Here is a 66,344-nt window from a genome sequence, read left to right as displayed (position 1 = left end):
CAGCATAACCCTGCCATTCTTTTTTGGTGACTTCCATGGCTTCCGTATAACCGCAACGCCGTCAGTCACTTTAGTATAACAAATTTATGAACTTGTGAAAATCATTTTAGTTGTTTTTTGTTTTTTTTTGGTGTTTTTGTTAACCACCTAGACTAGACTATTAATTACTGCCGCACTCATATTACATTTTTTTGTTTTTGTTTAATGTTCGCATTCATAATTTGTTAGTTTTTATTTTTGCGCTGTTAAGTTGTTTAAATTTTTATTTTATTTTTTTGGTTTTTTGTTCACATCATTTTTTATGAAATTTTTCTCATTATACACACACACATATAATACAATTCACTAATAAATATTGTAAAACAATTATAAAATAAAGTTAAGGCTAGAAACTAAAAAAAAAAATTTTAAATGAGATGTAGTGGGGGGTAGTACAATGGATGGGTATATGAAGACACTGGAAGATAAAAGGTGATTAGAACGCGCCACACATACACACACTTAGCGGCAATGAGGTTCTAGAAAAAGTGTTTGTAAAGGGAGATCGGATTGGAGGTACTTTTTCTAATAGGTTTTTTTTGACAGATCACGCGTGACTACTGTCAAACTAAATACATAATTTGTTTCCGTATTCATTGCCATTTCATCATGGAAAGACTTACGCCTCAACAACATTTACAAATCGTACAATTGGATGACGAAAATCGACCTTCTGTGAAAAGTGTTCATCGCGCGCTCAGGCCAATGTAACAGTGAATGGTGCACGCTATTGCACCATGACAAACGACTTCTTAATGCTACCTGAGTGGTCGTCACTCGTCGGTGATATTTCGAGACCAAACTTCAAAACAGAGAAAAATAAAGCAAGGAGTACCGCAGGGTGGTGTCCTTTCACCCTTGCTTTTTAATTTCTACATTTCGAAACTCCCCCAGCCACCAGAGGGAGTCTCACTGGTCTCATACGCCGACGACTGCACGATAATGGCGTCGGGCAATGACATTGATGGCCTATGCTCCAAAGTAAACGACTACCTCGCCCGCCTTTCTCGCTTCTTCACTGCGAGAAACTTAAAACTTTCTCCCACTAAATTCACGGCGACCCTTTCTCCACCTGGACAAAGGAGGTCAAGCTGCAACTTCAGGTGCACGTCGATGATACCCCAATACCGACGGTAAATAACCCCAGAATATTGGCAGTCACCTTTGACAGCTTGCTCTCCTTCTCAGCGACACAACCGCTATTGCAACGAGAGTACAGAATCGCCACAAGGTCCTCAAGTCGCTCGCCGGCAGCACTTGGGGCAAAGACAAAGAAATGCTGCTGTCGACTTTCAAAGCAATTGGCCGACCGGTTCTTAACTATGCTGCGCCTGTCTGGTCGCCTGGAACCAGTGATACGAGGTGGACGAAGCTCCAGACCTGCCAAAATACTGCTATCAGGACCGCGACTGCATGACGAGGCTCACATGCTCCCTGTAAAGGAGCACAACAAAATGTTCGGCAAGCAGTTTCTGCTAGGGTGTTACCGTAGGCCTCACCCATACAGACACCTGCTTGTGCCTGAGCCACCTCCCAGGCACATCAGGAGACACTTCCTCAACTACGTGGACGAGATCCAGGACAAAACAGACAGACCACTCCAGGATCAGACAGTGTACAGACAAGCCATAAACGACATTCATCGTGAGACCCTTACCACCTTCTTAAGCTCCCGACCTCCGAATGCCGTTATCGGAGTCCAACCACCACCTATTGCAGACGAAGAGCTCCAGCTTCCCCGAGAGTCCCGCGTAACCATGCCACAATTACGTTCTGGATACTTAGCAGGTTAAACTCCTACGTATCCAGAATCGACCCCGACATACCAAACATATGTCCGGCATGTGAAGGCACCCCGCACGACATTAACCACCTTTTCACATGCCCCATAAAACCCACTCATCTAACACCTCTCTCCCTCTGGACCCAACCCGTCGAAACAGCTAGTTTCCTGGGCCTACCGTTAGATGAGCTAGACGAAGACGACCGGTAACTACACTACACTGGCAGGGCGAAGTTACTACTACAACAACAACAACTTCTTAATGCCAGATATTGAAGCTTCGCAACATTTGGTTCAAACAATAGATATGTCTTCCTTTAACGCCTATTGGGGCATAGGGAAACATAGGTAGAGTGTTTAACTATCACCAAACTAGGATAGACGGGCTAGCAAACTACTTATTCGAATCTTAATTGCTAACGAATTATCAAATTCACAGCCTCAGATAAATAATCGGAGACCCTCGTTGACAACTTTTGGCTATCGAATAAGGTTCCAACAAGATGCCGTTTTTTGCCATACAGCCCGTTAAACAATGGATTTACTGCGTCGTCGTTTCGGTGAGCAATTTATCTCCCGTCTCTGATCAGACACCTTTGGACATTAATTTGTGGGGGTATGTAAAGTCTAAATGCTTTGATTGAGGCATTGGAAGCCAACATTACTAAACTTATTCACGATATACCGACTGAAGTACTTCAGCGAGTCATTCAAGATTGGTGTTTACGGCCGAATTACGGCGCAGTTGCAGTCACCATTTGAATGAGATTCTTCTTAAGGGGACCCGGTGGTCTATACATTTCAAAAAACCGATTTTTTTTTTTTTTTTTTATATTTCGAAAGTATATTAAGAATACCTATACTGTGATATTTTCATGCCGGTAACTAAGCGATACCGGCAAGGCTTGGCGAACTACTACAAAAACGACAAGCAGGATAGGTATGAGGAATGCTGGTGGAGCGACCGTCATTGGCCAGTTTTAAATCCGTGTTGTTTCGGAAACGTAGAGCTGACTATCTCTCCTGTCTCCTTCTTCTTCCAAATCAACACTCTACCTCATTAGCGTGTTTAGGTGACTTCCAGAAAGTCATACGAGACTCAAGGTGAACCCACATCCTGCACATCCTGTCAAATACCAATGCGTCACTTTCTTTCATCAGCGGTGGAGCGCAGGTGCCTCTTGAGAAGTCGATAGCATCCAAAGTCATTAGCCACGGCGGTATATTCATGGAACATGGATGCAAGGACATTTTGGTGCAGCGCGGTCTGAATATTTCCCCAATGTCTTCAATTTGCAATTCGATTTAAAATCGAATAGGAGTCGTATGACCTGATATGTTTCTTTCCGCCAATAGTGGAGACACTTGAAACCTCGTTCACCCGACAGTGGATTCTATGCAACCGGAACGACCCGGATTTATATCCAGCCAAGCACTGTCATTTCAGCAGAATTCCTCGTATATGTAGGGGGGATGTTTACGACGGTACAACAACAACTCTTGAAGCCTTATTGCTCAGTTATACACCATCTCGGCTTCCTCCAATTAGACAGTAACACCACAGCACTTAAGCTAGAACTCCATACCAAGCGTTCCATGTAATTTGTCGGTTGAAAGGCACAGTGCCTGAAACGTTTGATATGGAGTTCCACCTTAGACGACAACCTTGACTTAAATAATAACAAAATATATGTGAGGACGGTTTTAGTAGCGATGGACCTATCGAAAGTTTGTCTGTATACTGTCCGGTCCAGTCGTTGTGATTGTGTCTTGTCATGGATCTCGACAATGTAGTTGAAGAGATGCCTCCTAACGTGCCTGGGAAGCGGCTCTGGTTGAAGCAGTTGTCGGCATGGGTGAAACCTGCGATAGCACCACTGCCTATCACCAGAGAGGCGCATCGTAATTTACAACCGACCGACCAATTGCTTTAAATGTCGCCAGCAACATTTCTTTGTCTTTACCTCAAGTACTGCCGGCTATCAATTTGAGAACCTCGTTGCGATTTTGGACTTAAGTGGCAATTGTGGTTATGTGCGCAGAGGAGAGCAAACTGTCGAAGGTTATTCCTAAAATGTTGGGGTTGTTTACAGTCGGTTTTGGTGTATTGTCCACTTTGACCTTGAGCTGTAATTTGACCGCCTTTGCCCAGGTGGTAAAGAGTTCGCCGTGGACTAAGTGGGGGTAAGTTGTAGATTCTTCCCGAGAAAGACTAGTGAGGCATTCATTTACTTTGGCGCACAGGCCATCAATGTCATCGCCCGACGTCATTATCGTACAGTCGTCAACGTAGGAGACTAGGGAGACTCTCTCTGGTGGCTGCGGGAGCTTTGAGATGCAGAAGTAAAAAGCAAGGGTGAAGGACACACCCTGGAGAGAACCTTGCTTTATCTTCCTCTGTTTCGAGTTTTGGTGTCGAAAAATTACTGACGAGTGCCGACCACTTAGATAGTTAGCGAACCACCTCTTCAGGCCTGGCGGACGTGTCGACTGTATAACTGTTGTTTAAGCCCGCGGTTTATCTGGTTGTTTATGGCGTTGAATGCTGTGCTGGTACCATTCACTCTTCGGAATCCAAGCTGATGTAGGGTTGGGGCCAGATGTTTCGTGTAAAGTGGGAGTAGGAGGGCTACAAGAACCTTCACTACTGGGGAAAGGAGAGTTATCGGCCGATAAGATCGGGCGCCAGTGGAACACAGCAAATGAAGCCAAATCTTTCTTCCCCTGATCGTTCCAACACAGGGGAGGTCTTTCTCTTCCTCTTCTACCGCCAGCTGAATACTTTCAGAGCCGGAGCGTTTGTATTCATTCGGACGACGTGACCCAGCCAGCGTAGCCGCTGGATCTTTATTCGCTGCGCTATGTCTATACCGTCGTTAAGCTCATACAGTTCTTCGTTCTATCGCTTGCGATACTCGCCATTGCTATTATGCAAAGCTCCGAAAACCTTCCGTAGAATCTTTCTCTGAATCACTCCAAGGGGCGCCTCATCGGACATTGCCATTGTTCAAGGTTCTGCGCCATACGTTAGGACGGGCATGATGAGAGTGTTAGTTTTGTTCGTCGAGAGAGGACTTTACTACTCATTTGCCTACTTAGTCCAAAGTAACACTTGTTGGTAGAAGAGACTTTCCGTTGGTTTGCAGGCCTGACATTGTCATCGGTGTTCATGTTGGTTCCTAGATAAACGAAGTCTCTTACAACCTCGAGATCATAACTGTCAACAATGGCTTGGGTGCCGATACGCGAGTGTGCCGACTGTTTGTTTGATGATAGTAGGTATTCCAGTAGGTACTCTTGGCACCAACAGACTCATTCGCTTTGCTTCTTTATCCAGTTTGGAAAAGGCAGAAACAACAGCGCGGTTGTGAAGGTCGATACAAATTTCGAAATTTTGGAACCTTCATTTCAACTCAGTATTCACAATTACAATTTGACATAGTATAAATATAAATTAGTAGTATAAATTTTGTAAAATCTGAAACATAATTTGAAAAAGCATTTCCCTAATTCAAAAAACAAAAAAAAAGTGCGTACGACGTAGTACACAGAATTGAAACTGTCAGGGCAGACAAATAAAGAGGGACCCGAGAGAGAATGAGAAATAGAGAGAAAAAATATATATCTAAATCAATTCACAACATTTGCAGAGTATACAAATAGACAAAATTAAAAAAAAAACGGATTAGGGTCGAGCGGTGTAGGTAAACGCTGGACACAAACCGTGGCAACAACGCGCACTACTCCGAGCGTTTATCACCGGCACAAACGCAGTGATTCCAGGACCGCAGCAACGACACAAATTACCGCAAGGCAATACAAATAAATCCGACGCCGGAATGGATAGCTCTTTACAGTACGCACAAGCACTACCAAGGAAACGGAAATAAGCGCCAAAAAGCAGGCACCAAAAAAAAAAACGCCAAAAAAAACAGGGACCAAAAAACGCCCCAATCAGTAGGCACCAAGGAAATATAACGCCAAAAAGTAGGCACCAAAAATATAAACTCAGGAAAATTAGCCTAAAGTGTATCTAAGATTTATATAAGGTATAGCTCTCTCTCACCTTTTCCTCCACGTTATATCTTTTTTCTCTTTTTCTCGGAACGAAAATGCCCAAAACATTGCATGGCCTTGAAATTTCTCTCTCCATTCTCGGTCGCCCATCGACGCCTAAAAAGTTCACTTCAAAAAGGTAAAAATTAAGATATTAAAAAATCAAAAAAGTTATATGATAAATTCATTTTTTTTTTTCATTGAACTATTTGAAACTATTAACACACAATTGCTATCGGCGACTATTTACTCTTTCCGTAGATTTTCGCTCTTTTTTATTTTTAATGGAACCCTTGAAACATTTATGAAACGCCTCCAAATATAAATACGAATCAGCATCACAAAAGCATATAAATCATTTTAAATTATTGTAAATTACGTATGTGGTAGATCACGCACATTGTTTTTGCCGCTTACTTGGTTTACTCACTGAGCAGCAAAATTTTTCGCAATCTCTTAAAAAAGCTGGAGCTAACTTATAAAATTCGTATCCTAGATTTACGTAATACTTTTCAGTCTTATTTATGTGCATATTTTATTTAAATAATTCTGTAGGGAATTGTGATGGAAATTCAACTTTGAAAGTACTACGCTGAGCGGCTTCTTCTTCAGCGGCAATAGCAGCGTTAATGAAATCCCTGCGATGGAAGAGAAAAGAGATAAAAGCAATGAACACTTTGCGCTTTAGTAAACAGCTTTAACACATACTCTTCTTCAGCTAGCGTTATATTAACACGCCCAGTTGAAATTTGTGTGGGACGTATGGAACCAAAAAAGTCTGTTATAGGCACCTTACTGGGATCACGTCTATAGAGATCTTTGCGTACGCCAACTGTTGAAATACAAACGCGTTTGGGACAAACTTGAAGCTGGAGAAAATAAAAAAATTATACAATACGGGTATTTGCAGTCTATAAATATTGTCGCAGTGCTTGTACTTACAAATTCGTCCATTGTCTTTTTGCTGTGGGGTTGCACTTTTTCCAAAAACTCCAGCGCGTAGTAGGTATAGCGATCAATCATATATACGCCAATAGACTGATCAACGTGGTGCTAGGAAAAAAAGAAAACACAAAATAATTTTCAAACTTCATAGAAGCGGAAAAGAATGGGGTAAATTATATATTGTTGTTCTTGTTACTGCAACAGCAAAAAATATTGCCCATAGATTTTTAGGAATTGTTGCTGAAGTGACAGCTCCTCAGTCAATAAATAAGCGGGCCGTTCTGGCAACCTATACGCGACAAACAAATCTAAATCACTACAGCAGCATTCCCCATACATATCTGGGGACTGTTTATGCTGCTACAACCACAACAAATTTAAAATTAACTACAGCCCCACTTGCTTTCAAAATCCATTGCTTAACTACTCTCTTAGGTTTATGAATTTTCCGCTTAATTCCTACTGGAACTCTTACCGATAAGGAATCCTCACCCACCAAACTGCTTGCCACCGCCAGCACATTAGGTGAAGTGAATTTCTCATACAGCGAAGCCGCCTGGCAGGTATCTACCATGAAAAATAGCTCATTGTAACTAAAAAAAAAGATAAAAAATTAGTTAGTACCGTAAAGTTAATAATTAATTATAGTTCTCACCCCATTATAACGGGTATCACTGCTTTAACAAAATAGCATATTTCCACTCACCGCTTCTTTTCCCACATTTGCTCCACAGCATCGGCTAATTCTTGACTGGTAATCTCTTCCGAATCTTGAAATTTGAGAAAACCATCACCACCGTGTCCAGTCAAATAAATCAAAACATTACTGCCAGCATCGGTAAGCAATTTTTTCGAACGAGCTGTACCATTTTGCGTACGACCCGTCAGTAGACGTACAAAATTCTCTACAGTCACTTCATAGCCACGATAATCCACTTCCACATCATCACCATAAACATTTATATGTTGTTTCGCATTATTGTACACCTGACCAGGGCGTGGGTTGCGTGCATTGCAAGCCATATCATCAGCCAACATAAGTATAATCTGGGAGTCCGGTATGCCCAGCCGCTTTACAGAACGATAGATACTCAACACATTGGCCACATGGCGGTAGTTGAACCAGAAACGTGACGCATCTACTAGCACAGCCCAGTTGTTGGTGTGAGTCGAACGCTGTACAGATTCCACATACTTTTCGGGAAGTTGGTTGTTAGGCTGCCGGTTAAAATTTGTAATGAATTTGTGCCGACCAGTTGCATTGTACACTTACCTCTTGACTGGCGATTTGCGTGAGCACACAGCAAAATGTACAGACAACAAGGGCAGTCTGGTAAAACTTATGCATTTTAATGATTCAAGATTTAGAAATATCAAACAAAATTAAGACAATTAGATAAACAGTCTTGAGTTGACTGTCAGCTGTTTCGCCTAGAATTGTTTACGATTGACAGCAGCGGCCCGATTAACCGTGAAGCAAAAAACAACCCTGGATAACTCGTACAGAGTGACATAGTGCATGTGTTTTTAATTATATCATATCAAACACAGGGCGCTATAAATGCTTTTTTTCTTACTATACGGATACATACTATATAGTTTTTGATGAAATTTTTAGGTTCTGTTTTTGCAAAATGTATAACAAAACAAGCAGCATTTAAAGGATCATAATTTAGTTTACGCTATTGCATTTGATTGTTTTTATAGTAAATGTCTAGTTAACTGCTAATCGCATCACTTTTTTATATCCCACTAAGTCAGGTCAAATTTCCTAAAATGAGATCACTCCATCACATTCCGTCACATTACATCACATCTCATCCTATCATATAATTTCTACACAGAATAAATTATATTATCATCACTTATCTTAGAATTACTTATAAACTATAAGCGTTTTTTTTTTACTATGCAGACACATATAGTTTTTTGTTCAACTTTAGGTATTTTTGCAAAATGTATAAAAAAATAAGCAGTATTTTAAGTAACATAATTCAGTTTACCCTACTGCATTTGATTGTTTTTATATCCCACTAAGTCAGATCAAATCTCCCAAAATCATATCATATCGCATCATACCACATCACGTCACATCACATCAAATAATTTCTCCAGAGAATGAATCTTAATATCAGTAATCTCAGAATTACTTATTGGTGTATGTGACATAATTTAGAGTTTACGCTACTGCATTTGATTGTTTTTATAGTAAATGTCTAGTTAACTTCTAAACAATCGCATTACTCTTTTATATGCCACTAATTCAGATCACATCTCCTAAAATCAGATCACTCACATCACATCACGTCACACCACACCACATCACATAACATCACATCACATCACATCACATCACATCACATCACATCACATCACATCACATCACATCACATCACATCACATCAGTGTCGTCCTATCATATAACTTCTGCAAAGAATGAATTTTATTATCAAAACTTATCTCAGAATTACTTATTGCTACCGTGACTGAGGCATAATTTTGAGTTGGTGACTTAATTTTGTATTACATATATTATAATTTATAAAATCTTATTTTTATTTTGCGGGTTTTAAAATTTGGCACTTTAATGCACTTTTTTTTGTATAAATACACGCCTATTCATTTACATATAAATACAAATATTGGCAAACCTCTCGCCCGTGCTGAAAATATTATTTAAAATTTCAGAAATTTTTAAATAAATTAAATTTTTTTAACAATTTTTGTATGAATTTTTTTCTGTCGTTCAAAAGAAGAAACAAAAAATCAAAACAGAAAATAAATTCGTTTGCATGCATGTTTTTTGGAACTTTACCAATTCACCAAATAGCCAATTATTGTTCAGTGGGTAAGGCTTTCTCAAGTGGGCATCAAAATTACCAAAGTGAATATTTTGCGATGAAATTCAGCCAGGACTGAGTTCTATCATCCAGAAGCACACTCAGAAAATTTTGTTGTAAAATTCTAAATAGTTTTTTTTTTATTAACTATCGAAGTTTTTTGCAGCGCTTGAATAATTATCACATTTCTCGTAAAGTAAGTATCCGATTACAACGATTTTTCAACTGCAGACTGATAAAGGATGATATTTTCCAAAAACGTTATTTTTGTTCCGAAACTTGATGTTTTGTTTTTGTAAAAATTTTTTTTTAATAAACAATTAAAAATTTAACTAATTTCTGCGCCTCTGGGATGAAAATTTTTTAAGGATATTAACGTAATAAACATCTGTGCATTTATGTATGAAAAAAATGCGTGCAATTCGAAAAGGATTAATTATAATTAATTTTTTTTGTGCCAGAATGCGCGCTTCGACTTACGCGGACGCGCATGAACACACAAACGGCGACTCGCGGGCGGCTTGCGAAAAACCGTTTTTCGGACACGTCTCAACGCGATATGCTTCCGTAAGATCAGTTTTGCCGACATTGTCATTAGTTGTGTCTAGTCTCCTTCCGACTGCTGTGGTGATGTGTTTCGGTGATAATAAAAACTGTGATATGATGTAAATCGCGTACGTTAATGTGTACAAAACTAAGTATAGACTAATATAATGCCACATGCAAATCGTTGTTGTAACTCTTTCGGAAAACAAAACCATAGTCGTTTTTACACAAATCTAGTCCGAATAAGTGACCAAAATGTGAAATTTAGCGAAATAGCTGGACAATTTGTGTGCCGTTCTTGCAGGACGTCTTTATACCAAGGAAAAGTTCACGTCTCCCCTATTGTATGTTCCACATACTTAACAAAATACCGTATTAAGTGTACTTATAATTATAAATGCATCATTTACAGGTTGGCCTAACTTTCAAAAATGATCCTCCGAATCCCGTTGAAAATTTCCCTAACGAAATTATTACTACTGAAGATAATGAACAAGAAGATCCTAATTTCACTTGTGCGGCTGTTGATAACGAAATAAAAATTGATAATATCAATAATTTACTAGAAAAATTTGGCGCGAGCCCGGTAAAAATTCGCCGAGTCTCTTGTCCAACAAACAAAGAAAAAGTAAAATTAGCTGCGAGCGTTGATGAGTTGAAAAAAGGGACTGACTGTAGTGCGCGTCTTTCTAGAAATTCTGAAATCGGAGGATTTGACAAAAACCTTGAAGAATTGCTGGTATTGCTTAATAGTAAAAACAATCGTACAGATAAAATACATGTGCTCACTTTCATCCCAGACTCATGGACGATTAAAAAAATTCGTGAATATTTTCATGTGTCTCGACGAATGGCCGCTGCAGCTAAAAAACTTCGGAAATCGAAAGGCATTGGATCGCAACCAGAGAGAAAAAAAGGTCGCCCAATCGATCCAAATATAATTGAAGCTGTTTTTTTATCGGTCTGATGAAGTAAGTCGCATGACTGCAGGTGTTAAACAATATAAAACAGTAACAAATATAGGAGCTGGCCATCGTGAACAGAGAAGATTATTATCAGATAAAATCGAAAAGCGCAAACTTTGAAAAATACGAGGCAGTTCCATTCTTTTATTCCAAAAGTTAAAAATTCCATCGAGTGCAAAATATTTTCAGCCCACGATCAATCTAAAATTATACCCATTATGTAAAAATAAACTACATGAAAAGTGTATAAAGCGTGAATGATTTTCATTTTTTCTCGAAATAACAAATGAATTTGCGATATCTGTATAACTTTCTATATCTTTTCACTTTTTGTGTCCGTCCGTGAATTGTTGTTGTTTTTCAGCGAGAAATTTTAAGGGCATTTGCTGACTGAACTTACAATGTAGGTATAGATCTGATATGTAAACATAAACGTTAGTAATAAAGAAGTATATATGAAACCTTGCATGACAGCTTATACATTCCTTTGAATACATTTGATTTAATTATCATTACGCATTTCCGCGAGATTCAAAGCGCAATTTCTGTTATACCTAAAGTATTTATATGGCCAATCTTTAAAAACAAGTAAACACCAGTAATGGAAAAGTCGGCAAAACTGATCTTACGGAAGCATATCGCGTTGAGACGTGTCCGAAAAACGGTTTTTCGCAAGCCGCCCGCGAGTCGCCGTTTGTGTGTTCGTGCGTGCCCGCGTAAGTCGAAACGCGCATTCTGGCACAAAAAAATTAATTATAATTAATCCTTTTCGAATTGCACGCATTTTTTTTCATACATAAATGCACAGATGTTTATTACGTTAATATCCTTAAAAAATTTTCATCCCAGAGGCGCAGAAATTAGTTAAATTTTTAATTGTTTATTAAAAAAAATTTTTTACAAAAACAAAACATCAAGTTTCGGAACAAAAATAACGTTTTTGGAAAATATCATCCTTTATCAGTCTGCAGTTGAAAAATCGTTGTAATCGGATACTTACTTTACGAGAAATGTGATAATTATTCAAGCGCTGCAAAAAACTTCGATAGTTAATAAAAAAAAAACTATTTAGAATTTTACAACAAAATTTTCTGAGTGTGCTTCTGGATGATAGAACTCAGTCCTGGCTGAATTTCATCGCAAAATATTCACTTTGGTAATTTTGATGCCCACTTGAGAAAGCCTTACCCCAGTATTACATTTTTCGAGCAGTACAAAAAAAAAAGATGCAGGCATATAATTTATTACTTAAAAATCATTTGGAAAGTGCAAACGTTCCACTCATATCTGAATATTAGCTTAAGCTTAAAGCAAAAAAAAAAATGTATTTATACCAAGACGTTTGCCACCAAATTTTGGAGGGTCATAGAGAACATTCGGCGGTGCGAACGTATGCACTCTGTTTTAGTGATGATTCCGTCTCCTTTTCGAGATGGCAACGCATTCGAGAAGCAGTTAAATTGATGTTTCTGGGACGAGTCGGGAAAGCGGCATTAATGGCTCAATCATAACTCGATTCCGTGCAGAATAATTTTCTGCAATGGTCCGTGAGGAAACAAAGACTGAAAAATTTGCCTTTAATGAGGTTTTTTCTAAAACTACGTACAAAATTCGCTCGTAAGAAATTTTACCAAATTCTTGAAAATTCTCTGCTCATATACTTCGACTCTTCATGCCCGAAAAGTGTGCATTGTTTCTGGAGATTTAGTGCTTAACACTTACATATACTCCCAGACTAGTTTCAAAGTAGTCCCAAAAGTACCTAGGCAAGAAACGCGGCACTGCTGTCGAAGTGTATGCCAATGTGCGCGCTTGTGACTCACCATTTTAACGATTATAGTCATATTCAGGAAAACAGGAATATAAATTTTGAGCAAATTTTTTAAACACAAACATATATTTTATACTTTATACTTATATGTATTTACTACTAGTCATGCTATGCCATTAACACGTTCCAATTATTACATCTAAAATGCCATCTTAATTAGTAAAAATTTAGTTTAGTTAGTATTTTTGATTATTAAATGTAAGAAGAAGGAAAAAATGATTTAAAATTCTTAAAGTTTACTGCTGCTTCATTTCCAGTGCACCTTGCGCTGCAGCAGCTTTCAGATTAGGCAAAAACATTTCCCAAACATTTTGTTGATAAAGCAGCGTCTCATTATTCAACCCACCGTCGCAGATCAAATGCCGAGCACAACACTCCGGAAAGGGCGCATGTTGATTGACAGCATCGCCCCACATGCAGCCATCTGGGGTGCCAATAGCGCTGCAGCTATAAATATATTTTTGAAAAGAAAAATGAAAGAAATTAGGTTACACATTTTTCAAAGTCCAATTGCACGCCGTAAACTTATAAACCAAATCGACATAAGCAGATGGTCCAGCAATAAAAATCACTTCAACACTCACCCACTGGTTTGTGCATCGCCATTTTCGTTTTCACAGCGTATTTCGGCACAGTCATCTGGTGATTTGACTGTCTCGCCAGGCGAGAGGATAACCGTTTCGGTGATCGTGCATTTACCAGGATGTGCTGAAAGTGTGAATAAAGAATTAGTTGTTGTTGCAATTCAAGAAAAGTAGCTCCTAAAGTCACCATCGCTGTGATAGTTTCCTCGTGCCTGCCATGCTGCTACTCGCCCACCACCGAGGCAGAGCAGCGCTGTAAGCCACAACAAAGCTTTAAAACTCCAGCACATCAGCAACTGCCAATGCGCCTCCAACAAAACTCTGGAGGCGACTAAACTTGGCCAAGATGAGCATTTATTTATGAACCAAATGATGTTGTTTTAATCGCTCAGCTGATGAGCGCGTCGAACTGGAGCCAAAACAAACTGAGAATGTTAATATATTACAGAGTTGCCAAGTAGTTGGGCGATAATACCGCGTGAATGCCCGTTTAAATAAAAAGTATAAGAAAGAGAATTGATTAACGACATTAGAAAAATGTAAAGGAATGGAAGTACAAAACAAGCTAATACCTATGAAACCGGAGTTTTTTATATTATAAAGGTGTTTCCAAAAGGAGGTGTTATTTTGATATTCAAAGAAAAAGGCTATTTTTAATATAAATGATCGGATGTCTATTTCATTATAAAGACTGAAGAAGGTATGCCGTTAATAGTGGAAAATAACATCAGACAAATGACCACCACGACCACGCTTACAGGGCAATATCCTTTTCATGAAATTTTCCATAACCGAATTGCAAAGTGGCTGCCGTACGTTCTCGGTAGCCTCACGAATTCCATCTTTAAGGTCTTGAATCGACCCTGGGCTGTTGGCGTAGACCTTCTCTTTCACGTGGCTCCCAAAAAAAAAGTCAGAGGTGTTACATCACAAGATCTCGGTGGCCAATTGTGACCACCTCTTCCAGAAATAACACGGTCCAGAAGCTTTTCCCGTAAAAGATGAATGGTTTCGTTGCTTGTGTGGCACGTAGCGCCGTCTTGCTGAAAATAAACGTTGTCCAGATCAACACCATCCAATTCCGGCCATAAAAAATCGTTAATCATCTCTCGATAGCGCCAAATAACACCTGTTATTGGAAAACCCTTTATATTAAAAAAAAAAAATAAAAAAGTGTTTAATACAAAATTTACCATAGTTATTAAAAATAGTAGAAAACTTATTCAAGAATGGTGAAATAAAAAATTAGCTAAGTGTCACGCCCAGCTTATGGAAATAAAGCTACATACGTATCAAACCGGAATTTTGCATATTACATATAAAAATGCATTGCGATTATTAGCAAATGGCAAGAAGTGTTTCATTTAAGGTATTTTTTTAATACAAAAACAAAACACTTTCATAATTCAAAAGCGGCAGTAAAGGTAGTATTCGAAAGAATGTCGCTTTCATTATTCGAAAATGTTAGAAAACTTTTCAAGTAGCATTTCTTCAAAGCAAAGGTATACTTAGTGCTGCTATAAGTTCTGTTACAAGTAAAGTCCGTTATAGATATGAAATTATAATACTGTTTTCAATGAAGTTAGTTTAAAAATAAAAATAATCCCTCCTAATATTATAAATGTGACTGTAAGTTTGTTTGTTACGCTTTCACGCCAAAACTACTTAACCGATTATTACGAAACTTTCTACACATGTGTTTGGAGGTGATAGAAGTAACATAGGATACCTATTGATGGATAGGGTCTCGAGATATAGGTCAAAACGTGGACCCGGGTAACCTTCGGATGTGTATGTACAATATGGGTATCAAATGGAAGCTGTTGGTGAATGCTTTAGTACAGAATATTTTTCATGCCGCTCCGTGACTGAGGTCTCGAGATATAGGTCAAAACGTGGACCCGGGTAACCTTCGGATGTGTATGTACAATATGGGTATCAAATGAAAGCTGTTGATAAGTGCTTTAGTACGGGGTAATTTTCATACCTATTGATGACTAGGGTCTCGAAATATATGCCAAAACGTGGACCAGCCGTGTCTTTGCACCGAATCAAATCAAACTTATGCACATTGTTAAGTAAGTATTGAAAATGGGTTTCGTAAAGTTTGGTTGTAATTCGGAACACTGGCAACGCGTACAGCTTTCTTTTGAACCAGCCTTAATGTCGTTTACTTTTTTAACGCTTGGGGCGGAACTGAACTGTCAAATTGACAGTGTGAGTTACAATGTGTCAATATTTCTTTTTTATTTGGATGCCATAAGGAGAAGACGTAAGTGCAAAGTGTAAAAATTCTTTGTGAATTTTTTTGGAGTGGATTTTGGAACAGTGAATAATTTCTTACGAAATTTGAGAATTTAAAATGAAATTCGAATGTTCAAATGAAATTATGTGTGCGTGGAAAAAAAAATGTTTTCGTTTTTTTTTTTTTGAAAAATATAAATGGATAATGGTTAAAAAAGCTCCAATGCTTAATAAAACATATAAATTGAAACGGAAAATTCATGGATGATCAGGAAAAAAAAGGTTGTTTCTTAGTTATTCATTTGCGTTGATTTGAAATTCAAAAACAATCTTCTTTTTCCTGATTTTCAATTTATATTTTATATTTACTCAAAAACAAAAAGAAAAACAAAAAATATTGTTTATGCCAAAGCGCTTGAATAAAGAATAAAGAAATAAATAATATGAAAACCATATCTTTTCTATTCTAAACCATATCTATTCTATTTTAATGTGCCCAGCGAAGCGGGGCGGGTGTGCTAGTTAAATAATAAAAATATTAATTTTCATTCCAAATAGTCATCCTTTGCTCTTAACCTTCAAACGACGGATAATCTTCTGCGGCTATGAACCCAAGAATATTATTTTTTAGCCACTATTGAGTGGTTTGTTTCTTTTTGGGCTAGAGCGGAATCTTGTTGGAAGATCCAACGCTCTCCATTAAAGAGAGTACTGCTCATCTGCTTCACCACGTCCTCTAAGACATCCTCCTCGCACACTTTTGCCCCGATCTTAATCCCTTTTCGTAGAAATGAAGAAATGTAACGCATTTACAAGACAATCCCGTCAAACCATTACGGAGGCTGAATGGTGGTCACGCTGAACTCTTGGAACAAAATTTTTTGCGTTGTTAGAAGTTTTAGCATAGAGTTTCTCGTTTTGCTTATTAAAAACTTCTTCAGCAGTGAAAATTTTCTCTTCAGTGAAAAGATTATTTTCATGGCCGTGTCACCGAAGAAACTGCTTGCATCTGTCGAATCTAATTTCCTTCAAGCGCGTTGTCAAAAGATGACCAGTTGAGCGATGGAAGGAATTGATGCGGAGATCATCTCTGATTGGTCTTGACATGGATCTGGTCGATACATTCATTTCCCTGGCCATGACTTTCTGTTTCTAAGGGGATTTCTGCGAATTCTTTCTCGAACGGCTTTTATGGCTGCATTGGCTCGAACCACATTAAGATGACAACTGCTTTTTCGGTCTGTCACTTCAGATGGTAAACCAGCATTCTCGAAATATTAAGTTTTATCAGCTATTCATAAATCTTACTTGCACTTTTACCACACTGCAATCACTGCAACGCGATTTTCCTTAGCTCGCCACTCTATTGTTAACAAGCAAAAATTTGGCATGAAACTGAGTATATTGTAATTTATGAGTAGACAATGCATACGAACAAAAACAAAAATAACTCACCTTTTTTCTGCGAATTTGTTCTCGCCGTACGCTCTCTTCTATGTGTATGCAAGCGTTGTGTGTCTTTTCAATTCAATTTCTACTTTCGCTCGTCACAGATTTGGCTTATTTATTTACGACTTTCGCTCGATTTGCTCAACACACCAACATTTAGAGGGGTCACAGGCACTCATATTTACACACTTACATATGTATATGCATGCATCTTTTACATATTGCAGGCGCTTTGCCTTTTTAAAATGCGGCAATTGATCGAGCCAGTTTAGTTGCCGCGATCACTTTGAAAATAACAGACACACGAAAGAGAGTAGATTTTAAAAATAATGCAACTGCATTTTGGTATATTTTGGCTCTTCACAGCGCTGCTCTGTCTTGGTGGCATTGGTATTGGCAATCATGGAATGCTGGCAGATGCTTGGGTGGCGCTCGGCAATTATCACAACGATGGTGAGATGAAATGTTTATTTAAAGATACATAGATTCCAAATTTTACGTAATTCCAAATTGTAAAAATATTACATTGTTGTCCATTTTATTTGACTTATCAGCGCATCCCGGCAAATGCGCCATCAGCGATACGCTGATCATCTCCCCTGGTGAGACTACGAAATCGCCCACTACATGCGCTAAAATTCACTGCGACAATGCAAATGGTGATGCCAGTATTTATGGGTAAGTTTGGGAACATCTTTTAAAAAGCTGTTGAATAAGTTAACGAAAGGCGCCACTTAACATTTTGAGTGTAAGGCGGTATTTAAAAATATTAGCCATATCTTAACCCATGAATAAAATCGCAGACCTTAGAGGTTTTCAAGCGGAACAGCAAATTGTGCATAAACCTCCCACCAAATTTTGATCACAGAGACCTGTTCTTAGATATTGAATCTCGTTCACTTTTCCTTTGAGGGAATGAGGGTGGCTGCTTGAATCCATCGTAGTTGTACACTGGCCAGTTTTTACGTTGAGGCGCACAAAGTTGTAAGAATTCTGGAGCGCCTACTTTTTAAACCAATCTGTAGCCCGCGCCGCGTCTCTTAACACAATCGGGGTATGGGGAGTGATACTTTTGGTTCTTTACTTTATTTGGCCTCAAATTTAAGATAATACAGCCCTTGGAAAGTACTTAAGAACGATACCCTGGTCTCTCTATTTGAGACTTTTTAATCAATAAAATCACTTAAATATTTTGCATATTAGATTTTATTCCATAAATTCAAAATGTTTTCACTCTGTATCAGTTTTTTATCTAAGAAAAACATAAATTGCCTGCTTGTACAAAAGTTAATACAACTCGAAAATTCTTCGGGAAAATACTTAATAATAGTAGTCAAGTAATAAAAAATTCAGGCTAAAAGAAAAAGTATATTTTAATATTTTGTTGAAAATCATTTTTACTTTATTTCTGCTGCACAGCGCTTTTGCATTGACGTTATTAAACCTCTAAAACGTTCGACAGAAAGGGATTCCCATGCTGCTTTTGCCCTTTCAAATAACTGATCCAAATTTGAGATATCCTGTGTACTCAGCGCATGTCTTACGTCATTCCAAAGATGGATTTAACGGCACTTGAAGATATCCAAACCAAAAAGTGATCAAATTGTCTTCGAAAAACTTGTGACAAGAAGTATGCTTCGGAACATCGGTCTTGTTGACATTTTTAAGTATCACCGTTAACTTCTCTTCCGCACGACGTAACATCCATCGATTGGCTCCTCACATGCGTACTAACAGTGAAGAAAGTAAATATTTACTCCGACAGCCAAGCGGCAACAAGGGCCCTCGGCTCAGTGACGGTGCATCCGAAACTGGTCAGGGAATGCCTGACCTCTCTTTGGACTCACTTTCGACGACTCGCGGTAAACTGTGAGACAGATGAGCTGGCCAGACAAGGCCCATATGAGGTGAGAGAATTGGGACCCCCTGACTACCTGCGGTCTGCTTCTGGAAATATGGGCTTCGCGCCAACTCAGCTAGCGTTGGGCAAGTACACAAACTTGTAAGGTCACGAAATCCTTCTGGGCACGTGTGGATCGGGGGCGCTCAGGCGAGCTTCTGAGTTTAACAAAATATCAGCTCTCGAATCTCGTGGGTTTTCTCACAGGACACTATGCGCGAGAAATGCATGCTGTGAGACTTGGAATTATCTCGAGTCCTTTTTGCGTTGGATGTATGGAGGATGAGGTGGAATGATCTCAGCATCTTCTCCTTAGCTGCCCTGCCCTGGCGGGGGCTATTACTTCTTTGCTACGCCTGCTTGTATAGCTGGCGTTAACATTAAAAATCTGATGAATTTCATCAGCAGTACAAAACAGTTGGCGCAAACGCAGCACGGTCATCGTTCATAATCCAAACACTCTAAAACCACCCTTTTAACTATCCCACTACCACCTCTCCCCGCCCTCTCCTTTCATCCTTTCATCATAATCGTATCACAAAGGACAAATACGTTCCATAAAAAGCAGCCCCACACCATTATTGAGTCGCCCGTGCTTTTAATTGATGAGGCGAACTTGGGGTCGAATGCTGCTCGGTTTAGACGCCGCACGTAACTCTATTATTTTCGTTTCCTCGCTGAATGAAATATAATGCCAATGACTTTAAGTCCGGCTATGTGCTCTCGAGCGAGCCCAATTCGGCGTTGTCGTTGGGATGCTGTTCCCATGGGTTTTGCCGTGCCAGTCGAGCGTGAAGCCCTCCTTCTGCCAATCCGAGCGCAACTGCTCTTCTAGTTATTAGCTTTTCCAGGTGAACAAAAATGTGTGGATTGATGTCAGTAGCACTGCTTTCTGTTGTTTTATACTGAAAAAAATATTTCAAAGCATTAAAAATCATCGTTTGTGAAACGTTTGTGTTGAAAAATCACTGTAGGATAATCCGTTCGTTTGCAACTCTATGATTGCTTTTCGAGGAGCTGGGGTGTAATTTCTCGGCATTATTGAATCGCTACAACTAAACTAAAGTGTTGTAGAAATACTCCAGGCACTTTATTTTTCATCTACTTACCAGTTGCACTATAAAAAAGAAAACAATTCACAAAATTTTGGCCGAAGACCGAATCGCTCTTAAGTATATTTCTTACAAAAATATGAGTGCTACTAAAACGCAAAATTTCCATGTGAACTCTTCAAGAGAAATAGAGAAATGAACGCATTTCAATGAGAGTAACCCGAGCAAATATACTCAAGCGCAAAATTGACGTTATGGCATCGTACTCGGTAAAACATGCGCATATAAGATTGCCAAAGCATCGTTTTTAAATATTTTTCAACAGCTGTATGTATTTGCTTACTAATGTACGTGGCACTGCTTCGTTCAATTTGCAAACGGGCGCAATGTACGAATACGTAGGCTAGCGCAGTATTTTGCCATGATTTTTGACTTATTCACTGCAAGTTGCATATAACTCGCAAAGATATGAGAGTCCTAATATGAAAATTTTCAATCTCAGCTATTATAAGCGAAAACTCTGAGGAGGAATGTTTTTCAAAAATTTACAAAAAATTGTTTCTGAAAATTTGGAATTTTAATTTTCCCAAAAAAAAAATGTTTAAATAGTATATTTTTTCTTAAAAATGAAAAAAGTAATGTTTTAGGTGTTAAAAAGAATAAATTACATTCCATTTTAAAAACTCTATTCTTAAATTTTCCACGCTGAATAAATCTGAAAACAATTTTTTTGTTATTTTTTTTATTTCTTTTTTTTTAATGTTTTTTCATTCTTATTTCTTTTTATTATACTAAAGCCTACAAATGCACTGATATTCAGGAAAATTTACTACAATATCCAAAACACCTGGATCACTTGACATGGGATCGCTTACATCTTAAATTCTCTCGCGAAGAGTTAATGCACTACTCCTCGCTGTCATAAGTGCATAAAATTCCATCTTTGACGAAGAGTTTTTTTTTAAATACTTAAAATATCTGCCTCTGTCTGAACAATGAGTTCACCGTTATCAAAATTATGCGAATTTATATCGGTTAAAGACTATCACTTCAGCAGCATTGCCTGAAAATGTATGTGAGATATTTAAGGCTGTTACAACAATAACAAATATGTTATTCTCTACAGTGCTTTTAGCTTTAACTTCTCCGGTGGGTGAACTCGACTTATTCAAATTAGTGCTGTTTTTCATCGATTTTTGTGTTCTATAACTTCACCCAACCAGTACAAAAATATCAATCACTATTTGATAAGTGCTTCTCAAATCCAAACGATTACTTCTGGTTAGATTTTCTTGAGCCTGTTAATGGCCAATCGCCATGCAACAATACGATGCAAGCGGAGTTATCTTTATTCTGTTCTCAAATAAGCAGCTAGAAGTTCACCAAAATATGCTTACTTAAACTGCAGTGCACATTTTACGACTTTTAATGAAATAAATATATAAATAATTTAAATATTTAATATTATATTTAATGAAATAAATGTATACAATTTTAAAAAATAGTTCTTTTAATTTTTTGTTTTTTTTTTAATTTTTAATTTCAAATTTTCTCTATCTCCTCAGCTGCGGCTCAGAGGGCGCTCCAGATGGCTGCAAGTGGGGTGACTATGTAAACGAGCATGCACCCTTTCAGGAGTGCTGTGCTCAATATCTGATCTGTGATGGTGGTTTGAATACTGAGACCCTAGATTATCAGCAACACATTTGGGCAACGTTTTCAGCCAACTTGAGAAATGCCGGTAATAAGAATGCGGTGGAAACAAAGGAATAGGAAATGAAGGAATATCATTTGGAGAATATTAGAAGACAAGAGAACCAAATATCTAAAAATTGTAACAGCCATAAAGGACTGATAAGATTAATATTGTTGTTGTTAAAAAATGTGTAATTTTTTTTCTAATCTCTTCTCACAGAAATTTAATTTAATAATATTTAATTCATTTAGTATAAAATAATATAAATATTTAATAATTTATTTAATATTTTTCCACAGTGATAGTTTAAAATTTAATATTATTATAGAAAAATTAGAAAAAAATCATCGCGTAAATAAAGCAATATTTTTAAATTTACTTTGGAACAGAGAATATTTTCCGATTTAAATTTTTTTCTTGCTCGATTTTTATTTTGGAATTTTATTTAGAAATTTTGAAAAATATCATCGAATAAATGAAGCAATACAGCGCACGCTCGATAGCGTGAACACCACAAAACGTGAACAGACATTTTTGTGCATTGACTGCTCTAAAACATGAACAAACCCAAAAAGCTCTATAACATGAACAATAAATGTTACAATTATTTGAATGTGAAATTGAGGAATCCCCTAATTATAAAATAGGCATTTTATTCGTTATTGCATGTAAGGAGTAAAATATTTCAGTCGCGGTTTTGGTTTTGCAAATAGTGTTTCGTCTTATGTTTTCTGGTGAAAATGAGTTCTAAAAAACCCGTGTGCTTGACATTAAAACAAAAGGTTAAAATTCTCGGCTTTTTAGGAAAAGGTGCATCTGTGACGATTTTAAAATGCGTAAACAACACGTATTGTCAACCTGGAAATAGAAAAACACTGCGTTCTTCAGAGTTGCCCAAAATAGAGAGAGCTCTTTAGTTGGTTTATCCGAATGCGAGATAAAAACTGACCAGTAATTGCTCTAATGTTGAAAGAAAAGGCATAAACATTGCATGCCACATTTAAAGAAAATGAAGCAAACTTCTTCGCTAGTGATGGATGGCTCCAAGAATTCAAGAAGAGGTACGGTATTTGTCTTCTTAAAATATCAGGCGAAAAACTGTCTTCCGAACCTCAGCTAGTGGATCCGTTTAGAGAAAAACTTAAAGCTAAAATGGCCGAATTGGAGTTGTGCAACGATCAGTTATATAATGCTCATGAGTCGGGGTTATTCTGGAGATTTTTGCCAGAGAAAACGTACGCGTCAAGTTTGGAGAAGAGAGCCACATGGGTAAAGTCCGAGAAGCAGCGAGTCACGTTTTTATGTTGTTCAAACGCCACTGGATCCCACAAGCTTAAGCTTTTGGTAATTGGAAAGGCGAAGAATCCAAGCTGCTTTAAAAACTTTCAGTGTGCCACCCAATGATGGATTTCTTTTAAGAGTGGGATTAAATGGTCCATCACTGTAAAGTCGGTTTACTGACGATAGTTTAACGTGACAACGTCATAAGAAAATATTGATGGAATGGTTGCAATTTTCAAAACAAAATTTTAATTTTATTTGTTTGATAGATATTTTGTATGGATATAGAGGAGGAGGTAAATGGAATTCCAATGGAATAGGTCAAGTTACATTTACACAAACGTGCAAAATGACGAAACATTTATCAAATTCATGAAAGATATCTTCAATTTCGATTGTGCAGCAGACGTTAATAAGTCAACAACACTAAGAGGCACCATCATCGATTTGCCTTTTTCAAGACACTTTACACTCGAAACACTCCCTTTCATTTCCTACTTTTTCTATCATCGTCCTATTCTCAACAGAGAAATGGTTCATTACCATGCACACAGGAAGAAGGCATATGCAAATACAAGTATGTGAATTTATATACCTACATATGCGCATATATATACATATATAAGCTCACTCAAGTAGGACAGAGCCGGATGTCGAACGTTGCCGAACGCGGGGGCCGATTGTGCTCTTTGTCGTTCGTTCCGCGCTCTCGCTTGCAGTTCAAGCACATTAGCTTACATTTGCTTGCGTACGGAATAGATTCGTATATTTGATATGTCCATATGACCTGTATGCATCTTTACATATAGATTTGTTCTTTTTGAAAATTGCGCGAAATTGTATATGTATATGCATGTTTATATACATATATTAGTATACAACATATCTTATAAGGTATATGGTAAATATTACCATACATTTTTTCCTTCATATATAATAAAAAAATTAATAATAATAACATTAAAACAACAGGTATTATTAACAAACTTGGTTTTATTTTAAATTCTTCAAGTAAATCAAATTAATAATAATCAATATGCAAATACAAATACGTGAATTTATATATGTACATATGTGCATATATATACATATATACGCTCACTTAAGTAGGAGAGAGCAAGATGTCGAACGTTGCCGAACGCGGGAGCCGATTGTGCCTCTTTGTCGTTCGTTCAGCGCTTTCGCTTGCAGTTCATTCAAGGTAACGGCAATGAGCAAGGTAACGACAAATAAGCATGGTAACTACAAATGAGCAAGGTAACGACACATTTTTTCGTGCGTGCAGCCGACTAAATCGAATTATAAGACGTTATCACGTCAAAAACTGTTTATTTTAGGTGTTTTTTTATTGCGTTCAGTAAACCAGCATTTTCGAAATATTAAGTTTTATCAGCTATTCGTAAATCTTACTTGCACTTTTACCACACTGCAATCACTGCAACGCGATTTTCCTTAGCTCCCACTCTATTGTTAACAAGCAAAATTTGGCATGAAACTGAGTATATTGTAATTTATGAGTAGACAATGCATACGAACAAAAGCAAAAATAACTCACCTTTTTTTCTGCGAATTTGTTCTCGCCGTACGCATTGTAAAATTTGTCACAGTACTTATGGCAAGACTAAGTATATTAAGTCAAACTTTTTTTATAAATCAACAATTGAACCAAAAATAATCCTTTGTTGAATATTTTGAAAAAATCACTGCAACGCGATTTTCCTTAGTTCCCCACTCTATTGTTAACAAGCAAAAATTTGGCATGAAACTGAGTATATTGTAATTTATGAGTAGACAATGCATACGAACAAAAGCAAAAATAACTCACCTTTTTTTCTGCGAATTTGTTCTCTCCGTACGCATTGTAAAATTTGTTACAGTACTTATGGCAAGACTAAGTATATCAAGTCAAACGTTTTTTATAAATTAACAATTGAACCAAAAATAATCCTTTGTTGAAAATTTTGAAAAAAGTTTGAATTTGAAAAAATCACTTGAAAACTGAACTTAAGTCTGAAGCAAACTTATCAGAGTCAAAGTATATCTCAGACTATATCTCATTATATCTAAGAAAACCTAGCTTACTATTTCAAATGCCTACTTATCAATTTGAAATCTCTTCAACCTCGGCGATTTATTTTGTCTTTATCTTTCGCCTTTCTTCTAAAGATTTATTCTAGATTTTGCGGATTGTTCCTCCCTTCTGTACTATTTTTTCTATTTCTATATGTATCTCATCTAGAGCGCTTCATAATTTAGATTTTTTCCAAATTGGCTTTATAAGAACTCTGAATAAAAGGAATGAACCGATCATGAGATTGATTTTACTTCCTATAAAGACTCTTTCAATGAACTTCATAATTTTTTTGCTAAAACATCTGTAAATATAAACAAATAAACCCGGAATTTTTATATGAGTGTCTTTATGGCTAGATAGAGAGATATCTGAATATCGGAAGGCAAGGCAACTGAATTTTCCTACTCCGATTGGTGAATATGAAGCCTGTACTTCATCTTTATGTATAATTGATTTTTCTCTGGCAACTCTGGCAAAGAGAGCGCACTCAACAGAGCGCCCAAGTGAGCAATTGTCCAAATGTTGCTTAAGCCAATGAAAAAACCGAGAGGTATGAGGGATTAAACATCACTTGAAATTGCATATGTATATATGTATGTGATTCCATACTAAGATCGGCGCCACCTTATTATTCTCTCCATCATACAATTTCCAATCACTCATCTGTTTCATGATGATGCTAAGTGCCCAAGGGAAAGCACTATTTCTGTAGTAAACATATGGGTTAATCTTTGTATACGAAATGTTGATTATTGAGAGTTGCTATTGAGAGCTGTAGTTCACTTAGTGTGGTGTTTGAGGTGGGTATAAGGGAAGTTGAGTATGAATGCGGCGGGCTAGAGGCGGACAGTAAACTAATCCTTAGTTTTAAGTATAAAATATGTATTATAATTAAAAAATAAAAAGTAGTAACAAAAGAAATTAAATTCTTTTTAATTTAAATTAAATTTTTCAAATTATTTTATTATTATTTTTTTTTTAATTTTTCCATGCGTTTCTATGCGTTATGGGGTTATATACAGTTAGAAGGCCGTAACTGTATTTTAGGACTTAGTATTAGTAAAAATATTTATTTGGAAAGGAGCTACAGCTGATCTCCCGGACCTCCTCTCAAAGAAGATGTTTTGCGGTTACCACTATATGTATCTCTGAACTGGATCCTCAGAAATTAAAAAACCAAACAGGTTTTGGTAAAGTAATGTTAAATGTAGTAAGTAATCGAAGGAATAAGCAAACTATATTTTTTGACAAAATGGCTGTTTATAAAAAAAAAAAACGATTTTTGACCATAATGTCGCCCTTAAATTGTTTATAAAAAAGATTTATCAGTGAGAAAAAATCTTCTATTAATTACTAAAAAATATATTTAAGAAGTTCGTGTTAAAATTTGAGACTAATTGGTTCAGCCATTTTCGAGTAATGTTGGTCACCGACTTTGAAAACACTATTTTGAGAAAAACGCGCTTAAAGTTTGAAAAACTACTTTACTTTAGTCTGAAATGCCTTTTCAAATTTGCTTGTAACTTCGAAAATATTCACCGGAACGATATTAAATTTTGTGTGTATTCTTAAATAAATGTACATCAAGAAAATAAAATAAAAAAAATCGATTTTTTGAAAATTCTAACTGTTTGGTTTTAGAGTAAGAAAATAATTTCTTTAAAATATGAATTAAATCCCGCTTGATCGATCATTTTGTCGCACTGTGCGGAGTCGCAGGCTGAAATCAGTACTAAATATTTTAGAGAAAAATTAATTATTCCTATTTTTATAGTATAATTAATTCATTATTTCACTAAGAAGCATTTCAGTACTGAGATTTCAAACGTGAAATATTTACATATTCAGTACAACAAAAAAAATCTTTTTTTTTTTGATATTTATTCTAAATGATTAAATATTCGAGTAGCAAAAACCAAAAATACGAAACCATTTTATTACAGCATCCAATCGATTTGTAATAGAAATATGTAAACAAAGCAAAACCGAAACAAAAAACTGAAATTTATTACCCAAGCCGCTATAAATAACTCACGCCCACATCATACACGCTCGCTCTCCGTTTCCAGTATTTGAGAGTGTTTGGCACTGGTCACATTTAATATGTATACTCGCTCTCTTCTATGTGTATGCCAGCGTTGTGTGCCTTTTCAGTTCAATTTCTACTTTCGCTCGTCACAGATTTGGTTTATTTATTTACGACTTTCGCTCGAGAGGGGTCACAGGCACTCATATTTACACACTTACATATATGCACACATCTTTTACAAATTGCAGGCGGTTTGCCTTTTTAAAATGCGGCAATTGATCGAGCCAGTTTAGTTGCCGCGATCACTTTGAAAATAACAGACACACGAAAGAGAGCAGATTTTAAAAATAATGCAACTGCATTTTAGTATATTTTGGCTCTTCACAGCGCTGCTCTGTCTTGGTGGCATTGGTATTGGCAATCATGGAATGCTGGCAGATGCTTGGGTGGCGCGCGGCAATTATCACAACGATGGTGAGATGAAATGTTTATTTAAAGATACATAGATTCCAAATTTTACGTAATTCCAAATTGTAAAAATATTAAATTGTTGTCCATTTTATTTGACTTATCAGCGCATCCCGGCAAATGCGCCATCAGCGATACGCTGATCATCTCCCCTGGTGAGACTACGAAATCGCCCACTACATGCGCTAAAATTCACTGCAACAATGCAAGTGGTGATGTTAGTATTTATGGGTAAGTTTGGGAACATCTTTTAAAAAGCTGTTGAATAAGTTAACGAAACACGCCGCTTAACATTTTAAGAGTAAGGTGGTGTTTAAAAATATTTGTCACATCTTAACCCATGCATAAAATCCCAAACCTTAGAGGTTTTCAAGCGGAACAGCAAATTGTGCATAAACCTTCCATCCAATTTTGATCACAGAGATCTTCTCTTCTTCTTAATTGGCGCGATAACCGTTTACGCGATTTTGGCCAAGTTCAACAAAGCGCGCCAGTCGTTTCTTTCTCGTGCTAAGCGGCGCCAATTGGACACACCAAGTGAAGCAAAGTCCTTCTCCACCTGATCTTTCCAACGCAGAGGAGGCCTTCCTCTTCCTCTACTACCACCAACTGGTACCGCATCGAATATTTTCAGAGCCGGGTGTTTGTTTCCATTAGGACGACATGACCCAGCAAACGTAACCGCTGGATCTTTATTCGCTGCGCTATGACTATGTCGTGGTAAAGCTCATACAGCTCATCGTTCTATCGGCTGCGATATTCGACGTTGCCAACGTGCAAAGGTCCAAAAATCTTACGCAGAATCTTTCTCTCAAACACTCCAAGCGTCGCTTCATCGGATGTTGTCATCGTCCACGCTTCTGCGCCATATGTTATGACGGGCATGATGAGAGTCTTGTAGAGTGTTAGTTTTGTTCGTCGAGAGAGGACTTTACTACTCAATTGCCTACTTAGTCCAAAGTAGCACTTGTTGGCAAGAGAGATTCTATGTTGGATTTCAAGGCTGACATTTTTATCATTAACACTGGTTCCTAAGTATACAAAGTCCTTTACAACTTCAAAATTATAACTGTCAACAGTGACGTGGGTGCGCCGACTGTTTGTTTGAAGACAGGAGGTACTTCGTTTTGTCCTCGTTCACCACCAGTTCCATTCGCTTTGCCTCTTTATCCAGTTTGGACAAGGCAGAACTAACAGCGCGGTTGTTAAGGCCGATGATGTCGATATCATCGGCATACGCCAACAATTGTACGCACTTATAAAAAATTGTGCCTGAGCGATTAAGTTCAGCGGCTCGTACGATCCTCTCCAACATCAAGTTAAGGAAGTCACACGACAGCGAGTCAACCTGTCTGAAACCTCCCAATTCTGACGGCGCTGCTGGTGTTGAGCAATGTCATCTTGCATAGCCGTATTAGTTTTGCAGGAATACCAAATTCAGACATCGCGGCATACAGGAAACTCCTTTTTGTACTGTCGAATGCAGCTTTGAAGTCGACGAAAAGATGGTGTGTGTCGATTCTTCTTTCATGGGTATTTTCCAAGATTTGGCGTATTGTGAATATTTGGTCGATTTCAGACTTTCCAGGTTTAAAGCCACACTGATAAGGTCCAATCAGTTGGTTGACGGTGGGCTTCAGCCTTTCACACAATACGCTCGCTTGAACCTTATAGGCGATATTGAGAAGACTAATCCCGCGGTCATTGGCACAGATTGCAGATCGCCCTTCTTATCGATTGGGCAGTGCACACTTAAATTCCCATCGGCAGGCATGCTTTCATCCGATCATATTTTGCATAGAAGCTGATGCATGCACCTTACCAGCTCCTCAGACTAGCTCAGCCGGCATTCCGTCGGCGCCCACGGCTTTGTTGTTCTTTAGACGCGTTATCGCTATTCTCACCTCGTTATGATCGGGTAGCGGAACGACAATTCCGTCGTTAACGATTAGGGTATCGGGATCTTCACATTCTCTCTGACATGCGCCGCTGTCACTATTTAATAGGTTCGAGAAGTGTTCCCTCTATAATTTAAGAATGCTCTGGATGTCAGTCGCCGTCTTTCTTGTTACAGGAAAACGCCCCGGTCTTGAAACCTTCTGTAAGCCGCCGAACTTTCCGATAGAATTTTCATGTATTTCGGCGGCGGTACGTAGAGAACGAGAGATGTTGCTTCATTGCTTGTGCATGCCGGTTTCTTGGGCAGTACTCTCTGAGAGCAGAAGTGAGAGTCGAGTGGCGAATCTTTTGGCTGTCTGTTGTGATTGCAGCTTTTCGATGTCGAACATACTTTGTGCAGTTAGATGTACGCTTTTCGCTGCACAGAGGCGTGGGCGTAGTTTGGCTGCAACAAGGTAATGATCCGAGTCGATGTTGGGTCCTCGGACCCATCTAAAACACTAGAAGCGTGTCTACCATCTATCACAACATGATCGATTTGGTTTCGCGTTTTCCGATCAGGAGACAGCCACGTTGCTTGGTGTATTTTCTTATGCTGGAATCTGATGCTGCAAACTACCATGTTTCGGGCCCCAGCGAAGTCGATCAGCCTCTGTCCGTTACCGGATGTTTCGTTGTGCAGGCTGAATTTTCCGACTGTAGGACCAAAAACTCCTTCCTTGCCCACCCTGGCGTTGAAGTCGCCAAGCACGATTTTTTTGTCATGGCGGGGGCAGCGCTCATAGGAACATCCCAAGCGCTCATAGAAGGAATCTTTGGTCGCCACCTCCTTCTCTTCCCTTTTTTAAGTGGCGGGTCCCAAACCCAGCACACAACCAGCTATCCTGGAATGTTTCGCCTTCTCACTTTAGCTCACTCCCGAACGGGTGTTCGGAAGCTACCCAGAGGATACTTGGGCTAATCCCGGGAGTTGTGGACTGCTTGAACCATATGCAGAAGAATCGTCCTGGCCACTCCCAAGTGAATGGCGATCAGTAACTTTCCCCACTTGAGTGGACTTCTACATATGGAACAGGGGGATGGAACGAAAAATCTGAGGAAACGAAAAATCTGAGGAGGAATGTTTTTCAAAAATTTACACAAAATTGTTTCTGAAAATTAAGAACACAAAAATTAAATATTCCAAAAAAAAAAGTGTTTAAATAGTATATTTTTCTTAAAAATGAAAAAAGTAATGTTTTAGGTGTTAAAAAGAATAAATTATATTCCACTTTTAAAAACTCTATTCTTAAATTTTTCACGCTGAATAAATCTGAAAACTATTTTTTTGTTATTTTTATTTTATTTCTTTTTTTTTAATTTATTTTTCATTCTTATTTCTTTTTATTATACTCAAGCCTACAAATACACTAATATTCAGGAAAATTTACTATAATATCCAAAAAAACCTGGATCACTTGACATGGAATCGCTTACATCTTAAACCTTCTCGCGAAGAGTTAATGCACTGCTCTTTGTCATCATAAGTGGACAATATTCCATCTTTGACAAAGAGTTTTTTTTTTAATTCTTAAAATATCTGCCTCTGTCTGAGCATTGAGTTCACCGTTATCAAAATTATGGGAATTTATATCGGTTAAAGACTATCACTTCAGCAGCATTGCCTGAAAATGTATGATACATATTTAAGGGTGTTACAACAACAACAAGTTAGCTTTAACTTCTCTAGACTGCGAGAGTGCACGACTGAAATGGTGGGTGAACTCGACTTATTCAAATTAGTGCTGTTTTTCTAATAGTTGAATCTCATCGATTTTTGTTTTCTATAACTTCACCCAACCAGTACAAAAATATCAAACACTATTTGATAAGTGTCCCTCAAATCCAAACGATTACTTTTGGTTAGATTTTCTTGAGCCTGTTCATGGCCAATCGCCATGCAACAAAACGATGCAAGCGGAGTTATCTTTATTCGGTTCTCAAATAAGCAGCTAGACGTTCACCAAAATATGCTTAATTAAACTGTAGTGCACATTTTACGACTTTTAATGAAATAAATATAAAGCGTTTTTCAATAGGTGCGCTTCAACTTTTTTCCGATAGGGAGGGCGAACACAATATTTTTTATTTTTCGCTTGTCATTTGTAAACTTCATTAGTATACATTTCATCATGGAACGCTACACACTTGAGCAACGATTGCAAATCGTGCAAATTTTTTATGAAAATAATCGTTCTGTTGCTGCTACTTTAAGACTACTTTTTTCCAAAAAATCATAACAGTGATGAAGCTCACTTTTGGCTCAATGGCTTTGTCAACAAGCAAAATATGCGTTACTAGGCAGAAAGCAATCCACACGTGATTCATGAGGCACCGTTGCATCCCGAAAAAATCACTGTTTGGTGCGGTTTACATGCCGGCGGCGTAATTGGCCCATATTTTTTCGTTGACGAGAACGATCGCCACGTTACTGTGAATGGAAATCGATACCGCGACATGATAAATGATTATTTTTGGCCGCAATTGAATGGTATGGACTTAGACGACATGTGGTTTCAACAGGACGGGGCCACAAGCCACACAGCACACGCTACAATTGATTTGTTGAAGAATAAGTTCGATGAGCGCATTATTTCCAGAAATGGACCGGTCGAATGGCCGCCGCGCTCGTGTGATTTGACGCCTCTAGACTATTTTCTTTGGGGTTATGTGAAGTCATTGGTCTACAGTAACAAGCCGGCGACGATTTGTGAGCTCAGAGCCAATATTGAACGCGAAATTGCTGGAATTTCGGCCGACTTATGCAAAAGAGTGGTCGAAAATTGAGTTCAACGATTGGACTTCGTAAAACGTGCACGCGGTGGTCATGCAAAAGAAATCGAATTTCATACTTAAATGTATATGTTCAAACTCGATAATAAAAAAAAATTTAGCTAAAAAAGTCAAACCGTTTGTGTTTTATTCAAAAAAAAAGTTGAAGCGCTCTTACTGAGAAACGCTTTATAAATAATTCATAAATAATTTAAATATTTAATATTATATTTAATGAAATTAATGTATACAATTAAACAAATTTTTTTTTTTTAATTATTAATTTCAAATTTTCTCTATCTCCTTAGTTGCGGCTCAGAGGGCGCTCCAGATGGCTGCAAGTGGGGTGACTACGTAGACAAGCATGCACCTTTTCAGGAGTGCTGTGCTCGACATCTGATCTGTGATGGTGGTTTGAATGCTGAGACCCTGGATTATCAGCAACACATTTGGGCAACATTTTCAGCCAACTTGAGAAATGCCGGTAATAAGAATGCGGTGGAAACAAAGGAATAGGAAATGAAGTCTAGTGTCTCAATGTTGATAATGAAGTATGAGCAAAAAATGCTGATGAGAAATATTGAAAATAACATTTAAAGTAATGACGAAGCCACTTTTCAATTAAAACATGAAAAAAAAACACGGAATAGAGGAAAAAAACGAAACGAATGAACCGAATTTAATAGGTCTATGGATAAGTTCGTGCGGTTTTACAACAGATGGCGTAACTTGATTATATTATTATTCCATCGATCCACATTTCCAAACATTCATTGGAGAGCTACTGTCGTAAGGCACAAACGTCAGTATAAGTTTTTTATTTGAAGCGTAAACAACAATATTTTTACCACACTTGAAAATGTCGAATTTCGTGCCAAATAATGTGTTTTTGCGGGGAATTCTTTAATATGAAGAAAAAAGCAGCCGAAAGTCATCGTATCTTGGTGGAAGTTTATGGTGAGCATGCTCTAGCTGAGCGAACGTGCCAGAAGTGGTTTGCACGCTTTAAAAGTGGTGATTTTGGCCGCGCCGCCAAAGTTCATGGATACCGAATTGGAGGAATTGCTCGATCAAGATCCGGCTCAAACGCAAGAAGAGGTTGCAAAAATTTTGGGAGTTGATCAATCAACCATTTCCAAACGTTTAAAAGCCATGGGAATGATCCGAAATTCAAATTTCGAAAAAAACCGCACGAACTTATTCATAGACCAAATATTTAATAATTTATTTAATATTTTTCCACAGTGATAGTTTAAAATTTAATATTATTATAGAAAAATTAGAAAAAAATCATCTCATAAATAAAACAATATTTTTGAATTTTACTTTGGAAAAGAGAATATTTTTCAATTTAAATGTTTTTTTTTTCGATTTTTATTTTGGAATTTTATTTAGAAATTTTGAAAAATATCAACGAATAAATGAAGCAATACAGTGCACGCTCGATAGCGTGAACACCACAAAACGTGAACAGACATTTTTGTGCATTGACTGCTCTAAAACATGAACAAACCCGAAAAGCTCTATAACATGAACAATAAATTTTACAATTATTTGAAAGTAGTTTACAGTTTCGTCTTATGTTTTCTGGTGAAAATGAGTTCTAAAAAACCCGTGAGCTTGACATTAAAACAAAAGCTTAAAATTCTCGGCTTTTTAAAAAAGGTGCATCTGTGACGATTTTAAAATGCGTAAACAACACGTATTGTGAACCTGGAAATAGAAAAACACTGCGTTCTTCAGAGTTGCCCAAAATCGTTGGTTTATCCGAATGCGAGATAAAAACTGACCAGTAATTGCTCTAATGTTGAAAGAAATGGCAAAAACACTGCATGCCACATTTAAAGAAAATGAAGCAAACTTCTTCGCTAGTGATGGATGGCTCCAAGAATTCAAGAAGAGGTACGGTATTTGTCTTCTTAAAATATCAGGCGAAAAACTGCCTTCGCATCCTCAGCTAGGGGATCCGTTTAAAGAAAAACTTAAAGCTAAAATGGCCGAATTGGAGTTGAGCAACGATCAGTTATATAATGCTCATGAGTCGGGGTTATTCTGGAGATTTTTGCCAAAGAAAACGTACGCGTCCAGTTTGGAGAAGAGAGCCACAGGGGTAAAGTCCGAGAAGCAGCGGGTCACGTTTTTATGCTGTTCAAACACCACTGGATCCCACAAGCTTAAGCTTTTGGTAATTGGAAAGGCGAAGAATCCAAGCTGCTTTAAAAACTTTCAGTGTGTCACCCAATGATGGATTTCTTTTAAGAGTGGGATTAAATGGTCCACCACTTGCAGCGCGACATTATGCTCGGCTTTTTCTTCAAAAAACTGTTTATTTTAGGTGTTTTTTTTATTGCGTTCATATTTTTTTAGTGCATTTTTGTTTCGGCGAGCTTTTGCAAATCAGACTTGTCGCAGTTCAAAACTTTGTCGCACGCAGCGCAGGCACTGCCACCGACTATAAGAACTCAAAATCCGCCTGGATGACGTCGGCTATTTTCAAGCAATGGTTTCATGAGTAATTTGTTCCATAGCTGAATATTCCTTTTAAGTTTTGTCCGATTTTTAAGGTTAACTGGTTGTTTTTAAGGTTAGGTTTTTAAAGGAGAAAGCCAATTAAACCAATTAAAGCTCTCCTCCTAATCGACAACGCTCCTTCTCACCCAAATGAAGCTAAACTGGCAACGGAGAATGGACAAATTTCGGCAATGTTTATGCCACCAAATGTTACTCCCCTTATTCAACCGATGGATCAGAATGCAATAAAAATCACTAAGTTGCATTACAGAAACAGCCTTCTAGCTTCAATAGCAGCAACAAAGTCTGATTTGTGTGAGTCGTTGAAAAAAATTAACTTAAAAACAGCTATAAATATTTTGGATGCGTCTTGGTTTCGTGTTGGTGAAGCAACATTAGCTAAGTGCTGGAACGGTATTTTAAATTTTGCGGTAAACAATGATGATCCCGAAGATGATGTTCCGTTGGCGGTTTTAAAAGAAAAATGAGAAGCTGGACTTCGCACCTTGATGAGCAACACCGTCGATAGTAGTTTAAATCCTGAGATTCGTTCGTGTTCGCAGGTATGCTCAAAGATATGTATGTGGGTTATTGAAAAAACTTTTTTTATTAAAAATTCATGAATGGAACGATAACGATCGAGGAGGGCAATGCAGATGACGATCATCAACAAGAGGACGAATACGATGATGACAGCGTATCAGAGCAACTGGAGAAAATTAAGCCGACTGAAGCAGTTGAAATTTTCAACAAGGCGTTAATATGGGCTGGTCATGAAGACGTCGATCAAAATGATATCAGAGTGCTAAGACGGTTAAGGGAGAAAGCTGTGCTTCAAGTTTCAGAAAAATGGAAGATACAAAAAAAATGACTGATTTTTTTAAATAAAACCATCGCATGACTTAATTTTCAATTAATATGTAAAGAAAACAAGAATACAATGTGAAAAAAATATATTTACTTAGTCTTTTTGGGCATTTCAAGACGTGAACACTTTTGTTAACGTGAACTGCCTTGGTTTGAATTAGTTCACGTTATCGAGCGTGCGCTGTATTTTTAAAATTTATTTCGGAACGGAGACGTTTTTTGCGATTGAGAGTTTGATTTAAATTTTTTTGTCAATTTTTGTTTTGGAATTTTCTGGAAGTAATAGATACGAGGATGGAGGATGGTTCCATGTGTAGAAGTCCACGCAAGTGGGGAAAGTTACTGATCGCCATTCACTTGGGAATGGCCAGGACGATTCAAGCAGCTCACAACGGCCGGGCTTAGCCCACGTATCCTCTGGGTAGCTTCCGAACATCCGTTCGGGAGTGAGCTAACGTTAGAAGGCGAAACATTCCAGGATAGCTGGTTGTGCGTTGGGTTTGAGACCCGCCACTTAATAATCCCCCCCCCAATGAAAACAGCAGAAAGCCTCGTATGAGAACTACCTTTACTGATGAGGACCCCTGCAAACGAAAATTTGAGGGCATGCCCCTGGAATGTCTGGTCCCTTAATGGGGAAGGTGCCTCTGGTTGATGTCCTCGTGAGAGTAAAGGCTGACATCACTGCCATCCAAGAGATGCGATGGGCGGGGCAAGGAAAGAAAACCATAGGACCTTGCGACGTCTACTACAGCTGCCATGTAAAGGAGCGCAAATTCGGTGTCGGATTTGTTGTGGGAGAGAGACTTTGTCGCCAAGTACTGTTGTTCACTCCGGTGGACGAGCGTCTCGCAACAATCCGCATCAAAGCCCGTTTTTTCAACATATCGCTAATTTGCGTCCACGCCCCGACGGAAGAGAAGGACGATGCGACCAAAGATTCCTTCTATGAGCGCCTGGAGCGTTCCTATGAACGCTGCCCCCGCCACGACATAAAAATCGTGCTTGGCGACTTCAACGCCAGGGTGGGCAAGGAGGGAATTTTTGGTCCCACAGTCGGAAAATTCAGCCTGCGCAACGAATTATCTGGTAACGGACAGAGGCTGATCGACTTCGACGGGGCCCGAAACATGGTAGTCTGCAGCACCAGATTCCAGCATAAGAAGATTCACCAAGCCACCTGGCTGTCTCCTGATCGAAAAACACGAAACCAGATCGATCATGTTTTGATAGATGGAAGACACGCTTCTAGTGAATTAGATGTACGTACGATCCGAGGACCCAACATCGACTCGGATCACTACCTTGTTGCAGCCAAACTGCGCACACGCCCCTGTGCAGCAAAAAACGTGCATCTACCTACGTAAAGAATGTTCGACATCGAAAAGCTGCAATCACAACAGACAGCCAGAAGATTCGCCACTCGACTTTCACTCCTGCTCTCAGAGAGTACTGCCCAACAAACCGGCATGCACGAGCAATGGAGCAACATTTCTCGTTCCCTACGTACCGCCGCCGAAGAAGAAATCGGATTTCGGCGAGCCCGAAAAAACAATCGGTACGACGAGGAATATCATGCTGCCGCAGAAAGAAAGGATGCCGCCTATAGAGCCACGCTGCGATTGGGCGCAACGCGAGCCATGTGGGATCGCTACAGAGAGCTGAAAAAGGAAGAGAGACGTATTATCCAAAAGAAGAAACGAGAGGCCGAAATACGTGAGTGCGAAGAGCTTGAGATGCTGGCCAACAGGAACAACGCCCGAAAATTATACCACAAAGTTCGGCGGCTTACAGAAGGTTTTAAGACCGGGGCGTTGTCCTGTAAGAACAAAGACGGCGATCTGGTGACTGACGTACAGAGCAATCTTAAATTATGGAGGGAACACTTCTCGAACCTACTAAACAGTGACAGCTGCGCATGTCACCGAGAAAGTGAAGATCCCGATACCCCAATCGTTGACGACGGAATTGTCGTTCCGCCACCCGATCATGACGAGGTGAGAAGAGTGATAACGCGGCTTAAGAACAACAAAGCCGCGGGCGCCGACGGAATGCCGGCTGAGCTAGTCTGAGGAGCTGGTAAGGTGCATGCATCAGCTTCTATGCAAAATATGATCGGATGAAAGCATGCCTGCCGATGGGAATTTAAGTGTGCTCTGCCCAATCGATAAGAAGGGCGATCCTGCAATCTGTGCCAATGACCGCGGGATTAGTCTTCTCAATATCGCCTATAAGGTTCAAGCGAGCGTATTGTGTGAAAGGCTGAAGCCCACCGTCAACCAACTGATTGGACCTTATCAGTGTGGCTTTAAACCTGGAAAGTCTACGATCGACCAAATATTCACAATACGCCAAATCTTGGAACAGACCCATGAAAGGAGAATCGACACACACCATCTTTTCGTCGATTTCAAAGCTGCATTCGACAGTACGGAAAGGAGTTTCCTGTATGCCGCGATGTCTGAATTTGGTATCCCCGCAAAACTAATACGGCTGTGTAAGATGACGTTGCTCAACACCAGCAGCGCCGTCAGAATTGGGAAGGACCTCTCCGAGTCGTTTGATACCAAACGAAGTTTCAGACAGGGTGACTCGCTGTCGTGTGACTTCTTTAACCTGATGTTGGAGAGCATCGTACGAGCCGCAGAACTTAATCGCTCAGGCACAATTTTTTATAAGAGCGTACAATTGATGGCGTATGCCGATGATATTGACAATCGGCCTTAACAACAGCGCTGTTCTGCCTTCTCCAAACTGGATAGAGAGGCAAGGCGAATGGGTCTGGCGGTGAACGAGGACGAAACGAAGTACCTCCTGTCTTCAAACAAGCAGTTGGCGCACTCGCGTGTCGGCACCCACGACACTGTAGACAGTTATAATTTCGAGGTTGTAAAAGACTTCGTCTATTTAGGAACCAGCATTAACACCGATAACAATGTCAGCCTTGAAATCCAACGTAGAATCTCTCTTGCCAACAAGTGCTACTTTGGACTAAGTAGGCAACTGAGCAGTAAGTCCTCTCTCGACGAACAAAACTAACACTCTACAAGGCTCTCATCATGCCCGTCCTAACGTATGGCGCAGAAGCGTGGACGATGACAACATCCGATGAGCGACGCTTGGAGTGTTCGAGAGAAAGATTCTGCGTAAGATTTTTGGACCTTTGCACGTTGGCAACGGCGAATATCGCAGACGATGGAACGATGAGCTGTATGACCTATACGACGACATAGACATAGCGCAGCGAATAAAGATCTAGCGGCTACGTTGGCTGGGTCATGTCGTCCGAATGGATACAAACGCTCCGGCTTTGAAAGTATTCGATGCGGTACCAGCTGGTGGTAGCAGAGGAAGAGGGCGGCCTCTCTGCGTTGGAAAGATCAGGTGGAGAAGGACTTGACTTCACTTGGTGTGTCCAACTGGCGCCGGTTAGCACGAGAAAGAAACGGCTGGCGCGCTTTGATAAACTCGGCCAAAATCGCGTAAGCGGTTATAACGCCAATTAAGAAGAAGAAGAAGAATAGATACGAATAAACATCAGAGACCTTTACTTGTTTACTCGCCCTTTGTATGAGCAATCGTTCATGTTCAGTTACAAGTAACGCGTTGTACACGACGATTGCGGCAATACTCGTACATTCTTGCTCGCTACATCCACCAATCTGGCGGCAGCGTGATCTAGTATAGAAATGTTCTGTATAGAAATTTTGTATGTAACACACAAACTCGCCTTCAACACAGCCAAGGCTCGACACGAGTCGTTGGAGACACTCGAAATCTTCGAGTATTGTTTGTCTTTGCATGCACTAGTTGAACATCTGCTAGTTGTTGTGTTATGCTTTGCATGCAAGTTAAGCAGAAATAACTGCTGGTCACCTACACAAACGAACATGCTCTCTGATGCCAAACTAGCGAGCATCATACAAATACGACTCTACAGCAACCCATGCAGTTACAATACAGGTGCGAGTGGCAAGTGTGAGTCGACTGCTGAGAGAGCCAGTGCAGTGAAAACGCGACCATCATACGCAAGTCATGCTGTTGCTATGGAAGTGTGAGTCGACTGCTGTGAGAGCGACCAGAGCAATTAACAGCAAAGAGGAAGTAAGTGTGAAGTTCACCCTTATCCAACTAGAATTGGTTAATGGGAGTTCTGTTACAAATACACCAATTTGGAGATCACTACCTACGGTTGCTAAAGCCAGCATTATTAAGTATACAACATTTTTGTAAACTTTGACGTGATAACGTCTTATAATTCGATTTAGCCAGCTGCACGCACGAAAAAATGTGTCGTTATCTTGCTCATGCGTCGTTACCTTGCTTGAACTGCAAGCGAGAGCTCAGAACGAACGACAAAGAGCACAATCGGCCCCCGCATTCGGCAACGTTCGACATCTGGCTCTGTCCTATATATGTATGTATATGCGCATATGTATATAAATTCACATATTTGTATTTGCATATGCCTTCTTCCTGTGTGTATGGTATTGAACCATTTCTCTATGAGGATTATTAATTTGATTTACTTGAAGAATTTAAAATAAAACGAATTGTATCATCACGATGATAGGAAAAGTAGGAAATGAAAGGGAGTGTTTCGAGTATAATGTGTTTTGAAAAAGTCAAATCGATGATGTTGCCTCTTAGTGTTGTTGACTTATATTTGATAAATGTTTCGTAATTTTTCACGTTTGTGTAAATGTAACTTGATCAATTCCATTGCGATTCCATTTACTTCCTTCTCTATATCCATACAAAATATCTATCAAACAAATAAAATTAAAATTTTGTTTTGAAAATTTTAACCATTACATCAGTATTTTCTTATGACGTTGTCACGTTAAACTATCGTCGGTAAACCGACTCTACAGACAACCTCTTTTTTTTACCCAATGCAATTCATCAAAAGCTACCAGATATCTCATAGTAAAGGGAACTTCAATAAGGTCCCCGAACAAGTCTCTTTACTTTACGAATACCAGTTCTCCAAGCTGTTGGAATCCGCGCTGTTGTTAACTGCAGGTTAAAGTTAGAAGCAGCTCCCATCTTTTCGCTTTAAAGTTAGCCGATCAATTTTTCTGTCTCGTGCGCCTTCGCCAAAAGTCAGTACATTTTTTAAAATAAAGACTACGCGACCTTAAACAAACCATGCCGGTTGAGCTGAGCTCTGTAGGGGGCTAGTGAATCGGCTACACTCTGATCCACAAGCCTAAACTCGTTGTCATACGATTATAAAAATTGGCTTACTTAGACTGCGATCTACATAAATTTTAGAACTTAAAATTGTCATAAATAAAATTTAAAATTTCTATTTTCATTTTGGATTTTTTTCCTTACTCCAAAATCTTCCTTGTTGCAGCTTAGACGCTGCTGTGCTCGATATCTGCTTTGCGATCGTGGATTGAATACTGAGAACCTGAGTTAGTAGCAACACTTTTGGACAACGTTTTTGTCCAATTTGAAGAACTCCGATATTAAAGATGCAGCGGAAACAAAATAGGAGTGGAAGATGTACGAATATTAGAAAATGAGGGAACCGCAAACTGAACAGAATTGTTCTGTTATTGAAAGTTCTGATATTTTGTCTTCAATGCGTGCTAAGGTTTTTGAAAAACTTTATTTTTAGGTACGTATATAAAATATTTTCCAAATATTAACCAAATCGAGCTATAAATATGATTTTTCAGAATATCTGGATCACAGCGCAATTCAGTGGGCCTCAGCATACTCGCAAGCCTTCACAGACGCACTCACTATAATTCACAAAAAATTAGTCATAGTCGGATAAACTGAAAACGGTTAAGGAGTCTATAAACTACAAACAAACAAGCAAACCAACCAACATATTTTCCTATTTAGTTATACTTTACATATTTGTACGTATCTATTTTACAGATATTAAAATTGTAGAAGCTGCGTGACTCGACTTAATGAAATTTCATGCTTTCCCTTAAATATTCGTAAAATATTTATATAATTTTTGCTATTTCACTCCAATAACAACTAATTTCATTTATTGCTTTATTTTAATCGGCTGAGCTCAGTTAAATTAATATATTCGTAACACAGGTTGTATCCATACAAAATCCTGATATTGATAAAATAAATGATTTCACTCTTAACCTTGCAGAGCTGGCTGCCATTGGCTGTGCTTAACCATAAATTATATTTACTTGTCTAGCGGAAAAGAGGAGAAACTGTGCAATATTAGCAGATATGGAATATTCAAACAACAAATCGAATAAACTCAACAGGCGAACAATTCGAAAATTCACAAAATTCAATTTCCTTATCATATCAAGCGAGCGGGAAAACGCAAAATCCACAACAATAACAACAACGCAAATCCACAAGTAAGCAGATAAAGTAGCAATACAAAAAAAAGTGCAACAACAATTGCAACGCAACAGCAAACCTTAAATGCTACCTACATACACGCACACATACACACACAGCATTGCCTAAGGTACATGAGCCTGTAGACGACATCTAGCAAGAGAGGGAGGACTGTGAGAAAACTTTGCGTGGGAGAAATGTGGCATTGAGCGAACTTTAATATTTCAATGTCAAGTTGAAGGGGGCATAAAAAGAAAAGAAAAAACACAGATAGGGTTGTTGAATAGAATTGGCTACAGTTGCTTGGCTTTGATTTTTGAATTGCTTATTTTTGTGGGACATTTTACAAGAGATTTTATGGATATTTAAGAGAAGATGTATGAATAAAGCATAGACCTAAAAACAACAACATATGCACAAATAAGGAGCAAATTTGAGTAACGAATATTGCTAATCATTTTTTTGGTTAGTTAGGCCCAAAGCTGTTTTTTGTTTGTCTTTTTTTTTAATTACAGGTGAAGTAAAAAGTTAACGACATTTTTTTCTTGCTTTATTTGGACGATATTAACATTATAATGAAATAAAAAAAAAATTAACGTTGTGGTAATTATTTGCATTCTGAGGAATGCCTTCCTCTTCTCAATACTCTCGTAGCAAGAAACACCGTCTTGTAGGATTGGGTACTATAACTCTCAGTAAAGGAGCACAGGTTTCACCCTTGCAGACACCTGCTTGAGCCAGAGCCGTCTCCCCGCGTCAGCACGTGAGGTGACACCTCCTCAATTACACCGCCGAGATCCAGGACAAAACGAACATACATCTACTGGACCAGACAGTGTTTAGACCGACAATAAGCGACATTCATCGGGATACCATCACCACCTTCTTAAGCTCCCGACCACCGAATGCCGTAATCAGAGTTGATTCTTCGAACTCTCACTGGATACTATGCGTCACATGATGGTCTATGTTATCATTTCAGGAAACTATGATTGGCAGAAACAAGTGTCTGCCGTTTTTTTTTAGCTGGACGATTAAGAGAGATAAGGGTCAGAGATAAGGAGAAAAGGATGAGACTTAGGTCTATCACCATGATCCAAATCAAAACAAAAGGCTAACGAGTGGAGCGAACCTGGTGCTTCGACTTCGAAACGAGTTCTTGTCTAGAAATTGGCCAAGAAGATGTTGAGCATCAGTTTTTTGGGATGCGAAAGGAATGAGAATTACTTGCAAACTGGTAAAAGATTAAATTCTGACTATTATTGTAACCTTTTAGACCGGCTGAAGGAAAAAATGCGTGAAAAAATTCCCAGTTTGCAAAAGGAAAAAACTCTGTTTCCTCAGGACAGTACACCGAGGTAGAAAAGCATTTGAACAATGGCTAAAATCCAGGAATTACAGTTCGAATTGTAGGCGCATCCACCATTCACCAGCCCACCAATCCTCTAGCGACTTTCATCTGTTTTTAGACCTAAACAATTGTAGGCGGGGAGGGCGTTTTCCATCAAATGATGAAGTCATAACAGCTGTGGAAGCATATTTTGTAGCCCTTCCAGATTCTCACTTCAGGGATGGAAATCATAAATTGGAATCTCATTGGACCAAGTGTATTGGTGCTCAGCGAGACTATACTGAATAATAAAGTGTATTTCAAACCATAAATTGTGTGTTTTCTTATCGAACCGCAAAACTTATTGAACAGCCTAGTATCTCGCAGTACGAAGAACCGCACACCCAGGTGGTGGGACTCTTAATTCATTAGTGATATGAAACAAAAAGCCTAGAGGAGTTCTTAAACTCAAATTATTAGCTCGAGGTCCAGGAAAATTTACCTAACATCTTTGATAGAAGAGTGTGATAGTAGATAGGTACTGCAACAATCAACCAGAGCAAAGTGGAAGAGCTGCGAGACTCAAATCGCTTTGTGCCGCAAAAAAGCACCAATGAGAACATTTAATGGTTTGGCTCCGCAAACATTGGTGAAGCTTTTCAGTACACTGACTGTAAGCAAGATCGGTCTTATGATCGGTTAGACACAGTAGTAGATCTGAACGCAAACAAACTGTTGAAGTCTTCGATAGATCGAAAAAAAGTGTTGACGAGAATTCTCTGTACAGCATAAGCAAGTTAGCCATATTTTTGGCTGCCTTGTATGGCTAGACGATCTTTGTTGTGTTGTGTTTTTTACTCTCCCCAAGTACTGTCAATTGTTGACCGACAATGCCTGCTCGCAACTCAAAAAATACTCAGGTTTGAAAGAATATTTGAGCGAACACGCGGCTCTCTTTACTGCTGCCTGCTTAGCCTAAAGGATGCTAAATGAAAGTTTCAAGTGAATGGACGTATTACCAGGCTGGGTGAGAGTTATGCTCATTCTAATATTTAGAGCCGTCGTTTAAAATTGTAGTGGCTGATGTCAAGGCGCTAAGTTGCTATTTGTTTCATACTCTCGGTCTTGCCAAAGCTAGTCGATAATTGATAATAGCACAGCTCAAAGCAAATTTTGAAACAAGATCCAGACCACACTTTTCAAATTCAGAAGAGATTATCGTAGAGGCAAATAAAGACTTTTTAGGTATGGGCGTGAGTTGAAGCGGATAAGACTTGTACTTTGAGATGCTGTTACGACCTTGGGGAATAAGTTCGTACCGCTTTTACCGAAGACTTTTATTTAATAATTTAATTTTAATATTTAATTGCTGTTGCTGTTTACAATCTTTTCCCAGCTCTCGACCGATTTGTTGATGCCGTTTTGCCAAAAATCGCCTGGTCTGGTGTCAAAGAAGTGCAAGGTCCGAGGAATACGACGGATGCTGAGGACCTTGGAGCTCTTGGAGTGCGGCTTTGAGACTTGTGCAACACGGAGCCTGGCGTTGTCGTAAAGGAGTATAGTTTCTCCATGTCGATCAGGTCCAGGTAAGGACCTTTCCGTCAAATAACCGTGGCATTGTTTTCGAGCATTTCCCAGTGCCAGTGCCCTTCCCAGTCGTACCAAACACATATCAGGAACTTCTTTGGATGAAGATGTGGTTAGACTCTCAGCTTTTGTATCTCTCTTGGAACCACCCATCCCTTCTTTGCTTCTTTTTGACGTATAGACACCATTTCTCATCTTCCGTGAAGATTCGGTGCAAAAAGCGATGTTTATGACCGCGTGTTACTCGATAGAGGGCTAGATCCCGAGAAGCAATTTGAAGGCGACTTTCTTTATTTTTTCCGTTGAGCTCGGATCCCCAGGATCCCAATTTTTCTGTAAGTTCTATTGAATGAAGGCGATTGAGGATCATTTTATGATCGCAGCTCATTTTTTCCGCCAATTCTCTACTGGTTTGGCGATCGTTCCTCCGCTCCTTCAAAAGTGATTTGAGACGTTCTTCATCGAATGCAGAAGACCTTCCGCTGGGAGAAGTGTCATCGACGTCAAAGTCGTCATTCCCTATTTTTGAACTTTGCAAACCATATCCTTGCTGTAGACTCGCTTATGACACCTTCTCCATACACGTCGCAAATGTCCCGTGTTGCTTCGGTAGCTTTTTGACTTCGATGAAAAGCAAAGAAGAGCAGGTGTCGAAAATGTTGATTTTTGCCTATTGGGTATTCCATTTCTAAGCTTCAAAAATTAATAAAAAATGAAATAACTCAAAAATACAATTAACATAGTTTTGTTCAGCAGAAAGAGCTCAACCGAATGAATACTTACCCTTTGCCAAACAGCAAACAAATCGTTTAAAAACGCTATGAATTTTTTCCTCAACCCAATAATTGATTACAGTATGGTCCAAAATAAAGTATACTGTTGTAGAAGTAGCTGTAACTGCTACCATATTTAAACTCGAGAAAACAGGACGACCATTCTTTAGTTGTATGTAGTTATCATCTTAGCTGTAACTCATCTCAGCAGTACCCTTTTCATCCGTGCACATATCAACATTTCCCATTACGAAAATTAAATACGACCAGTTAAGAAAAAAAGTGTAGAGCTACAAATGTTGAAATTAAGGCAATGGGTTTTCTATATCCTGAAATTATCGATTGTACCTGTATTATTATTACTGTGTATCTACTAATACAGCAGAGAAAGAGAGAAGAAAGGAGAAGTACGTCCCACAACATTTGTTTAGCTGCAGCTCCGAGTAAAAGGAAATCTGCTATTGCAACAAAATTTCATCGGTATTCATCACATGCGCTCTTTCAATATCATCAATCAATTTCAGCTAGAAGGATTTCCATGTCCTTGTGGCTTACATGTAAATTTGTAGGCGTTTGTATAGGCTCCTATTGTTTGCATTTTTCTTTATACCAACAAAACTCAGGTGTTTGCTAAGAGAAATTGATAGGCTACTTCACAGGTATATTGAAGTAACGAAGATTTGGAATAAATGTATGCATGTATAGAACAAGTGGCATAGAGATAAGGTGACCACATATATGAGGAAATAATTTTTGACTATTTACTTATTTATTATTTTATTTTCTTATAAAAATATAGTTCACTTACCCACCCTTTCGACTTCCCAAATTTAACAACAACATTCTCCCGCTCTCAACGGAAGTTAGGTATCTTGGAGTGATACTTGTCTCCAAACTCCATTGGAAGCTACATATTGAAAATCGGGTAAAGATGGCCAGTATAGCCTTCTACTCCTGTAAATCTATGTTCGGTGTAAAAAATGGGGACTCAAGCCACAGGTCGTGCTGTGGATGTACAACGCAGTGGTTTTGCCAATTTTAACGTAAGGATGCCTGGTTTGGTGGGAAGCTGGTGGAAGGGTTATAATATCTCTAAACTTAAGAGGGTGCAAAGGACTGCATGCATTGACATCTCCGGAGTATGTAAAACTTGTCTCAGTGCTGCCCTGAATGTCCTTTTGCACTTACTTTCCATCGACTTTTACGTTTTTCCATCGCAGCACAAAGTGCAATCAGGTTAAAGAAGATTGGCCTCTGGAGGCAATCTCTCAAGGGATATGATAGTATTTTCGGGCAGTTAACACCGTATTTCTCCGAACTTCGAACAGATCTCTCTATCCGCAAAATAGAGTTTGAGGGTCGTACAATTAAAGCTCTGACGATGCCATGGTGCCATGCAAATGAAATTACCGATGAGCTTGCCACGAAGGGGACTGAATTTGTCTCAGAGCTCTCCTACCCGGACATCGGCATTCCCCTGACAGTTGTTAAAGGGGAACGGCACAAATTAATTCTCAGGAAAGTGCAGAAAAGATGGAGCTCCATTTCTTCATATGCTATTTCGAAAACCCTTTGGCCCCAGTACAATGTACGGAGGACTCCTCGCCGTTCAATTTCAAAACTCGTAGCTGTGTTTACCGACCATTGGCCGATTGAAGGGTTGCCATTTAACCCCCATTGCAGAAGCTGTGGGGACCTTTCAGAGAAGGGGACTGTTGAGTACTTTTTCTGTAAATGTCCGGGTTTGGCAGCTGAGGCAGCCCACCAAACTAAATCCCATGAATCTCCTCCATTACATCAACAGCTCTACCAGTTGGAGGTCTCATAATAGTATCAAAACGGCGCTTTAGTGCTACTTGAGGAGTTCCAGACTGGCACTTCAACTAATTTACCAACCTACCTACCTGACTAAATTACTTAAATAAATGTATTGCAAAATATTATTAAATCAATTTTGAATTTAACCACAATGCACATTTCAAATATTTTGGCTTCTAACCATTCTATTAAGTAGTACTTTTCACCTATGTGCCTTTTTTCTTTTTATTTCCATTTATTTTCATTGCATTTTGCACTTATACAATATTTCTTGCACGTACTTGCATTACACTTCCAACGGATAATAAATTTATAATTGCGCGTAAGTCACAAAGGCAATGGGATCAAACCGCAACAGCACAGGGAGCACAAAGTGAAAAACTTTTGCCGCTTTGTATTAATTTACGTTTTTAGCTTGCACGCAAATTAATTGTAATTAAAAATTTATGCTCTGCTTTTTCTGCTGGATTTTCTTGAAAAACCTATTCTGAGTAATATGTTTTAAAGCGTTTGTTATATTTGCCATGCATACAGCTGTTGTATAAACTCACAACTTAAATACTAATTCTTTGTTTTTTTTTTAAATCCGACGACAAAGAATACCACATTTATGCAAAACAAAGTAAGCATGAAAGTAAAAGCACACCAACAATGCGCACTAAGAAAAACACTGAGAAGCCGAATAAGCAAATGGCGTCAATTATTGCGGAACAAAGACACTCGTTGCGAACACGTCGCACTGTGCGGCCGAGGCGGTCATAAATACAAAAGAAAATAAAAATTGTATTTCTGGAAAAGGTTTTTTCTATAGAGATATCCCTATTTAGTTCATTGGATATATATCTTCAAACTTGCAGTATCTAATGCCATTTTTGTATTGTCGGCTGATGCCACTTTTGTGCAAATACATATCAGGATCATTCAATATGGCCTTAGAAAAAGATAGGAAAAGAAATAATTGTCGAATTTTTTTTAAATATTTCCCAACATAATCTCCATTCACTCGATACACTTTTTCAAGCATTTGCTCACATTTTGTAAGCCATCTAAAAAGTAAAGTTTTGGAAGGTCCTCAAAATGGGTATCTGTTGGGGCGATGACCTCCTCATTTAGCGTGCGCTGTTACCCATTGAGCGATTTTTTTGGAAATTAAAGGATTGGCAAATTCGAAAACAAAGAATGAATTCGGCTTGTTTCATTCAGGGCTAACAGTCACATGGACACGGCGAAATAAAAAAACAAATCAGGTGATTTACCTATACAACCTTCAATAGATTCGCCTTGGGTGTCCGTCCAAGACCAGTCCCGCTTTGCCACTCCCCTCTGCGGCCATCACGGCCACGGTTAGCAAATGGGTAACTACCACCCACAAGCGAGCTTGGCAGGCTGAGAGAGGCTGCAGATGGACAAAACTGATGTTACCTGTCATGTCCGATCGACTGTCGCAAACCCTTCTGTCATTAGGCAGAGGGGAGTGTAGACGGCTGGTTGAACTGATGACGGGCCACTTTCTGTGGGCAAAGCACATGGAAAGGTTGGACATCTCAGACAGTGCACTCTGCCCAGCTTTTGAAGAGGAGGATGAGACGGCGGACCCCTTCCTGTGTGTCTGCCCCGCCTTCGCTCGAATCAGGTTTGAGGTCTTTGGCACTGATGTGTTAAGAAGCGACCATCTTGGCTCCTTGGCACCACAAAATCTACTCAAATTTCTTCGGAGATCGGGTAGATTTGAAGAAAATTAAAAGGGAATCCAAGTGTAGTACAATGGACTCAATTAATGTGTGAGTGCTGCACTTGCTAGTTGTCCCGACAAAAAAAAAAGTCCATTAACAGGCTCTCGAGAATTTCAAAGAATCAACTGATGAGCTGACGAAACCCCTAGGCAAATTGCATACTGAAGGTGGCGTCTGCCCAAAACAGTTACTTAATTTTGACACGTCTGTGTCGTCAGGCTCCTTACCAAAACAATTCGGTGGGGGGTCATTTTTCCCAAAATAAATTTCCCAAAAAAATTTGTTCCCAAAATTTTTTTTCCCAAAAAAAAATTTCCCAATATTTTTTTTCCCAAAAATATTTTTTCCCGCTTTATTGTTTTTTCCCGAATGCATGTTTTCCCAAAATAACTTTTTTCCAATAGATAGCTTTCCCGAACAAATACTACTGAAATTAATTTTTATTATTCTACTATTTGACATTTTTCGACGATTCCGACAATATGAGTGTATATAATAATCAAAAATCTTATACTTAAGTAATCGAAAAAGATTCGAAAAAGTTTTTCAATATACATTTTTCAATTCGGATAAAAAGACAAGGTAACGAATGTATCCAACTTCACTCATATAAACAAGTTTTTTCACGTCATTCTTTTCGTGTCAAAATTTCATGAGCCAAAATTTGCTGCCTAAAGTCAAAATTTCTAATTATGGCGGAATTAATTGAATGCAAAAAATCATTTCTTTTGCACATTAACGGATATTTGTACTACAAACACTCAGGTAGAATAGGAGAAACTGCGTATTGGAATTGCCGAAGAAAACCTGAGTGTAATGCTAGAGTGACAACATACGGAGGACCACACAATATCAGAGTTCTGAAGGGACTTGATGAATCGAAACACATCCTTCATGCACCAAACCCCGAAGAAGTCGAAGCGTTAAGAGTCATGAATAGGATCAAACGTAAAGCTACAGAAAATCCTGAAGCTCCTCCAGCTCAAATATTACGAACTGAATTGCGAAACGTTTCACCAGGTAAAAACAAAAAAACGAAATTGCATTCGATTCATAATTACAAAATATGATAACTCTCTCTTTTAGCGGTATTAGCGGAAATGCCAAACAGAATTAATTCCCGAAAAAGTCTTAGTCGTGAAAGATTAAAAGATTTTCCCTCGAACCCGCGAACGCTGAGAGAATTGCAGGATATTCCAGGCTTTTATCAAAATTCATTGAATGGAGATAAATTTCTAATTTACGACTCCTATGAAAATGACGAAGACTCAGAATTTGGGAGAATACTCGTGTTCGCGACGCCTGAAAATTTAAGGCAATTATTCAGGAGCATATTGTGGTTTGCCGACGGAACATTTAAAACTGCGCCAAGTATATTTTTCCAAGTTTTCGCAATTCTCGGAGCAGTTACACAACCGGATTCAAGAGGAAAACCACAAACTATTGGTTTACCTTTTGTCTACGCATTATTAGAAAACAAAGAGCAGAAAGTATACGAAAAAGTATTCTCGGTTGTTTTGCAAGAGGCAGAACGTCTAGGTATCGATATTTCTCTTCCGATTAAAGTGATGACAGATTTTGAGTTGGCTATCATCAATGCTGTAAAAATCGTAATGGGCGAAGACAAGGCACGCAGCTGTTTTTTCCACCTCTGTCAAAACATGTACCGCCATATCCAAAGTGAAGGACTTCAGAAAATGTATTGCGATCCTGAAGATCGATCGGTCAAAGTAGCCACTCATATGATATGCGCCCTTGCTTTAGTCCCACATCAAAACATCGCCCGAGAATTCGAAACCTTAAAAAATGAAATACCGGAGGAAATGCGACCAATTTCAAAATACTTTGACGCTACGTACGTCCGAGGAAAACCTGCAAAAGGCCGACGTAAACAGGTGCATCCTCGCTATGCTCCAGATTTGTGGTGTCAATATGATGCAGTCATTCAACAAACTGCGAGAACGAATAATATATCCGAAGGATGGCACAACAGGCTTCAAGTTGTTATAGGGAAAGATCACCCCAGCTTCTACATTTTTCTTTCCGAGTTGCAGAAAGAGCAATCGGACACAGAAATAATGATGCGACAATTGCAATCAGGACAGCAAGTTAAGAAAAATAAAGATTCCAAGAGGTTGAAACATGAACAGAGAATATTTAACATTGTTTCGAAATATCACGAATATGTTGATAACAATGATATTGTCACATACTTGAAAACTCTAGGATACTATATTCGCATGTGATTGTATACATACAAATTCAGAAATAAACTGAAATCTTGTTTCAAATAATAAAAAATGTACTCGCCCATTCATTGCAAATGTATATGCGATATTTTACAGACGAACGATATTTTGGGAAAAATATTTTATGGGAAAATTTATTGGGAAATTTTTAGTTTGGGAAAAATGGCATTGGGAAAATTATTTTTTGGGAAAAAAAAATTTGGGAAAAAATATTTTATGGGAAAATTTATTGGGAAATTTTTAGTTTGGGAAAAATGGCATTGGGAAAATTATTTTTTGGGAAAAAAAAATTTGGGAAAAAATTTTTTTGGGAAAGTGATTTTGGGAAAATTGTACCCCAATCAAACAAAACAAACAAAAGGAAGAGAACTTGCATGTTTGTGAAATTCAGGGAATGGCTTAGTAATATTGTGATTTCTGGGATTTAAACAAAGGCTACGTTTCCGTCGAGATCACCCAATTTAATTGCTCCAGACTGCTTTTTCTGCGGTTTTTGAAGTCAAGAGACTATGTCAATTAGCTTCAGCTTCTTGAGATACTCAAAGAGAATATCCATTAGGAATGACAGAACCTATCGCCGGAATTTCTGGCAAGAATTATATAAGAATTATAAGAAAGTGTCGTAAATCGGGCGCGTATGGTCAACAATTCTGGCGGCGGCCACTTGGTCGGTATCATTTTCTCGTATTAATAGAAAAAAAAGTAATATATCAAATAAATATAATTCAAAAGCACAAACAAAGTTTTTCATTTATAAAAAAATAACAGCGTGTAAATACTTTTACGCCACTTTATATCTACGTTTTTTCAGAAGCGGCCTGCTTTGAAGGCGATACAATAAATTTAATTGAATAGCGAAAATTTTGTGTTTAATTGACTAATGTGTTTTATGGACCTTCATTTACATGGGCTCATGTGCACATATTTTATTTATTCACCTAATACTTCTTTAGTATTCTAAAAATCGCACCTTATCAATCAATATCACTTTCATTAAATTTTAATATTTTTTGCTTATTTTTTACCTTTCGCTTTTTTACTTCAATTATAGAAAGTCTACTTTGCCACTAATTGTTGAACGCCATCATTTTATGTTGATAATGAGCCAAAAGAAAAAGTGCCTTTCAAAGTTCAATGGCAACTGGCATTTCAAAGACTTGTAGGTCTTGTTTAACACTGGTCCTTCAATTAATGAAATACAAATTTGGTAATTCTTGGCTTTTAGGCAATGAAGACCCAAGAAAAAGAGAAAATGGACTGTCAAAATGCAATAAATACTAAATTTTCTACATGAATTTTCCTCCTGATTGCTTGCGGGTGGTAATAAACTGTTCTGAATGTGTACATACATACATGCATACATGCATATATACTAGGGTGGTCCAAAAACGCATGGGAAAAAATTTATATTAAAATTTTTATGCTGCCGCCCCCCATAATGGTAAAGAATGAAAAATAAAAAGACCCGTATTTTTTTTTTTTAATCAGACCATATTTAATGGTGCCGCCGGGGCTTTGAAATATCCCATGTATTTTGCATGGGAAAAAAATACTTTTTCGTAGATTTCATGTAAAAACCTGGAAAATGAATATTTTTAAACCGGATACCTCAGTTTCTCTTCATAATTGGTCAGGGAATAACAACCAACTATGAAATAATTAATTTTTTTGTATTAACTATTTTTTATAGAACCCCAAAAAGCCCCCATAAAACGAAAATCTAAGAAAAAATCGAAAAACAATATTTTATATTACTTTTATGAAAATAGTTAATACAAAAAAAATTAATTATTTCATAATTGGTTGTTATTCCCTTACCAATTATGAAGAGAAACTGAGTTATCCGGTTAAAATATATTCATTTTCCAGGTTTTTACATGAAATCTACGAAAAAGTATTTTTTTCCCATGCAAAATACATGGGATATTTCAAAGCCCCGGCGGCACCATTAAATATGGTCTGATTAAAAAAAAAAAATACGGGTCTTTTTATTTTTCATTCTTTACTATTTTGGGGGGCGGCAGCATACAAATTTTTTTTGGACCACCCTAATATATACATTTATATTTGTGCATAGATTTGGAACAGGAATCTTCGTAGTGGACAATTTTGAATTTGAAATTTAGTTCTCACCCTTTGAGTTTGTAGTTTTATGTCTCACAGATGCAAAATATATGTAGATGGAGAGTGTATCTTAAAGATATTTTCTTTCAAAGAAGGTTACATTCAAACACTAGACGGGTAGTCGCAATTTCGTATTAATAGCAGCAGTACTCCTTATAGGCTATCGTTCACATCTTAATACTTTTGTTGGGACAAAGAAGACCATTCGTTGCCTTGAGAAAATTATTATTTTGCTTTGAGTCGTCAGTTTTAAGATTTTCCTGCCATGTTCTCATATGCCGGAGGCCATTATAGAATAAGCTAACTCAAATCAGGCAGTCTCTGTCAATACTAGAATCTGTCAGGTGTTCACCTTACAGCGGCTTTTCAGCTTTTCTATCAGCCTGGAGATCAAGCTGTTGATGGCGCAGGTTCGCCTTTAAGACCCATTCTTTATCACGCAGCGTTTTCATTATACGCGCTGCTTAATCAATCATCATTCAATGGCGCTGCTCGCCATTTGCCGGGCTTATCGCACATTTGCGTCGTAAGGTTTGCTTCAGTGGGATGCTCGACCTTTGACCGAGAGATTTATAGGGACTGCTATGGCAACGTCTAAAACCGTACGATAAACGCTCGCAACTGTAAGCGCGCTTAGTCTGTCTGTGGTTCTTATTTTTTTCATACGCGATTTGTTTGCATTTGCCCAGATCAGCGCTGCGTATCTTATCACGGATGTGGTGACAAGTGAAAGCAGCTGTCGTTTTTCCTCCAGAGACCCTCCTATATTAAGCATAAGTGTTGAAAGCGAACAGTCAACTAGCTGCCATTTTTTGCTGACTGCCGCACAATGATCCTTGAACGTTAGTCTTCAGTCAATGATGACTCCGAGATACTTCAAGCACGGCTGAGACTTTATGGAGTGCTCGTTTACCATTATCACTATCTTCTCGCGTGCCCTCCTTTTGCTGAGCAAGACTATTTCCAAGTTCCAGTTTTGCTGCTCTCAACGATTTTCTTATAAGTGAAATTGCGTCATAGCATATGGACGTCAGTTGCTCGAGACGTTTGTCTACTTCCACCAGCGTACCCAACAAATGTTGTTCCTTCAGGGAGGACCATTTTAAGCACGTCGTCGTACATTGCGTTCCATAGTGTTGAACCAAGTATCTTATATTATCTAACGCCATCCTCTGCATCGTAGAGCAGCAGCCTATTGTTAAAATAGTCGCATTATTGGCGCTGTAAGTAGATCGGAAATTTAAATGTTGCGAGTGCGCCCATTATCTGGTACCAGCTCGCAAAGTTGAATGCATTTTTTATGTCTAGTGTTACCATCACACAGTAGTTGCCAGATCTCCAGCTCCTGCATCCTGTAGCTTCTTGTGCAATGCTCATTACCATGTTTATGTCACCCATTGTCAAGCCCGCTTTTCGAAAGCCAAACTGGTTGGGGCAGAGCCCATCAGGCTTTTCCAAGAAGTCCTGTATTCTCTATATATCTCTATCCCTATCTCTATCTCTATCTCTAATCCTATATCTATCTCGATCTCGATCTCTAACTCTAACTCTAACTCTAACTCTAACTCTAACTCTAACTCTAACTCTAACTCTAACTCTAACTCTAACTCTAACTCTAACTCTAACTCTAACTCTAACTCTAACTCTAACTCTAACTCTAACTCTAACTCTAACTCTAACTCTAACTCTAACTCTAACTCTAACTCTAACTCTAACTCTAACTCTAACTCTAACTCTAACTCTAACTCTAACTCTAACTCTAACTCTAACTCTAACTCTAACTCTAACTCTGTCTCTGTCTCTGTCTCTATCTCTGTCTCTGTCTCTGTCTCTATCTCTATCTCTATCTCTATCTCTATCTCTATCTCTATCTCTATCTCTATCTCTATCTCTATCTCTATCTCTATCTCTATCTCTATCTCTATCTCTATCTCTATCTCTATCTCTATCTCTATCTCTATCTCTATCTCTATCTCTATCTCTATCTCTATCTCTATCTCTATCTCTATCTCTATCTCTATCTCTATCTCTATCTCTATCTCTATCTCTATCTCTATCTCTATCTCTATCTCTATCTCTATCTCTATCTCTATCTCTATCTCTATCTCTACCTCTATCTCTACTCTATCTCTATCTCTATCTCTATCTCTATCTCTATCTCTATCTCTATCTCTATCTCTATCTCTATCTCTATCTCTATCTCTATCTCTATCTCTATCTCTATCTCTATCTCTATCTCTATCTCTATCTCTATCTCTATCTCTATCTCTATCTCTATCTCTATCTCTATCTCTATCTCTATCTCTATCTCTATCTCTATCTCTATCTCTATCTCTATCTCTATCTCTATCTCTATCTCTATCTCTATCTCTATCTCTATCTCTATCTCTATCTCTATCTCTATCTCTATCTCTATCTCTATCTCTATCTCTATCTCTATCTCTATCTCTATCTCTATCTCTATCTCTATCTCTATCTCTATCTCTATCTCTACCTCTATCTCTGTCTCTATCTCTACGTATCTCTTTCTCGGTCTCTAAGTACAATCCATGCTTGCTGCTAAATTGCATCCGCTTTCGTTTTTAATTAGCTCCCAAATGAGCTCATTTTCCCCTTAAAGTGAGTACACGTGAACTTTTGTGCGAAAAATCTCTCTACACACATACATCCGTATTAATACTTGGATGTCTTTTGCCCGCTCTTCTATTCGCTAATGTCCCACTACCTTGTCATCTCAATCAATAATAAATCAACTTTTTCGCCAACTTCGCTGAACACTTTGTTACGAACTTTGCGACACCTATTCAACAGACGGACTGGCAACAGGACATGAGCATATCCGTACTGATTAGTTTGTGTAGCACACCGATACTAATCGAGTCATGCACTCCAACACATAATATCTAATTAGTTTATTACGTTTTTAATCAAACTTTGTCGTTAAATACTTTATGACTTTTTACGCCTGCAGGTAGGTAAGCTAATGGCGAGCGCAAGTCCAGTAAGGAAATTCGCATAGCTACAAGCCAATTATAAATACAGGTAGTTATTACGTGAGCCAAATTGTAGAGAAAGTCTTTTCTAGAAGCGGCTGCCAATCGGAAGGCATCGTACATTCAAAAAGTCCGCGACATGATTCTCACTGATCGACGAACGAAAGTGCGCGAGGCCAAAGGTGTGTCGACCGGAATGGCAATTAATATTTTACATGATAAGTTGGCGATGGAAAAAGTGTCGGCTCGCAGGGTGCCGCGATTGCTCACAAGCAACAAGAAGCGGATGCGGCTGTTAACTTCAAAGCAGTGTTTGGAGTAATTTAAGCGAGATCCGAAGGAATTTTTGCGTCGAGTTGTCACACGGTTTCATCATTACACATCAGAAACTGTGCAACAATCAAAACAATGGATTTCTCCCGGTGAATCTGCTCCAAGGAAGGCGAAGACAGTCCCATCGACCGGAGAGGTCATGGCGCCGATTTTCTGGAAGGCGAACGGCGGCATCCTCATTGACTTTTCAGAAAAAGGAAGAAAGATCACTGAACAATACCACAGTAAGTTACTCGACCGCTTTCACAAAAAATTGAAGGACACACAGCCGCATTTGGCGAAAAAGAAGGTGCTGTTTCACCACGATAACGCACCAATACCTTCATCCGGAGTTGTCGTCGCCAAACTGCGAGTATTGCGTTATGAATTTCTGCCGCACCTCCCATATTCACCCGATCTGGGAAAAAAATGTAGTTCAAACGAGGAAGTCATCGCCGAGACAAAGGTGTATTTCAAAGGCGACTTCGACAGATCCTATTTTTTCGAGGGGTTAAAAAAATGGCGCGTTGGGAGAAGTGCATCTTTCTAAAAGGGGACTATGTTGAGAAATTTAGAAAAATGGCGCGTTGGGAGAAGAGTATCTTTCTAAAAGGGGACTATGTTGAGAAGTTTAGAATTTGTTTTGAAAAAATGGTGCTTTTACTTCTAACACAGGTACTTATTGAACCCACTCGTAGATCATATACGACTATAGTTTTGATGACCTCGCATGAACAGAGGCAGCTTGGCTAGGAAGTTTTCCTACATCTACACCAAAGTTTTGATTTTGCAACCTCAGATTATCACTTGTTTAGTTATCTAGCGGAACTCTCTGCAGGAAGTAAACTTTAATTCAGTAGAGGCCAGTAAAATATACTTGAAACACTAGTTTTTGGCGCACAAAACCCAGAAGCTCTACACTGATGAAGTAAGGGCTCTATAGGAAATATGAAAAAAGATAATCCATCGAAATGAATTTTTTTCTGTTGCCATAAATTTCGGAGAACATCATTGCTGCATTTTCATAAATCAATTATCGAAGAGTCAAAACAACAACACCGCAAATGCAATGAATGACAGAAGTAAAGATGAAGGCACGCACAGAATTAACATAATAAATCTACCAAACCATTTGGTTGCATGCAGCGTATTTGTATACGAGTAAGGAGATCCATGTGAAAAGGAATATAAATGTGAATGTGTGTAAATATATAAAGCTTTAAATATATGTGGAATATATGTAAATATGTATCTGTACTTGTAAGGCTATTGGTACGTACTTGCAGCTGTATCTGTGTGTGGAATATGAGAAAGTGTGTACATAAAGCATACGTCTCATATGTACATCTCCGCAGACACGCACTTCATTGCAGCTTATTAAGCTAATCAATTGTTAATTAAGTGCATCGCCATTCCAGCTTGTTCATTTATCATGGACAAGGCTATATTGCTGCAGGAGACATATAGAAGGACATTTTTACACAGGTAAGAAATTAGCTTGTGATAATTGCACGACTTATCCCAGTGGCCATTTAATAAGTCAATATGAGGTTTTATGGTAACAATGGGTAGGTTGAAAAACTTTGGAGCAACCAAACTCGAGTAGGAAACTTCAACACACAAAAAACTAATTAGTACTGGATTTATTCTTATCATTCTATTTGAAGATTTTAAGACAAAAAGGAAAGTAAAATTCTGCAAATCAAAAACAATAAGGTGGCGTCGTCCTCTCAGCGAATTTGACAGCTTATTTTCTTGACGTCACTGGTGCAATTGGGGATCAATGTGACCAGATTATCATTTTCGTAACTTGATTTTGCATTTTTTTGTTCTCTGGCCTCGGAGTTTTAGTTCTTCCTGTTTCTTATAATTATGTAAAATATTGGGTATGGGAATAAGTTTCCGTCCTTTCATAGTCAAAGTTACGAATTATTTAAACAGCTAAATATTACGTGATATTATGTGAAGTATGTGCCATTGGAAGCTATAACTTTACTCCCTCTTTCAGACACCATACGGATTGCTCAGACGAGAAATTCGAGTTCTTTTGACTTGATCCATTCATTGAGCCAATTTGCGATGTTCTCGTAAGAAGTGAACCGCTCTCCAATAAGGGCTGACTGCATTGATCGGAACAGATGGTAGTCCGAAGGTACGATGTCTGCGGAATAAAGCGGGTGAGACAAGATTTCCCAATTCGGTCCCTCGAAATATTTCTGGACCTATTTAACAACGTGTGGCCCGGTGTTGTCATGCAGTAAAATCAGTTTGTCATGTCTAACGTCCCATTCCGACCGCTTTTCTTTGAGAACTCGATTCAAACGCATTAGCTGCAGTCGGTAACGATCACCAGTGATAGTTTCAGATGGTTTAAGCAGTTCATAATAGATGACACCCTTCTGGTCCCATCAGATGCACAACATAACCTTTGAAGCATAAATATTTGTTTTCGCTGTCGATGGACCTGGTTCACCTGGCTGGCTCCAACTTTTTCGACGCTTAGGTCTATCATAATAGATCCGTTTTTCATCGTCAGTGATGATGGGATGCGATGCAGAAAATCTTTTCTTTTCTGCCGCAGAAGAAGCATCTCACACGTCACCAAACGTCTCTCGATATCTCTCTTCTCCAATTGATGTGGCACCCAGTTACCTGCTTTCTGGAGCATTCCCATCGCGTGCAAACGTTTACCGACGGTTGATCTGTCAACAACCAACTCTTTAGACATATCATTAAGGGTTCGATATGCGTCTTCATTAGGCCGGGTCGATTTGTGGGGAGGCAAAAAAATCGCCCATTGCTCTGTGAAAATCATATTCTTGGGATCAAAATAAGAAACTTTGCCGAAGAAACCATACCTCTAAAAGGAGTTCTGATGCCCCCCAATTTGGGTCGAACTTTTTAGTTTCTTTTCTATAACTCACTTAAATTAATTTTTTCATTTAATATACATATGTTCTGACTAAATAAATTTCTTAAGAGAAAAAATAGATATTATTATAAATAAATAAAATAAAGAAAAAACATAGCCATTTAGCTGATTTTTTCATGTAAAGGCCAAAAATGGTGATATTTTTAAATTGGGGGACATCAGAATTCGTTTTAGAGTTATGGTTCCTTCGGCAAAGTTTCTTATTTTGATCCCTAAAATACGATTTTCACAGAGCAATGAGCGATTTTTAAATCGACCCGCCCTAGTCTTCTTCCAATAATTGTTGCAGTTGAGTATCTTCGATTTTTTTTCTGTGCTTCTTCGCGTCGAAATTGTCACTTTGGAATCGCCAAAACCATTCCTTACGCTTTGTATTTGATGGAGCGTGATTACCCTAAATATTGATCAATATACGACTGTTGATTTCAGCAGCACTTTTCTTTAAACGGTAATAATGAAGCATGACTTCCCGCAAGTGCTGTTTTTTCGGGACGACCGTAGCCATTTTCGACGTCAGATAAAAAGGATCTTTACGCTTCAAACGAATGTCACCTACTGCGAAAAACGAAACTAAAACGAAACTTAGTTCAATAATTCAGTCAGTTCTAATTAGTTGTACATTTTTTTATCATCTGGTAACATTGTCGACAATTGGGATTATTGTTGATGTTGGTGATTATTCGGGTGTGACATTTCTTCGCTTTATTTACATTTGTTTTCAAGTTTGTTCTTTTTCTCTTTAGAGCAGTCACATTTTTCTCTCGCAACTGCAGCGTTGCCTAGTTTTGGATATAAAAAAAGCACTGCAAAGAATTGAAAATACCTAATTTTTAATGAATCACTTAAAGAGCTTTGTTTGAGTGACAAATTGTCTTGGCTATATTTGAAGTTATGTAAACCTTTTTGAAAAAGCTCTTGAAGAAACCATCAGTATTATCTGGTATTTTTTTTTCAAACTGTCAAATTTTATAGGAATCAAAAAAGTTTCAATAGTACTGAAATCTTCTCAGCATAAGTTTCAAATGCAAGAATAGCCTCTTTCAGTCGTTTTTTTTTTAATTATAAAAATTTCTTTTTAACTGACAGTTTTGGTAGCCTTAACTAACTTTCTGATGGACGTAATCTCGTTTCTATCGTTCTTGGAATTTAAGTACTTTCTTTGCTACCAATTCTTATGATAAAGGGTTCTCCAATAAGAGGTGTTAAGATCAATGGTTTCGTTGCTTGTGTGACACGTAGCGCCTCTTGTTGAAAATAAACGTTGACCAGATCAATACCATCCAATTCCGGCCATAAAAAATCGTTAATCATCTCTCGATAGCGCAATCTATTCACCGTAACTGTTGCTCCATCTTCATTTTCGAAAAAGTAAGGTCCAATGACTCCGCTGGGCCATAAACCACACCAAACAGTCACACGTTGCGGATAGAGAGGCTTTTCAACAATAATTCTTGGATTTTCTGAGCACCAGATCGGACAATTTTGCTTGCTGGCGAAGCCATCGAGGTGGAAATGGGCCTCATCAGTCAAGGTGATTTTTCGATGGAATTCAGTACCATTTTCATGCATTTCAACGACCCAATCAGCAAAGATACGATGTTGTTGATGGTCGGCCGGCTTGATTTCTTGTGTTAACTGGACTTTATAAGCCTTAAGACCCAAATCTTTATGCCAAGAACAGTGTAATGACGTTTGTGGAACACCTAATTCCAAAGAACGACGAGGAATGGACAAACCGGGTTTTTCATCAACACTTGCGGCTACAACAGCAACATTTTCGGCTGCTCTTGAGCGACGTGCACGAGTTTTATTCTTCACATCACTAACTTGTCCCAACAGCTCGAACTTTTTCACCAACTTCTGTATTGCGGTCCGACAAGGTGCTTCACGATGACCTAAAAATGTTCAAGTTTTACGAATCGTCTCTTCCAAATTTTCACAATTTTTATAGTGAATTTTAATAATTTCAATGTGTTGTTTAAGCGTGTATCGTTCCATTTTTATTAATGGCGTAGTTTCTAATTGTCAAATATCAAAAAATGACAGCCTCAAAAGTGGCATTTACCGAAATAGCGGGCTTTTCAAAATAACACCTGTTATCGGAAAACCCTTTATTTGAATAAGCCTAAACGGTTGAACTCAATTCTGATGTTAATTTCATTTTGTAAAGATGTAAGCACCGATTTTTAAACAAAATTTAAATAAATATTTATATTTAATCACAAAATTGTATCGTATAAATATTCCCGAGAACAAAAAACAAAATAAAAACATTTTTTTTTGCTTGTTCATTAACCGCAGGCAGCTCGAAATAATTAACATGAAGTGATATTCATAGATTTCTTAGAATGAAATGCTCGCATGTTAAATGTACAGTATTCGTATACATGAGAATGTCTGTAGCAGTTTCCGCTCAAAACACTCATATCCCCAGAGCTATGCGCACACGTGCTTCAATTTAGCTACAACATATATTACTGACATACATATATATTCTTACTAAGTAGCAGCATACACATACGCATATGTGTAAATTAATTCAGCATTAGTATTTAGCTTATGTAGGATGGACCTCTGAAATGTGTAACAGCATCTGCTGCTAGTTAAAATGTGCACCTTAACAGCCAAGTTTAACAGGTGTCCTCTATGCAGTATTACAAAGTAACGACTGCATTCGATGCTGTATTTGTTCGTTTGGGCTTCGTTTATTTTTCATGCTATGTTCTTAACAGGCGAATTTTATTGCCTACAGTGTTTCGTTAACACATTAACGTATGGTAGTTATTAACAGTACCGCTGGTTTGCAATTACAGTAGATTCTGTTTTTATGCGGTATATACCTTCCGCAAGAAACAGCATAAAAAAAAAGCATAAAAAAGCTACCAGTTCTATAGTAAAACACTAGATACGTTTCAAAAGTGCTAAGAACCGCATAAATCTGTCATATCTATACTATAAAGGTGAATGTCAGTACGTTGTCCACGCATCACTACGAAACGACAACACCAAATGACGTAAAAATGATTATACATTCATATTTTCAACCAATGAAGGTTATAGGCATGTTTTTATGATGGAACTCCCTTCCCACAGCTCCCAGGCCGCGCCACCATCTCATTCGTCACTAATAATCGAATATTTGCTTAAATTCAATCTAAAAAATCTTAGTTTTTCCTATTTCCTATTGACCCAAATGCAAGTTTCAAAAACGGTTTGAGATAGAAAATTAGTAAAAATAATTTTTCTGATTGGTTGTTTTGATTTTATTCAACGAGGCATAGTAACGGATGCCGGGTATTGTAATATTAGGGTTATTAATAAAAAATTATTTTCTATGAAATTATTGTTTGTAATTATTTTATATCCATATCCTAAATCCCTCAAAACTACTCCTACGTAAGCGGGGCCGCGGGTTAAAGCTAGTTATAACTACAGATACGTTCCATAGACCGCACGAATCTGAAATAATTAAATAAAATCGCATAAACAAAAAATTGTATTTTTGAAAATTATATCTTTATTTAAGAAATGTCAGAATCGAAAAATAAATTTACATCGTTAGCAATAGAATCAGACAATACCCGCATGTTGCGCATTCGTTTAGGATTTGGCGTAAAATCAGTTTCGTCACTTGAGGAAATGTACACATCTGATCTAGATGGTGATGCAGGCGGTTTCATACTTGTAGTGTTAGCATTTCTGATGTAATCTGTGATGAGTTTTTGCTTAGCTGGTTTAGAATCTTGTTTATACAATTCCCGATGCATGTCTATTTTTTAATTTTTTTAAAAACCGCACTATTTCAAAACCGCATAAAAACAGAATCTACTGTATATGCTGATAGCAGAGAATGTTAATGAATGAAATGTTCTCTGTTGATGGGCAATAGACAGTGGATGATAACAGAATGCTGTGGGAAATGCTGCCCTGCAGATTTTATGATTTTCTCAAATAATTATCAAATTATTTAAAGGCGAACGTTATCTCTTATTATATTAGGTTGGGGAATAAGTTCGTAGCGTTTTTATATTTTCTTTTATTTTACAACGATTTGTTTGCTGTTTGGCAGAGGGTAAGTATTAATTTGATAGAACTATTTCTGCTATACAAAACTATGTTAATTGTATTTTTGAGTTATTCAATTTTTATTGCTTTTGAGGCTTAGAACTGAAATACACAAGAGGCAAAAATCAACATTTTCGGCACCAGCTCTTATTTGCTTTTCATTGAGGTCAAAAAGCTACCAAAGCAGTTCGGGGTATTTGCGACGTGTGTGGAGGAGGTCTTCTGAATTCGATGAAGAACGCCTTAAATCACTTTTGGAGGAGTGGAGGAACGGTCGCCAAACCTGTAGTGAATTGGCGGCAAAATGAACTGCGATCATAAAACGATTCTCAATCCCCTTCATTCAATGGGATTTACCAAATAATTGGAAGCCTGTGTGTCTCACGAGCTCAACGAAAAAAGCAAAAAAAGAAATAACTCGAAGGCGAGAATTTCTTCTCAGCATCATAAACACAGCTTTTGGTAGCGAGTTGTCACGGAAGTTGAGAAATGGTGCCCATACATCAATATGAAGTAAAGACAGGAGTGGGTGGCTCCAGGAGATACGCCACAGCCGAGAGTCAAACCAGATCTTCATCCAAAGCAGATCGTGATATTTGTTTGGTGGGACTGGGAGGACATGGTGTACTGGCAAGTGCTCGAAAAAATTGCCACGATCAACAAGGAGCTCTACATTGCCCAGCTAAACCGCGTGGATGAGGCTATTTGACAGAAAAGTCCTGATCGACATGGTCAAACCATACTCCTTCACGACAACGTCAGGCCTCATGTTGCCGAAGTCGTCAAACCCGCACTCCAAAAGTTCGAATGGGAGGTTCTTCGGCAGCCGCCGTACTCTCCAGATCAACCGATTACCATCTTTTTCGATCCCTGTCAAACCATATGAAGGGTGTTACCTTCGATAACAAAGAGGTCCTTAAAAACTGGCTCAACAACTTTTTTGACACCAAACCAGGCGATTTTGGCAGAACGGCATCAACAAATTGGTCGAGAGGTGGGAAGAGGTTGTAAACAGCAACGGCGAATATATAATTCATTAACTTATTGATGTAGTTATTGTTTTTGTTTAAATAAAAATCGTCGGTAAAAACACTACGAAATTATTCCCCAACCCAATAGTTAAAAAATTGAAAGCGAAATCAACAAACATTCCGGTTAGTTTTTTTTTTTTCAAAATCAAATTCATCCTTCATAATTTGCTTTTAAGGAGTCAGAAAAATTCCCTTCGCCAACTCATCATCTGGGAGCCATTAGTGCACACAACCTGGCTCCAGGCAAACATTTTCAATTACCCTTCTCAGTTAAATCCCGACAGCAGATAAATCGCGTCCATTTATTTCAGATTGGATATTATCTGTGTACAGTCTGATAGTAGCGAATTTCAATTAACTGTAGATTAAACTTTTCTAAGTAAACAAGCAATCCTTTCCAACTGTATCTGCACATTACTGTTAAATAACTTTCCATTCGCTTTGCTGTATACTCGGACTGCAATTAACCCAGTTGAAACGGAAACGAGCTCTTAACGTAGTTACTGTATTTGCGCTCTTAACAAACTGTTGCTTGAAATTTTCGGAAGGATATCCAATGCGCGCGCTCTCACTCCTTGTCACCGTTATCCATAACCTTGCCATTGTCCACTCCGAAATGCGGAATAGTTTATCCGCCGCCTGCCGCCGAAAGCGACACCAAAAACATTGCTACCACCACCAACTTACCGCTTTTGCGCATCGCTATGCGACTAACAGCAATCGTGAAATAAATAACAACATCGCCAGCTGGCTAACTTCAGTTGCTGTTAAACTCGCGCGGTGTCGGTTGTATTGCGAAAAGCAAAACGTTTGCGTAGTTTTTTTTGTAATCTCTTTGAAGAGGTGTGTGAAAAATTGAGAAAGTCCAATCGTATACAAGTAAATATTGGCAAAAAAAAATTTATAATAATAAAATTTGAAAAGTGCATCTGAAAAATATTTCCAAGTAAAACGAAAAAGCGATGGAAATTTTATATTGAAAGAAAGCAAGCAAGTTGCTGCTACTTGACCTTCAAGGGTTAGTGTACCAATTGTGCAACGCAACACTGTTTAAGTATTTTATCAGCTAAATAACGTCAATCCTTTATCCGGTGGCTGCTTTTATTCTTGCATTTCACTTTTTTTTCGTTATTTTATCTGAACAGCTGTTCACGGTACCAATTAGTATGTCATTTAACGGTCTAGCCA

At 38.3% G+C, this 66,344-nt stretch overlaps 5 protein-coding genes across 5 annotated transcripts; 3 read left to right on the top strand and 2 right to left on the bottom strand.

Annotated features, from left to right (window-relative positions):
- Nucleotides 1-6,387: 6,387 nt before the first annotated feature.
- Nucleotides 6,388-8,253, bottom strand: LOC129237490 (putative GPI-anchor transamidase). The gene is made up of 6 exons (XM_054872270.1): nucleotides 8,097-8,253; nucleotides 7,530-8,041; nucleotides 7,299-7,416; nucleotides 6,821-6,931; nucleotides 6,587-6,747; nucleotides 6,388-6,516 (listed from the first exon to the last, which is right to left on the bottom strand). Exons 1-6 carry the CDS (start codon nucleotides 8,169-8,171, stop codon nucleotides 6,414-6,416), a joined length of 1,080 nt encoding a protein of 359 aa, XP_054728245.1. The 5' UTR covers nucleotides 8,172-8,253; the 3' UTR covers nucleotides 6,388-6,413.
- Nucleotides 8,254-13,041: 4,788 nt separating this feature from the next.
- On the bottom strand, nucleotides 13,042-13,928 carry LOC129237864 (uncharacterized). The gene is made up of 3 exons (XM_054872829.1): nucleotides 13,777-13,928; nucleotides 13,590-13,713; nucleotides 13,042-13,452 (listed from the first exon to the last, which is right to left on the bottom strand). The coding sequence occupies exons 1-3, from the start codon at nucleotides 13,877-13,879 to the stop codon at nucleotides 13,242-13,244; spliced, it is 438 nt and encodes a 145-aa protein (XP_054728804.1). The 5' UTR covers nucleotides 13,880-13,928; the 3' UTR covers nucleotides 13,042-13,241.
- Nucleotides 13,929-17,547: 3,619 nt separating this feature from the next.
- Nucleotides 17,548-22,269, top strand: LOC129237842 (uncharacterized). The gene is made up of 3 exons (XM_054872795.1): nucleotides 17,548-17,735; nucleotides 17,837-17,960; nucleotides 21,800-22,269. Exons 1-3 carry the CDS (start codon nucleotides 17,612-17,614, stop codon nucleotides 22,005-22,007), a joined length of 456 nt encoding a protein of 151 aa, XP_054728770.1. The 5' UTR covers nucleotides 17,548-17,611; the 3' UTR covers nucleotides 22,008-22,269.
- Nucleotides 22,270-27,589: 5,320 nt separating this feature from the next.
- Nucleotides 27,590-33,327, top strand: LOC129238460 (uncharacterized). The gene is made up of 3 exons (XM_054873485.1): nucleotides 27,590-27,788; nucleotides 27,890-28,013; nucleotides 32,801-33,327. The coding sequence occupies exons 1-3, from the start codon at nucleotides 27,665-27,667 to the stop codon at nucleotides 33,006-33,008; spliced, it is 456 nt and encodes a 151-aa protein (XP_054729460.1). The 5' UTR covers nucleotides 27,590-27,664; the 3' UTR covers nucleotides 33,009-33,327.
- A 16,589-nt stretch (nucleotides 33,328-49,916) lies between these two features.
- Nucleotides 49,917-51,696, top strand: LOC129238378 (uncharacterized). Its single transcript, XM_054873404.1, has 2 exons — nucleotides 49,917-50,470; nucleotides 50,537-51,696. The coding sequence occupies exons 1-2, from the start codon at nucleotides 50,143-50,145 to the stop codon at nucleotides 51,694-51,696; spliced, it is 1,488 nt and encodes a 495-aa protein (XP_054729379.1). The 5' UTR covers nucleotides 49,917-50,142.
- Nucleotides 51,697-66,344: the final 14,648 nt, after the last annotated feature.

The sequence above is a fragment of the Anastrepha obliqua genome, chromosome 2, assembly GCF_027943255.1.
Source record: "Anastrepha obliqua isolate idAnaObli1 chromosome 2, idAnaObli1_1.0, whole genome shotgun sequence".
NCBI lineage: Eukaryota > Metazoa > Arthropoda > Insecta > Diptera > Tephritidae > Anastrepha > Anastrepha obliqua.
Note: the sequence above shows the minus strand (reverse complement) of the source record. Positions and strands in the feature narration are given on the sequence as shown.

Excerpts from the sequence above, each read along its gene's own strand:
- LOC129237490 (XM_054872270.1), bottom strand. The coding sequence starts at position 8,171 with ATGCATAAGTTTTACCAGACTGCCCTTGTTGTCTGTACATTTTGCTGT. Across the intron at positions 6,748-6,820 it reads AAAAGACAATGGACGAATTT|CTTCAAGTTTGTCCCAAACG; the intron begins GTAAGTACAAGC and ends TATTTTCTCCAG. Across the intron at positions 6,517-6,586 it reads ATAACGCTAGCTGAAGAAGA|GGATTTCATTAACGCTGCTA; the intron begins GTATGTGTTAAA and ends CTTCCATCGCAG.
- LOC129237864 (XM_054872829.1), bottom strand. The coding sequence starts at position 13,879 with ATGTGCTGGAGTTTTAAAGCTTTGTTGTGGCTTACAGCGCTGCTCTGC. Across the intron at positions 13,714-13,776 it reads AGGAAACTATCACAGCGATG|CACATCCTGGTAAATGCACG; the intron begins GTGACTTTAGGA and ends TCACACTTTCAG. Across the intron at positions 13,453-13,589 it reads GGCGATGCACAAACCAGTGG|CTGCAGCGCTATTGGCACCC; the intron begins GTGAGTGTTGAA and ends ATATATTTATAG.
- LOC129237842 (XM_054872795.1), top strand. The coding sequence starts at position 17,612 with ATGCAACTGCATTTTGGTATATTTTGGCTCTTCACAGCGCTGCTCTGT. Across the intron at positions 17,736-17,836 it reads CGGCAATTATCACAACGATG|CGCATCCCGGCAAATGCGCC; the intron begins GTGAGATGAAAT and ends TTGACTTATCAG. Across the intron at positions 17,961-21,799 it reads GGTGATGCCAGTATTTATGG|CTGCGGCTCAGAGGGCGCTC; the intron begins GTAAGTTTGGGA and ends CTATCTCCTCAG.
- LOC129238460 (XM_054873485.1), top strand. The coding sequence starts at position 27,665 with ATGCAACTGCATTTTAGTATATTTTGGCTCTTCACAGCGCTGCTCTGT. Across the intron at positions 27,789-27,889 it reads CGGCAATTATCACAACGATG|CGCATCCCGGCAAATGCGCC; the intron begins GTGAGATGAAAT and ends TTGACTTATCAG. Across the intron at positions 28,014-32,800 it reads GGTGATGTTAGTATTTATGG|TTGCGGCTCAGAGGGCGCTC; the intron begins GTAAGTTTGGGA and ends CTATCTCCTTAG.
- LOC129238378 (XM_054873404.1), top strand. The coding sequence starts at position 50,143 with ATGGCGGAATTAATTGAATGCAAAAAATCATTTCTTTTGCACATTAAC. Across the intron at positions 50,471-50,536 it reads ATTGCGAAACGTTTCACCAG|CGGTATTAGCGGAAATGCCA; the intron begins GTAAAAACAAAA and ends TCTCTCTTTTAG.